A 72,089-nucleotide genomic window follows, 5' to 3' on the forward strand; every position below is an offset into this window, starting at 1 on the left:
ATTATGTTTTTGTTACTGAGATGTATTTCTATTTGCATTCATCTGTTATTTAAAGTTAAATAAGCCTTTTTCAACTGAATTTTATAGTTTGTTGTTATGTAGTACTGTAACAACTCTGTTCCAGGTTTAGGGGGAAGACCCTAGCATGTTTAACCTCATCACATTCTGTATATATGTTCCTGTCCAAAGTCAGGAGCCTGTAATTCAGTGGTTGTTGTTTGTTGGTGTGTTACATATTCATTGTTCGTTCATTTTTGTACATGAATAAGAACGTTAGTTTTCTTGTTTGAATTCGTTGACATTTGTCATTTTGTTGCCTTTTTTAGCTGACTATGCGATATGGCTTTGCTCATTATTGATGGCCGTATGGTGACCTATATTTGTTAATTTCTGGTCATCTGATCTGTAGTGGAGAGTTGTGATTATTCCGCTCATTTTGGGTGCCATGATTGGCAAATAAAATATATGTTGTTGCTGTTGTTGTTGTGTCGTTGGCAGTAATACGGCATCTTTTTTTATAAACAAATATATATATATATATATATATGTAAATCGAATGTTCTGTTCCCTTATGAACCACATATATTTGAACTAAATTCTTGAAGGGAAAGACATTGTTTTTGTATAAATGTCAACAGAATATAGAATGTTGTGTCAACAGAATACAGAATCAACATTCTGTATTCTGTTGACACAGTATACAGAATGTTGATTCCGGCAAAATATATGATCTGACAGGATGCTCACGGAATAAAACTTGTGATGGAAGAAGACATAGCCTACATTTGACTTTTAAAACATACATGAACAATAGCAATCCGTAGATGATTCGAAAAGGATCCGCCATCTCTGACTTGTCGTAACAATCGTCTCTTTCTGTAACTTTAAGAATTTCTGTAAGTGGCTGGTAAACCGATATGGCTTTGCTCATTATTGATGGCCGTATGGTGACCTATATTTGTTAATTTCTGGTCATCTGATCTGTAGTGGAGAGTTGTGATTATTCCGCTCATTTTGGGTGCCATGATTGGCAAATAAAATATATATGTTGTTGCTGTTGTTGTTGTGTCGTTGGCAGTAATACGGCATCTTTTTTTATAAACAAATATATATATATATATATATATGTAAATCGAATGTTCTGTTCCCTTATGAACCACATATATTTGAACTAAATTCTTGAAGGGAAAGACATTGTTTTTGTATAAATGTCAACAGAATATAGAATGTTGTGTCAACAGAATACAGAATCAACATTCTGTATTCTGTTGACACAGTATACAGAATGTTGATTCCGGCAAAATATATGATCTGACAGGATGCTCACGGAATAAAACTTGTGATGGAAGAAGACATAGCCTACATTTGACTTTTAAAACATACATGAACAATAGCAATCCGTAGATGATTCGAAAAGGATCCACCATCTCTGACTTGTCGTAACAATCGTCTCTTTCTGTAACTATAAGAATTTCTGTAAGTGGCTGGTAAACCGATATTTTCTCTGCTGTATTTCTGTATCCTATCCTTCCCGGCTGATCTACTGTTGTCTCAAATTTTGCCGTTGATGTTATTATCGTCATCACAAAAGCGCGTCAATATGGAACATACAATTGCCTATTGTAAAACGTTTATGTGATTGGATTTACACATGACGTCATTCATTGTTTACAAACGTTATTTTTGCACTCGCACTGACATTTCAACAGTTCAACAGTTCAAACTTCTTCTGGATTGAATACCACAATGGGATTGAAGGTAGATCAAGGTATAGTAGTACATTGAATATTTTAAAACTGAGAAAAGTGTAGCATATAGCTTATTCAAAACATATTACGTTAGTTAAAAAGCAGAATACGCGTTACACAGTGGCGGACCCCTGGGGTTCCGGGGGTGGGAACACCAAATTATTTTGGACGTTCAATGCATTATTTATTCTATATAATACTACTTAAAATATTTTATTTCCCCCATTCTTTCGCTATAATTATGAAATCTTTAGGGGGACTGAGTTGTAACCCCCTTTTTTCCTTTTATCCAGAGTGTTTGGAACCACAGGCACTTGTTTCTACCCTAGTCCTATGACCTCGGGGCATTATTTACTATTTCTATTTGCTGTTCTGATATTTTTTTTTTACTATCAATGTGCCAAAAAATGGAAATATCAGTATAAAAACGTTAAAAATTGAATAAAAATGCGAAGTCATATGTTATAGGACTAGTTTCTATCCATACGAAGGTCGACTATGGATAGTCGACCTTCGTATGGATAGAAACAAGTGCCTGTGTTTGGAACCCTCTTAAAACAATGGGTGGATCCGCCTCTGGTTACAGAACTTTCTGTAAATTTATGTCAAAATAGGTATAAAATCGCGGGTTGTTTTGGATACATATTATTACTTCTTTGCCAAACCTTATTAAATAGATTATAGTATTAATATTTGTCATATTGATATTTGTGATTAGCCTGACTTTCTAAACATATGATTGGATAAAGGGAGATGCGGTACACCCCTCGGCGTAAGAAGTTGGACCCCTTTTTAACGATAAATGCATAAATTTGAAAAGGGAAATCTATTTGAAAACCCTATCTCCAGATTTGGAACCCCCTTTTAAAAATGTGTTTCCTATTTTGACAGGATTTTTTTTATAGGGCCCAATGTTTCATTTGATTTGGGAAACATTTTAATATATAAGTCCTACATGTAGGTGCCTACAAAATTATTTCATCTCGCCACATTGACTGCTGTGTTTGTTGCTGTTCAGTTGTTGCTGCATATATGTATATTTTTATATATAAGTGATCTCGTTTGAAATGATTTAACAACAGCATTTCTGTTACTTCTGGGTTTTTTTAAATATTTTTTTAGCATACTATGCGATCTGGGCAATGCGATATATGGCTTTGCTCATTGTGCATTTGATGTGGTAAAAATCAGGGGCGGATCCCGGATTTTTGAAAGGGGGGCGAAGATATTAAATTTTGCCGAGCGGAGCGAGTCGGAATATTTTTGGGACTTTTTTGGGCTAAAAAAAAACATAAAATAAGTGTTATATGCACTATTTAAACGGTTTCTGGCTTGGGGCATGCATATTTTATAGTTGCTGTAAAGTGTAAGGGTTGAACTTTTTTTATGCTGTATTCTCCCTTTTAATTGTCTATCATAAAATGATAGTATTGATCCAAAGCTATGTACTGATATATTTGATGTAGGACTTGTCATTAAAGAATAGACATGGAAATTAGATGAAATTTACAATACGACCGACACGAGTTAAAAAAGACAAACAAGCAGTTTTTATCAAAATTTTTGATTGATATGTTTCAGCCAACATAACTTAGGGAACCGAAGTGAGGGGTTCCAAATCCAACAAAGACTACGAACGTGTCTGAAATGACAACGAAGTTATGAATGACGGTCAACAAATGGAGACATAAAAGTCACACCTAGTAGGCAGGTTGCATGCAGTCTGGTCTTGAAAAAAGTATTCAATATATATAAGTTCGGCAAAACAGACATTCCAGTCAGACATGCAAACCTCGGCCACAAAAAAATACGCCCGTTTTTATTCATCATGTTCATTTCATGCTAAATATTTTTGTTGGAAATTTTAGTTTTTAATAGCAAAAAAGTGGACAAGACTATTGTTTTCAATCCAGATACGGCCAGAATTTTTGTTTAAGGCAAGAATCAGAGAGTCATTTTTTTTTCTCTCAAATATCTCAGACTGCCTCCTCAAATCAAATGGTTCGTACCTGAGACTTGAAATCTTTCTAGAGCGTATACTGACTGGGGATCATTATTCAATTTGTTAAACATGTTTTCGTAGGTAAATAATATTGTGGAACTTTTTTTTCATGAGAGTGTAATAGTCTATAGAGTATTTACCATTACTTTCTGTTTAGTGGAATAATGAAATAGAAGTCAATACGTTCTTGTTCAATCCTGTGTCGCTTTGAAGGTTTCCTGATTGTCATGACAACCTCAGCCTAAGCAATGTGTATTACTGTTATTTGAATTTCAAAATGAACGAGTGCCGTTTTTTCAACGCACTGGTCAACTCCACCATAGCAAATCACATGACTTTGACAATCAGTAAATACCGGCCAGCGAAAAATGTCTTTATAAGTAAAGAATTGTCGTATAAAAATTAAATACTCGGGAAATGGCAAAGTTCACGAAGTCTAGTCTGATTAATCATTCTACAAAAAAAAAAAAAAAAAAAAAAAAGTCCGAGCAAAAGGGGGGGGGGGGGGGGGGGGCGGGGCATACGCCCTCTACGCCCCCCTCTGAATCCGCCACTGAAAATCATTCAACAGTCTTCCTATTTTTATATTGTAAATAAAGATGTCTGTGAAATATTTGAATTTCTATTTTATTTTGGTACTGGCTATGGTTACATTGAAATGTAAAAGTCATAAAAAAGTTATTGTTACAATGAAGTTTAGGCTATATCGCCGGAATGCAGACCTAGGGTTGACTAAGGAACTACATAGAATACTTACGAGTGTAACAATGATATTTTTGTCTACGGTTACATTGTGTTATTGTTACGTGAATGCACTCAAATGAAAAATTATTTTTTACAATATTTTATACATTATTTTAATTTTAATTTGATTGTCAGTGTACACACAACCAGTATGTTGTTTCAGTCCGATGCATTTTTGGCCCGGTGTAACCACTCTCAGTGGCGGATCCAGAAATTTACATTAGTGGGGGGCCACTGACTGACCTAATAGGGGGCCGGCTCCAGTCACGCTTCAATGATTCCCCTATATAAGCAACCAATTTTTTTCCAAAAAGGGGGGGCGGGTCTCCAGCCCCCCCCCCCCCCTAAACCCACCTTGTGACTCTAGGCAGCCCTCACAAACGAGTAATTGGGGTGGATGGGTTGGGTGGCTCAGTGTTGTATTAATATATAAGAAGATGTGGTATAACTGCCAATGAGAAAAGTCTCCTGTTCATATAAGTCGTAATTTGTAGAAGTAAACCATTATAGGTCATAGTACGGTCTTCAACACCGTGCCGGCATGAGCTCTCACCGAACATCAAGGTGTAAAGGGCCCCAAAAGTGACTAGTGTAAAACCATTCAAACTTGAAAACCAACTACAGAATACCAAACTCCTGACCTAAGACAATAACCTCTTTTGTATTGTTACAATCTCAAAAACGTGTCCGATAATTTAAGAATGTGTCCGTTTAAAAACGCCAGAATATTTCAAAACTCATATACCCCCAATGATACTCTGTAAAGTAAAAACGCAATTCAATATTAATGGTGTGGGATACGATAGAACCCGTATTGTTCGGTTGGATTATAAATGATTAGAAAAAAAAGTCGAAGCAGGTGCCAAAAAAAAATCTGGAGGAAAGGTTTAGTAATCCGTACAGACAAATGTCCAAGGTATGCTACACTGTGCACGCTTTCTTCTGCTTGCAGACACAGACTATAGGTCTGGTTTAAAAAAAAATTGCACAATAAAAAGTTATTTTTATTTGAAGCGCTTTAATTTATGATTTTCTTTATCAATATGATTATTATTATTATTATAAAGTTCAGACAGAGGTACTTCACAATTTAGAAAACTAATACATCATGTACATTTTATATTGTATTTTATTCCCGGTGCTTGACCACGTTTACTGTATGTCATTGATAAACATTAGTTTGTTCAGCATAGGTAATTCATAACAAGCATAACTGCAGGCTAAGTTTACAACACATAATTAACTATTGATTACTTAATGTCCAGTGGCAAATATGTCATGCGTATTTAGAAAAAAAAACCATTAACATTGCATTTAATAAGTTTTGTAAAGTTTAAATCATCGTTTATAAATAGTAAGTAAATTCTATTGTTTTAATATTATCCGGTGATGCCTATAAATGTCTTTTTACAAAATGTATGTCTATGAGGGTACTGCTCGACCGGCGTCCCGCAGAAGTGGTTTCGCCAGTGCAATTTGACATGTTTATCAAATCATTGACGTCACATTGACGCGTTTTTGAGGAATCGGACACGTTTCTGTGTGCTACCATAGATAGATGTATAACATATCTGGCTAGGTGCTACATATATGACTATGTACGATGAATTTTCAATTAAATTAAATTTCCACTTCAATCTATTAAACATTAATGTACTTTTGTATAAAGTAGTTAGTATATATTTTAATGTCTTTCGTCGTTGTTTCACGGATCTTATTATAAAGAACACATAAATAGACCGATGGTTAAAGCTACACGTGTATGAAATACTTGCCACTGGCAAACACCAATACTTTGATGATGATGACTTAAATTATCATATTTTCCTCTTTTTTTTTTAATTTAGAAACAAATTTCAACTTTGATTGATTATAATATTATATATACCTGTAGTATCAGAAGTCCAGTGCATTAGTGATTACTGGACTTATGGTAGTATATAAAGTAATAAGTAAATTTTGATGTCATACCATTCCCATCCGTAATTGTGCATTCTTTTTATTTTTACATAACACAGAAATGAGGAAAGTTTTAACATAAGATAATTCATTGTAGCCTAAACCTGTTGGTGACCTTCTGCTGTTGTTTTTTTTATTTGGTCGGGTTGTTGTCTCTTTGACACATTCCCCATATCCATTCTCAATTTTATTATTTATAAATTCATTACATTTTTATTCCTCAGAATGATTAACAGCAATGGAGACAGGAGCAGACATGGGAATGTTCGATGTGAAAATTGAAGACCTATAAACAAAATGATGTATCTAGACAATATGGCACTCATTAGAAAAAAAACCCCAACATTTGATCATGAACCATTGAATCCTGAGTTTCGTACAAGTACCAAAACATTAAAGGTGGATGCTTATAATGAGCTCATATTAGAACTAAAGTGTCCTCTTGGATTACCACTGTACATGTAAAAAGACACATCATATCCGGGACTGAATTGAGGAAAAGAGCCAGGAAACTGACATTCAACAAAGCATTCCAAAGAAAAGATGGCATAGGGGGCCGGGAGAGCAATGAAACATGATACATGCAAAATTAATTGTTTCTTTGATTGTTTTATTTATGAGCTTTAAAGGGTCATAAAATAACCAAGGGGCGTAAAAATGACAGATTTTTGCCACAAACTTCACTTGTTGGTATGACATTGAATGTTTTATTATATATTAAAAAATGGTTATGATAAATAAAAGAAATTCCAGTTATGATTAAAAATAAGGTAATCGAGAGATTGTTTTGTGTTGATTCTAATGCATTGCCAAAACATAGTAACATATAACTGCATTAATTACAACATATTTTAAGCAATAGCAAAATACCAAAAAATGAACAGTATTGAAGATTCTAATCTTGTTTGATATATATATAAATTATGCGCTATTATACAATTGATACTGTAAAATATCAGCCTCGAACCACAGTGTGAATCTTCCTGATGTCGAGTGCGTATTTTTTTTATAAACACTGAAAGACAGTCACAATCAAAATCAAGAAGTAAGCAAAGAATCACAAAACGAAAGGGCATTTACAACAACACATTGAAAATTACATATATAAAAACAACACGAACTCCATAAAAAACCGGGAGTGAATTCAGGTGCTCCTAATGCGTATTATTTTTATAAACGCTGAAAGACAGTCACAACCAAAATCAAGAAGTAAGCAAAGAACCACAAAACAAAAGGGCATTTACAACAACACTTTGAAAAATACATAAAAGACAACACGAACTCCATTAAAAACCGGGAGTGAATTCAGGTGCTCCTAATGGGTAAAATCCGATAAACTGCTTATCTTGCTTCATTTCTGTTGTTTTCTCCTTCGCTTCAATAGTATTTCGATAGACGAGAGTAAGCTTGATAATTTTCCTTGGTCATGTTCACGTCGCTAAAAAAAAAACTGCGCAGCAGGGTGATATAGTCTAAGAGAAAAGCGTAACCAGCTAAAAAAGGATAATAATAATATTGTCACAGAATTATCAAACCTATATTTGGATACCAATTGTACTGAGATGCACATTGTAAAAACTTCTCTAATGATAAACACTTAATCAGAGATATCTACAAAAGATACAAAATATGCCACAAATTATTATATAGCATACTATACTTACCGAGTTTAAAAGTTTTCAGTTCCAAATATTTTTTGAAACAATACACATTCAAGTTAAAAGATTAACAACACCAAATCTACTGAAACAGTACTGAAAATAACAATACCGAAATAGTACTGTCAACATCAGTACTGAAACAGTACTGACAAAATCAGTACTGAAACAGTACTGACAAAATCAGTACTGAAACAGTACTGTCAAAATCAGTACTGAAACAGTACTGTCAAAATCAGTACTGAAACAGTACTGTCAAAATCAGTACTAAAACAGTACTGTCAAAATCAGTACTAAAACAGTACTGTCAAAATCAGTACTGAAACAGTACTGTCAAAATCAGTACTAAAACAGTACTGTCAAAATCAGTACTGAAACAGTACTGACAAAATCAGTACTGATTTCATTGAAAGTATAACATTATAAGTTTTCAGTCTTTCCTAACAGTACTGATATGCACGAGGGTAGAAATGTACCAAAAAAGTATAGGTAAATTATTGGTAGTGTAGAATCTTGTAGAGCAGCAAGGACGCATGTGGGGAGAAGAAATTGGATCTTACCAACACAGAATTAGAAGATAAAAGCAGATAATGAGTTAGAAAACAGCTTATGCTGAAAAAAAGAATCGAAAATTGTTGTGACATCATAAAACTATGGTTTATTTGTGATCAAGGCAAATTTTAAATAGCACAGTTGCTAAATATAAACCATGGTATAACTGAATTATACCAGTTTGCTATGGTATAATTTTCGGTTATTGAAAATTATACTTAAGTCTGCCGTCATAGGTTTAATAACAACGGTATAGGTTAGAAAATATTTATCTTTTACATCAGCTGGACCATGGGCATCGCAATCATATTCTACACATGTTCTCAGTCTAAATATATTGATATAAATTATGACAAACACATACCTTTTCATTAATTATAACATCCTGACATGATACTGTTATATTGAACAAAAGGAAGGTTTGTAAGTCACAACACGGATATATTAATACTTCATAAGGGAAATCATAATGGCATATAACACAATAGTAGATAAGTTCAATAGAAAATGTAACTTATTTCTACTGTTGGTTTTCATTGTTTAAACAACATTATTTTATACCAGCTGGATGTGTCCTATTCAAGACTAATTCAAAGAAGATACATAGACAAAATTAAAAAAATGATGAGTCGAATACATGACGAGCAAGAATGGATAAAGTTACGTATGAATAGCACACAATATGCTACACCACACACTCTTCCAAAACTCTGGAATTAAGTTCATCAATTAATGCACCAGATGTAATACCCGAAATATCATGTTAATTTGTGTAACAAATTACTTGTCCAACAAATGCATAAAAGAATTTATTCCGTTTACGGCAATCGAAACTTTCTCCTATAGGTTTCTCAATACAGCTGTTTCTTCAACCGTGCCTCTTTTTGGGGAGATATATAATATTCATGGTTCCCAGATATGATCTCTATGTTAATCTAATAGAGACATTACTTGGGACTTTTACTAGTAAAAAAACATACTATTGCAGTTAAAAATGAATTCTGAAGGTAGGGGTAGTACATAATTTTAGTATGAGTTTAAACTCAAACAAGTTCAGGGCATATATATGTACATGTTGAAATACGTACGCTTTAAGTACACATTCGCTGTAAAATATGAATATATTGTTTGGGTTGTTCCGATCGTACTCCCAAATCATATGTATAATTTTATGAATGAGAAGAATATAAGGATTTCACGGGAAAACACACGCTTTTGAAACCGAAAATCACAAAACAAGGAAACGTGAACAAACGATGCTAAAATATGTTTTACCATTTTTTTTATACATACAGTGGAAATCACTTCTAATCTCTCATCAAACCTGTCAGAATCTTTCAGGAGAACTGTTCAATGACAGTATGTAGAACTGTCATCTGACACCTTTTAGACAGTTATAGCTAGAACAATTCTAACCTAAAACGGATTTGGTTAGTTCTATCAAGAACCGATTTAAACAGTTCTACCTAGAACTGATCCTGACAGTTCTACAGTAGAACAGTTTTAGACAGTTCCTTTGGTAAAATATGAATATATTGTTTGGGCTGTTCCGATCGTACTACCACATCATATGCTTTGTTTATGAATGAGCAACCTGACGTCATAGAAAGATGACATAATAATATAAGGATTTTTTTTGACATTTGAATTAAATAGTAGTGCATAACAACTTTCCATTCTAGGATATACTTTTTCACGAATTTATATTAAAAGTGTCACAGTTTTTGACGCAACGGTAGTTCCTACGGAAAATTACATTGTCTATATTTAGAGAAATGCAACTTATACATGATGTGTCTGCCCATAGTCAGGAGTCTTTGATGCAGTCGTTGTTGTATGATACTTATTTTGTGTTGGCTTTAAACTACCCGTCAAAGGTTACGAGTACTCTGAGATCTGTAGTTAGTGTCTTTTTCTTGTTGGGATGTACAAGTTCCAGTCAACGTTCATTTCATTTTTTTTTAGATATCGGTCTATGTGTCTTTCTGATGAGTTAAGCCTTTTGTAACTGATTTTGATAGTGTGCCCTTATGATGTACTTTTGCACCACTGTCCCAGGATAGGGCGAAGGTTGCCGCCTTCAAAGCTCGTATATCTTGACAAAATAAGGCTTTTATGTATATTATGTCTGTTTTAATCATATCGGTTAAAGGTTTAAAACGTTGTGAATCACTGGTAATTTTGTTATTTGATTGGGCAAGCTCTAAATTCTTTATTTGTCGTAATTATGTTTATGATATTACAGTATGGATGTTGAAGATATGCTGATATGAAAACTGTTGCTATGGTCTTGATATTCTACTAACTGCTTAATTACTGATATTTTTGACTATAAATCTTAAGTTAGACCCTGTTAATGACATCATAATACGTCTGATTTATTCAGAAAGTCAAACCGCTGAAGATCACACAAGAATGTTTGGAATGAGCAGAATATAAATTATATAAGCTATACTCAAGTATAAAACATATAAATATAATAATTTTTTGTATTCATTTAATTGTTTCACCATATTGTTTTAGATAAGAGCTGTCATCGGAGCTTACGAAATCAGCCCTTTAAACTATGTCTGAGATACTGTCATTATTGAGTTCTGCAACGTTGAATATTTGTGCAAAACTATCATTGTTATAATTTTAAATGTATATTTCACGATCATTGACCTGTGCAGAGAAGTTAAGCGTCCAATTGAATTTTCTTGACCGCTTCACTGAACAGTATATATTTAAGGCAATGCAGAATATTATAATTCCTCCAACTATACTGCCCACGATTGCACAACAATCACCATACTTATGTGTAGGATTATATTCTACGTAGTCTGAAAATGATAAAAAAATATATATAAACTGAAAAAATTTGTTTCAATTTCATAATACGATGATATTCCAATTTTCCTCTATATTATGCTGCTTTAATATCAATAAGATGTGAAAAAAGGTTTTCAAAGATCTATCCAAAACTATTCTTAACTAATTTAAATGCATTTTTACTATATGACACATAACATACTAACAGTTTAAAAAAAATATGTTAAAAAACATTTGAACGCAGCTAAATTTCTTTTTTTCTGTTTTTTTTATTTAATAACATCATGAACATCGAATATCTTTTTTGAAATAATACGTTCGGTAGTCATATGATATATGGTATATATTATGTTATTAAAAAGAAAGGAAACAACATGTTAAATAACGGAACCGCTTTTCTGAATTTACCTTCATCAGAAATGTTGATAACATAATATATTAGTTAGATACTTTATATCGGATTGTACGTTTAATATCTGTTAGTGAAATAGTTTTTGATAATTAACACTCGGTCTGGTCAATTATGATTTGTTTTGTGACTTGCAGTGAAACAATTGAGTGCATTTTCAACAAGTACATTGTAGTACTGTTTCAAATGTATGCACTTCTTTCATCAAACTTAGATTGTTCATTGTTTAATAAGGAAGATAAACAAACTATCCCTTTGTTTATTGGTGTATGTCGGTAACAACTGATTCGCGAATTCATTTTAATAAGACCTTTTAACTGCTTTCAAAATGTTCTTATATATTTGCAAGATCAACATATTCATGCGAATACAGAACTAAAACTGTGTTTTTTCCCTTTGGTCTATTTTTTGACATGTCGACCATGTAGAGGAGATGGTTTTTGTAAAAGTCAACGGACAATGAACGACGGATGATGAGAGAAGCTCCATTGCTTCAATGACAGGTGAGATTTGAATAGTGTAGAAAGATACCAAAATTTGCAACATACCTATAAGCATGATATGAACAATAAATTCATTACATCCTTCTTTGTTACAAGCTGTAATTGTGTAATTAGTAAAATCATCATATGTATCCAATATAAGTTGGAAGGTTACTTGTATACCGGATACAGTTACATTTACATTGTGAAAATGTTCACGTATAAGAGTTCGCTGCTGTCTCGCCGGTATATACAAAGACTCATTTCGTTTTGAAATATATGCTTGTATCCTGCCAAACTTATTGTACAAAATCACTGACAAATTAATCTTCTGGCCGAATCGTCCATCCTGTACTTCATGGTTTGAATTCACAAATATTGGCGGGACTAAAATAAAAAGATTGTTTTATACATTTGATGATAGATAATATTGTCTTAATGTTTCTTTTCAATGTCCAAAATACATTCCTTGATTGATACTTATATCAAATTCTTGTCATATTCACCATGCCAATGTAATGCGTTTAATGCTTTTTTCACAATATTCTGTGTTTCATGTTTTTAAAGACTTGTAACACTAAATCATCTTGTTTCAGAGTCGTAAGGTTGTTTAAGAAATAATTGATGCAAGCTATACTTTATTGTAGTTTTAACATGGGTAGGCATTATAATATCCGTGATTATTTTTGCCCGAGCGATAGTGAGGGCTAAATTAACACGAATATAATGCCTACCCATGTTAAAACTACAATAAAGTATAGCTTGCATCAATTATTTTGATTCTGAATAGGACAATTAAGGTAATTTCTATGTGCGATAAGTATAAGTGTAAAAGCGTTTGTGGAGGCTCTTCCATGAACCCCCCTTTTTTGTTTGTAAAGAAGCAAACGACTGGCACTGTGATTTTTCAGAGGGAGAAGTTTACACAGCCAGCATGAATGGTTGTCGTATCTAGGTCAAATATGTCAATTTCGGAATGCAACCCATTACAGTCATAATAAATGAATTAGTAACATCATGTGCACCATTTAAGAGCTTGAAAGTGTTTTAAAATTAAGGAAATGTTTAATGTTTTCCTAAAGTTAACATGATTAACTCACTCTAGCACATTGCTGCATCAGTTGAATACAAAATCGATGTTAAAAGCAATTGCAGCAACATGAGAATATTCTTGGTCAGCATGGAATGAACAATATGCGATACCATATTTATTCTTCTGCTTACACGGAGTGTATTAAATCATGAGATCCAAATGATGAAGTTGAAATAATCCCTTCGAATTTTTTGGACGCCATCACGAGTTGGTTAACCGTCATGGAATATCGATTTCATGATAGCGGATCTGTTAATAATGTAATAACTATAATTGCGTCCCCTTTTCACGATATATATGTGACCTACCGAATTAGACTTATTACCGAGTTTGTACTAACATGAGCAACACGATGGGTGACACATGCGAAGCAGGCTTTGTCTATCCTTCTGGTGCATCCTTAGTTTTTGGTGGGGTTAGTGTTGCTTAGTCTTAAGTTTTATATGTGGTGTTTAAAGTACTATTTTTGACTGTTGTTATTTTTCTTTTTAAACCATAACATTGTCAGTTTGTTTTTGACTTGTGAATTTGAAAGTCCCTCTGGTATCTTTCGCCTCTCTTCAAAATATGTGTCTGTATCTGGACCACATATGATCGCACACTATCACTCCGGTTATTTTAAGAACTTGAGTTTTCTATGTTACGGTTTGTATAATGTTGTTTGTCTTTTGGTCGTTGATCGTGGCATTGCCACTTTATTTTCGACTTTGATATATTTCGATGCTCTTCTGTTCCATGCTAATAATAAAAAAAAATACACCAATCAAGTATATTTTAACCTGAAGTTGATATTTCACCTTTATCGTTGATGAGAATAGATACATTCTGTGCTAACCATGTATTTGCTCCAAATATACTGTTCGTTGCTTGACACGTATAAATACCATCGTTTTCATACGATCTGTTTTTACTATTGGATTTTGAAATAGTCAATTTACCGCCATCCAATCCTTTAAAACTTCGAATATGTTCATTAAATTCAGACCGGTGCTCCCAGTGGGTAACAGTGTAATTATAAGGCTCTCCTCCTCTTGAGTTACAACCGATCGTTATCTTTTGCTCAAAATTTGTATACGTTATTTCAATAACAAGAGGATCTATAGAATAAAAAAATAATTTATAGTCAATTAAAGCATCACCCTGAAATCAATACCTTAAAAATAATGATTCACAAGACAAGTAGGGTTTACTGTCAACATTAATTGGTTTCTTTTGTAAATATCACAAGACTTTTTACATCGTCGGCGCATCCGATCTCACTTAATTTGGAGTTCAATTGATTTCCTCAGTTGTGGTATTGTGTTGCATTGTATATCGGAGTGGATCTATGAAAACTGAATAAAGGAAGATTAATGCCACCTTTAATGTACGTAGATCATATGGTTCTTATCGGTTCCATTTAAAAACAAGGAGATGTGGCATGATCGAAATCCACTAAAGATTAAAATAAGCAGTTGTAGGTAATATAATGTCATAAGATCAGTTCTAATTCATCATAAATTTGCAACACTGACATTCACACTGAAGAGGACTAAATGGTATCGCATAACTGTCAAATTTACCTATTTACAAAACACTAACTGGAAACCTAAAGACCGAGCAACATGAACCCAACCGAATGCGGAGTGAAATCCAATCGCAAGATAAAAAGATAGTTGGTCCACTAATGAACCCTGGCATGTTACTCAGTGTATCTAAAGTGGTGATCCTAAAATACCATTTGTACTATAGAATGATAATTAAACAGACAAAATATTTATGCTTTTTGAAGAAAATGAATCAAAATAGATCAAATGTATATGTTTAGAAATAAATAATACAAGTAAGACAATGTAAGAGATGAGGACCGGTTTTTTATGGCGCATAGAGCCACCCAGTTGTGAAATATATACCGAAATATGTGAATATTTATGACGTTTCACGAACAGATCGTGCAGGTGATTTAAAACTAGCAGGTTAGAGTGTAGTTGCAGAAAAGCATTCATTTCAATACAATTATTAATATTGTAGAACTTAGAATAGGTTTTGTCTTTCAGGTTGTTCATATTGAACTAAATTCCATTACGATGCTTTTTTTATGCGAGTCATGTTTACTGTCGAATAATGATACTGTACATTCATTTTCACTGTAGCGCGATTCATAAGTATTGTATATGCGGTGCATCTTCACTGTATGAATTTTATTATTTTTTTATCGATTAAAGTTTTAATTAAGCCGACTTGCTCACAATAGTAAAAGTAAGAGAAGAATTTGATAATGCGTACTTTGTGAAGGAAAGTTTAATTAAACACTCCAATAAATTCAATAGAAATTATATGTATTTCAAATGTATTCCATTAAATTGTTCATAATTCGTCGGCATCTATCTATGTGGCTATTTTTATCCAATGTAATGACACTTCATCACTAAATACGTACATCTATTGCTCAGATAGAAATGGAAATTGACATAAAGGGATAACAAAAACACTACTTTTCTAATATTGTTTATAGATTGCTTCTTGACCAATTCCAATGGGGCTTGATATGCTAAATCTGACCGTAAAGATATATTTTGAATTTTGGATCGAATTTAAAATTTTCCCACAGGGTACAAAATCAAACTTCTTTATTTACAAAAAAGGTGAATTTTTATTGAGATTCTTTGATAGGCTGAGTCCAAACATATGTTCAATAATTATTTGTTTTACCCATTTTTCAGGTTTGTGGGGTCCAAACTGTCTAGAAATAAAGTCTTCTGGATTTCAACAAAAAAATGAATATTTAAGTTTTTTATGCCGAATCTTACCGTGTATTTAAATTTGGATTTTTGGGCCAAGTTAAAGAAATGATCCACATTAAGGTCCAAAGGGTCCAAAATTTGACACAACTTGACTTACATTTCACACTTTAATGATTTGGATAATGTATATGGCACATGCAGTTTTTTTTTATACAGTAAAGAACATGCCAGCAACAATCGAGTCAAGAAAATTAAATTTTACCAAAAACTAGTGTTCCTTCATAATATGGATATTGAAGCAGTTGAGGGCTCAACCATAGACGAGACAGTGAAGACGAATCCCAGAAAAAAAGTAAAGTTAAGAAGGAGAAGTCTTCATTCCAATTCACTTATTGTTCTTTCAAGACCAAATAGGTAGCTAGTTTGTACAGGCAAAAGAAGATCCACACTAATGAGATACACACATGTGACCAGTGTAAATCAAAATTTCAAAACAACGCGCTTCTCAATGCGCATAAAAACTGCAAGCATGGAGAGGGCGTGATCTGTATTCAATGTTCCTATCACTTCAAAAGCAGAACTGGCCTGGCTTACCATATAAAGAAAGTAACAGGAGCTTTTAATCACATCTGCCCGTTTTGTAGTAAAATATTTCTACAAAAACAGCACTTTGATGGCCATGTCAACAAGCACCTGAACAACAAGCCATATAAATGTGGGATATGCGAGAAGTCTTTTTAGTTCAAACATAATTTGAAACAACATGCACCAAGTTGCCAAAATTAAAACAACAAAAATTATCAGTGTGATTTATGTAAACAGGAGTTTGCAACATCAAGAGACCTAGCGAATCACCAAGCAAGAAAACATGACAATACAGTTCACACATGTCAATACTGTGGGAAAATGTATAAATGGCCTGCCAGTGTTTATAGACATATAAAAAGTCATAAATGGATATGAAAAGTAAAGCAATCAACAAAGTTTTTTCATTGTTGCAAGTCCATTTACCACATTAATCTACGATAAAAATTCATCGCATCTTCGAAAATTCTAAATCAGAAATGATCGCACATATAGTGATAATTCATCGCATCTATAGTAAAAATGGATCGATATTCTATATTATGTTGCTTTTATAACACATGTTTTGAAGTTTAATACTGTTATTTTACATTAAACAGACATATCACAATGAAAATATGTTAAAAACTTAGTTTCAAATCAATTATTTTGGTATTTTCGAAACGTAAACAAATACAATTTTCCCATGATCCTTTATTCTACAATAGACATGCTTGCATACGACAGTGAAAATGAACTAACTGGATTCGCACTTTATATACACTGTTACTCATACATGTAATTACACGTGGTTTCATAGCGGAAAAAAAAGATACGATTGTGATCTCGACGAATAGAACATATGTAAGGTTATCTGTGACCAAAAAATGCCCTTAAGGCTATCCATCTGGTTATGGCTGCCGTAAAATTGTCGAAGGGAAAACTTAAACTTTACCTCTTTAATCCTGGTTTGCTATAACAATCGGTGGTATGTCGTATTAACTGGGATATATGCATTCCATTTGCAAGCGCTGTCGAAATGCTGCTACATATACAGCTGCATACTTTTATAAAGATTAAAGCATCTTTTGTGACGTGAAGTTTTGTTTTCAACCTACCATCATTGTCAATTTTTAAATGTAGGTTAGACTAAATGTATCCTGTTTTTCATGTTGAGGAATTTGGATTAGATAAAGTCATAACATGTTTAATTATTTAGTGAGAATACATCAGCTTTATTAGACATGTAAGAGGAACGTGAATTAAAATGAAGATGATAACTTCTTGTCATTTTTCTTGAGAAGCGTCTGTATGAAGTCGGTATTATATGAATAAAGCCCCACAATTTGGAAAGAGAGCCTCATTGAAATGTCGATTGTGTGTTGTGTCACTTGTCCTTCGAAATAATCAGATAATTATGTTGTCAATAAAAATCTGGCATATAAAGGATAACAAAGAAATTGATGTTCATTGAAATGTCGATTGTGTGTTGTGTCACTTGTCCTTCGAAATAATCAGATAATTATGTTGTCAATAAAAATCTGGCATATAAAGGATAACAAAGAAATTGATGTTCATAGTTTGGAAAGAGATTTTCTAGAGCAATTGCCTGCCCTAGAATATAATGTATTTTCAAGGACATGTATGTCATTTAGGTAGAATTGTTACAATCCGTTCAAGGGTAGATCTGTCTAAAGTAAAACCTTCAACATCAGATATATGATTTAACTGTCCGAATCTTTCCAAACTAAAGGTAGAATTGTCCGCTTCTGTATCTAGAGAGGAACTGTCATACTCGTTTCGAATCTAAAACTGTCTGAATCTTTTCGTAACCAGAACAGTCAGAATGAGTTTTAGGGACATAATATAAGAATTTATTCTAGCAAAAAAAAACTATCTGAACTTGCCCTACTATATAAAATTTTATAAATGCTAAAATATAGAATAGCCATGTCAGAATCTGTTCTGAAACTGTGAAAAAGTATACTCTTTTCTATACAAGAAACTAATTTGAAGGTGCACAAAGAATAGTTCTCCTGACTTTTCTTGTCAGACGTAATACCTGTTGAACTGATCACAGTTATATTTCAGTATCTGTTGTCACTATTTTTGAATATTTGCAAACTTCTTAAGCTTTAACAAAAACTAACTGTTTCGCTATAGTGTAGTCATTGTTATTCGTTGGTTATTTAACAACGAATTTAAATGGTCAACGAAGTACTCGTTTTCTGTAGGCTTAAATGAAAACTTAAGTTAAACAACTTAAATACAATTATTTCTCAATCCATAATAATTGGTACATGTACCAGCAAATATTAGTTAGTCCACAGTAAATAAAAACAGACGACGAATAATTTGATCAAATACAGTGCTGTAAATCAAGCGAGTTCATGTTTGTGCTTAATTGAGCCTAGTAATATCTTGTATGTCCTCGCAACGCAAAATATACTATCTAAAACAAAATATATACTCACTTTTTATTTGCACATAGTAGGTATCTATAAAGATATTTCCATTTTTCCAATATTCACATTTGTAGGTTCCTGCATCATAATCCGAAAAATGTCTTATAATAAGGTTACATTCACCACTTTTGTAATTACCAATGATGTCAATGTTTGAGTTGATAAGTTTTGGATTGAGTAAAAGTCCTTGCGTATAAGGTATGTAACTTTCATCTGTTGCATATGTTTCTCTTGCAGTATCTCTTGGTTTTTTTAGTACTCGCCAAGAACTTTTGTTTTCATAAAAGCATGTGCAGTTTAGAATAACAGTTTTATTTCTGCCAACGAAAACTCTTCTGTCAGGGGAAAACGTCTGTTGTCCTATGATAAAAATGTAAAATAATGGTATCATTAGAAACCCAAACATGCTGCAATTGTTCATATAAAAAATAAAAACAATATTTTAATTCTGATGTTTTATTTAAGAATTTTATGAAACTTTTCGATCATAAATAACATAAACTGTACCAATGTGGGTGCACCAGATGTGCATTTGTACAAATAATGTTTTTTCGGCTATGCTCGAGGCCAAAATATATCTGAATATCTAAAAACGAATACCACAAAATGAAGAGCGGATCAAACAACATAGGTTATAAAGTATAACCAAGTTCGAACAAGGATTCAGTGGCCTGCACGAAGGAAATATTTTTCTTATTATAAGTCTAAATAATTTACAAAACACCAAATTGTACTTAAACACTTTTTGTGTTTCTTGCCAGTATCAGATTACTTGTTATTGGGCTGATGATATTCTATGAACTAATAGTCCTTCTGTACCAAACTAGTGGTAATCATACATGTAACATAAAAGTACCATTTGTGATGTAACAGATACGTCTTTCAAAATAAATTTCTCTTCAGTGATATTCAGGGAGAAAATAAATAAGAATGTCGAAACTCTGATTCATGTAAATATATAATTTGTCATGACAAAAATATAACAAAAATGTTGTGTCTCAAAACATGCTAGACGAATATGTTGGTAATTTAGGCACTTATCTATAATTAATGTATGTACAGGCACAGATTTTTTCTGTGTACGCTTTGTTTTATTCTGTGAAACCAAAGATATAGACAAAGGAGCCTTGTGTTTGGTGGTTGTCGTTTGTTTGTGATTCATATGTGTTTCTCGTTTCTATTTTTTTTATAGATAAGGCTGTTGATGTACCTGTTTGAAATGTTTCACACTTGTCATTGTGGGACCCTTTAGAGATTGCTGTTTGATGAGTTCATGCTCCGTGTTGAAGACCGTACTTTGACCTATAATTGGTTTTTTTTATACACTTTGACTGGCATGGAGAGGTGTCTCATTGACAGTCATACATGTACCACATCTTATTAATAAAGAACATATTTCTGGTATTTAAATCACATCACAAGGATATACCATTGATTTGATTGATTGATTGTTAGTGTTTAACGCCACTTTTGGAATATTCTGTGGCGTTCAGTTTGTATGAGTGGAGGAAACCGGAGTGCCCGGAAATCAGTCGAGTGCAGTCGATAGAACGGTTTCGGACTCACATCCTACAGGTTGACTGACGAGTGATTACAGTAGTAAAACTACTTTGGTCACTTGGCTACCGAGGTCCCTGTATATACCATTAATAGATCTGGCATTGTATTATTTCATTTGTACATGCATCATGACAAATTACGCAATGGAACATTTTTGTAGTGCTTCAGAAACACTTTTTTATTTAGGACATAGTTGTATGTACTTTTCGGTTAAACATGTCTTACCCAGTGAATAAAACACGCATATCATCAATAACTTGAAAACACTGGAATAAAGGCTTTTAAGCAACTCCAGAATGCTGCTGTAATTATTCATACCTGTAAAAAAGTAAATAGTTATAATTAAACGGATATGGTTTGTGATTGCGGATAGTATTAATTAGACAGACTTTGAACCGTGTTTGCCTACAATGTATGTGTGTTTTGGCTTTTCCAAAGAAGTAGTGAAAGGTAAAAGAGTTCAAAGGGTATTGATATATCGAAAACGGATAAAAATCATTAGAAACAGCAGCAAGCCAAAGCCGTATTTCAATTTTAGTTAATGACACGTGAATCAAAGTACGACGGTTCTAAAATGGTTCTGGAAAATACATTGTACGCTCTAGGATTTTTTACCTACATGTACTTTGGTATACCTGCGTATATATATACAAGCTGATGTATTAAGTTCCTTGGTATGTGCGTTAATTTTGTATAATTAAAAAACTGTCTATATGTCAACGAAAGAGAAAGCGAAATAATCATTTTTCCATAAATAACCAATTTAAACACTGCAAGGTCAAACCTTCCGGTCAAACGCCTTGATTAAAGAGGAGGGAAGAAATAAAAAAAAAAATATAACAAAAGCGCAAATGTCCTATGTAAAAAGTAAAAAACGCAAATGTCCTTTTTTCAAAAGCGCAAACGTCCTATAATTTGAAGGGCAAGTGCACAATCAATAACACTATATTTCTAATTATATTCATTAATTGCATGTTTGATTTTTTAAAGCAAGTTTGTATACGATTGGCTATATCGTGGAGGTCAGTTTTTATTGATGGAGTCCTACGAACCTGCTAGTGATACAGTGAACTACCAAGACCAATCAGCCACCGAAGCCCCTATATCTAATTAGGTACTAGTAGATAATATAATATCTTTTGAAGAAAAAAAACACATTATTATTAAACATTCAATTGAAAAATTGTCCAATCTCGAGTGTCCAATATAATAAATCTTCGATATGGAAAAATGTTACGATATTTTAACAGTGGTCTTATTTTGAATTCAATTGGAGTTGAACAATATTCTAAACAGACCGATTTGATGAAGAAAAAAATATTCACCCCGAGTTTCAATGCGTAATTCCAAATGCTGAAACATTATACTTGTTCACATTTTATAATGTTGAAAAATACTTATAATTGTTTATCAGATTATCAATAAAACTCGACAAACAGGGAAATTATCTTTAAATAACAAAACAAAAACAATTAAATAGTTTTTATTTGTTAAAAGTTAGACAAGTGGTTTCAAAAGTACATATTTCCTATCGAATCAAAATGTTATCAGCTTAATTGTTCAACTGTTTTGCCGTGAATGTATTTGTTTTGATGTGTTTAAGGGGTGCAAGACTAGTGGTAATTTTTTAAAATTTAATTTATTCTGCGTTTGACGAAATTTACCGAACGGGTTAGTGAATGATAATTTGTCGTTCCTTATTTTCCACTTCTATTAAAATCAGAAATAAGTGTATTTTCCACTTCTATTAAAATCAGAAATAAGTGTATTTTCCACTTCTATTAAAATCAGAAATAAATGTATTTTCCACTTCTATTAAAATCAGAAATAAGTGTATTTTCCACTTCTATTAAAATCAGAAATAAGTGTTTTGATCAATGTAATTAAATACAAGTGTTCCATAATAATTACAGAATACATTCATATAAAAAGTTATTTGATGTTGGCAATACAATTAACACAGAAAGAGAGAAAAAAAATATTGGAAAAATATATGATTTTAAGGCTGAAAAAACAAATTCAAAGATGAAAATTCTAAGTCAATGTCGTCGAATGTAGACTTCATTGTAAATCTTATATTATATAGATATAACAGATGTGGTATGAGTGTCAATGAGACAACTCTATATCCAAGTCACAATTTGTAAAAGTAAACTAGTATACGTCAAAGCACGGTCTTCAAAACGGAGCTTTGGCTCTCAACGAACAGCAAGGTTTAAAGGGCCCCACAAATTACTAGCGTTCAGCCATTCAAACGGGAAAACCAACCAATATATATAAAAAACGAGAAAAGAGAGAAACTTATGAACCACATCCACAAACGACAACCACTGAACATCAGGTTTCTGATTTTGACTTAGGACAGGTGCAAACAAATGCTGAGGTTAAAACGTTTTAATAGATACTTACATACACCCTTAGCTTAAACGAGTGTGTAACAAAGACCATTTTTATTTTAATTTATACTTTACTTGTACTTTGGTGAGGCCTTGGAACATTGGAATATGTGTAAGCTTTTCTGACTCCTTGGTGTTTTCACCTACAATACAAGGTAAAATATTTTGCCCAATAACACCCATTTATTTTTTCATATAAGACTTAAAATAACCCATAAAAAGCTATTTAACCAATTTAAGCAGTTTCTTGATTTTCTTTCTTTTGATTTGAGAACCAAATTACACATGTGCTAATGCAAATATAAGGTAAAAGTCGGAGTCATCCTTTTCACTGTCATATTTTAAATATCAAATATCTCCAAAGGTTGCTCCATGACCTATCTTATAGTACCAACTTTAAATGCTTGATTAATTTAATTGTATTCAATTTCATAAATTAAGTACATCCTTATGACACTTTATAAATAATTATGATCTACGATTTTATCGCAATTTTCCAAAATATCTGTTTATAGCATATTTTCAACTGAACTATTTTCCTGCAAACTGTATGTTGACCTTTCTTTTGGATGACCTTTTTGTCTTTTGCATTCAGAGGTTGTTATCTAGATGAAGTTTTCCCCGACATCTAGTTGTTTCCTGTCAGTCTATTTTGCATTAACATCTTGGATATTTTTATTTATTTCATATACATTTAGACTCAGATTTTATTGGATTCTCTCAAATTCTATTAATACTGTTACATGTATTCCATCCCTTTTTTTATGTCGATTTTCTGTATTGCAGGTGTATATCTCGTCTCACTAGTTTTACTTAATATGTACTACCAAGTATTAAGTATGACGATAATTTTTCACTTATGTACTCGTACTGTCATGACTGTGAACAACAAATTATTTTACTACATGTATATAAAATATTAAAAAAAATCGTACGCTAACTCGTAAACACCAAATTTACCATTCAATATTAGTTAATTTCATGCCATTTCGTCCCAGGTTAGACTTAAAATTAAAAAAGGAAATGATGAATTTTTCAAAAAGAGACAACAATCTAACCAAAGAGCAGCACACCGGAGTCGGTTGTCGATTGGTTGTGTGGTTCGTAAGTGATTTCTCGTTTCTCTTTTTTTAATATAGATTAAACCGTTGGTTTGTAAGCCCCATTTATGGGCATTTTGTTTTTCGGTTCGTCCGTCCGTTTGTGTGTCCGTTTGTCCCGAGTCAGATAAAAGATTTTGGTCAATGTAGTTTTTGATGAAGTTAAAGTCCAATCAACCTGAAACTTAGTACACGTGTTCACTATAATTTGATCTTTGACAATTTTAAGACAATTTAGAGTTCATTAAACATAGAAAATGATAGTGCGGGTTAGAGTGGGGCATCCGTGTACTTTAAACACATTCTTTTTTCATTTGTATTGTTGTACACTTGTCATGTTGGGGCCCTTTATAGCTTGTATTTGCATCAGTAGAAAAATGTAATGACGTCCGAAAAATATTTATAAGTGTTTTCGTGTTCGATATCACAATAATTGGACGACCGAAATTATACATGCCGAGTATTGTCACATTTTCTACATCTTGTCAACAACAAAAACGAGACTTTTATAAATTCTCAGCATTAAATCTGTATGTCGCTTCAGAAGGGACCCCACCTTCTCCCTACCCACCTACTTAAACCACCTTTGAATTACAGGTGACTGTAGGATTATGAGAGAACTATCTAAGTTGTGATAACTTGTATCTGATAAAAATTTTTATCGCTATTATCATTATTTTTCCTTTGATGTTTTTTGTGATAATTTTCATATCACTCGTGTAGAGTGAGAATGAAAATTATCGCTAGTTTCTAAGGTCCTTAGCAACAGCGTATTAATCTAATGCATGTGCTAGAGTGTCGGCCAATCAAAAAAGATTAGCCAGAACTATACAAAAAACTGTTATCGGATGACTTCGATTAAAAGTCAAAAATAAAAGATGATTTCTCGTTTTAATATTTTACCGTGAATTTCGCCGTTAAATAATTTATTGAAAGTTAATAAAAGTAATCAAATCATGTTATTAACAAATTAAAAAAATCCTTTTTTTACATAAGTCTACTTCAAATCATCGTAGGTCTGCCTGCATGTACATTTCTTCATGCATGCATATTTCTTCGTCTGCTTTGAAAATACATAATATATTCAACCGTTCACTTCATTTTGATACGTAGAAACACCAAATTACAGCTTATCAACAGTGAAAATGGTTTTCGCCATATTTGAACACGCCGGAAGGTCCGACGAGACATCTTTTTTCAAATGAATGAACTACCTGAGCGACTACATATATATATCAAAGGAGCCTACGCCAAAAAAAATAGTACAAAAAAATGTACCACAAAAGAAAATGCATTATCATCGTATAAAATACTTTTTTTTTACTGAAATTTAAATTAAATGATATTCGAAAATACAAATAACAGCGATAAATAGATTATTTATGTTTTTTTTAAACTCGATGCATTTTCTCATTCTCATCTCATCTCAGGGCTCCGCCCTTCGATGAGATGAGTTGGCATGGTATTGGTTGCAAAAATTTGATATTTTTCATTCAAATGCAATATTTTTCATTTAATTGGTATATTTTTTCATTTATATGCAATATTTTTTCATTTATATGCAATATTTTTTCATTTGTATGGTATATTTTTTCATTTATATGCAATATTTTTTCATTTATATGCAATATTTTTTCATTTATATGCAATATTTTTCATTTGTATGGTATATTTTTTCATTTAAATGGTATAATTTTTCATTTATATGCAATATTTTTTATTTTAATGGTATAATTTTTCATTCAAATGGTATAATTTGTCATTCAAATGCAATATTTTTTATTCAATTTGTATAACTTGTCATTGTAATGCAATATTTTTCATTCAATTGGTATAATTGTCGTTTTTTTATTTATATGCAATAATTTTTATTTATATGCAATAATTGCATTATGGGAAATTGTTTGACGTCACAAGGTCAAATTTGCAACAACGTTTGTGATTGGTCGATATAGTCGGGCAGCCCCTGCTTGACTCACATGTTGAAGTTGGCACGTTCTCTATGAACTCCCCTGGTTTGATTAGCTGTTGATATCTATATATGAGAAGGTAACGTTTTGTATAACTGTTTGCATTCCCCCTTTCTTTCTCAACACGAATGCATGACCAAGAATTAAAAAAACGCGTCGCCCCACTAACTAAATCTTGCGTTCATGCGAGTACGGCATTGCAGGCTGATACTGTTAGTGTTACTGTTAGGATTATGTACCCTTGTGTTGATTCAATACTAAACATATGGAAAGTTTATAGAAAATCCATAGTCCAAATAATTATAACGTCTGGCAAGGCTATTTTGATTTTTTTTCTTGGACGCCTTCCTGCGACCAAAATAGCCTTGCCAGACGTCATAATTATTTAGACTAGAACATGGATCCACAGCCTTTTCTTTTTAATCTTGTTCCCTCAAATAAGGCAATTTAATGACTGATAGATATCGGAGTATTGCTCGAAATTTCCTCAAAACAAGTTTATTACTGTAGTTATAATAATGGTTAAAACAAATAAAAATTTAGCTCAAATTAAGTACTTGACTGGCTCAGCACCAGATGTTTGGGAATTTATAGGTTGCTTATATTTTTTTGTAAACAATTAATAAACACAAGGATTTATATAGTAGTCCTACGTACTATATAAATCCTTGATAAACACAAGCACATTTTAGAAAAGCAAGTGAGTAATCTATGTTTGAAATTTTGTGGATTTTCTATAGAAATCTTGGTTTATTTGCCACAAAGTGCTCGCTTTGTTTATAAAAAATCCGCAAACCAGAACTGGAAGTTGACAGCAGGTTCATCAGATGGAAACACTTGTTGGAAACAGTTGGGGTACATCTAATAACCAATGTAAAAAAGTGCCGAAATATGCACCACAATGGCCGTTTATGGAAAAATTGGAATGTGTTCTAGTTCCCATCTCTGAATCCCCGAAGTAGATTTTTTTTCAACGCCCCACTGTGGTTAATAATTACTATATGTCTTTGCATATTTCAAAACATATTTTTCTTCAGGAATTGTTAGCTCTCTAGAACTTTTATTTGTCAGCATATTTTGTTCATATTTATACACGAGCTATATATTATTCATAGCCTCTCATAGGACAATTTTGAATTTCAGCCAGATTCACTTTTATTTCAAGGAGAAATTGCCCTTTATATGATTGAAAATTTGTCGTTTCCAACTTGTTAGCACTGATTAGGATTATACCCCGCTTTAAAAAAGGGGGGGGGGTATACTGTTTTAACTCTGTCTGTCCATCCATCAGTCCGTCCCATGAATATTTTTGCATTTTTACTCAGGAACTACAATACAATGATTTCTGAAATTCTGTTTCAGGGTTTATGTAATACAGCTATACCGTTTGATGTGTTTTCAGATTCATCACTCAACAACTTCCTGTTTACCGAATACTTGTATGATTTTACACATGTCTTTGATAGCCAAGTTGAAAATTTTCATCACATTTTTTCAGGAACTACAATACAATGATTTCTGAAATTTGGTTTCAGGGTTTATATAAGTCAGCTATACTGTGTGATGTGTTTTCAGATTCATCACTCAACAACTTCCTGTTTACCGAACACTTGCATATTTTTACACTATTAATATTATCCACTTGCGGCGGGGGTATCATCAGTGAGCAGTAGCTTGTAGTTTCACTTGTTTTATATTTTGAATGGATTAAATTTATATTTACATTAGGAAAATGGGGAAGGGGAGGGGGGAATTAGTCCTTTAATATACAAGTAAATATTCCAAATTGTATGTTGAATTTGTCACCATCTTGTTGGTGTTTTGTTCTCCATCCATTGATTTTCTCTCTTTATGGCACCTCGGTATGGATACTTTTGCTTAAAATGCATAAGCCCAAGAACAGGATTTATGGCTCTTTGTTTGACAGAAAAGTGTCATTTTTAACGCCTGTCTAATACTGGACATTTTATTGTATACCATTGTCTGTAACTTTCAATTGGTGAATTGTTTATAACACATTCTGTTTCAACTTGTCAATATTCTGATTTTGTCAAATAGGGAGAGTATGCAAGAATCTGCTTAATAACACCTCCTTAAAATTTAGATAACTGAGGTTTCTCCCCATATCTTAGAAGAATTTGACTCCTGTTGATGCAAATCGTTGTCTTTAAGTATTTTCAGCTATTTTGTGAGAAGTACACGATTGCAAATGTACATATACTATTTTTTTAGTCTGAGGATTTCAGTCCCTTTTTTAATATATAAGGCACAATGGGTACTTGCTTCCATTTGTGTAATCTGAAGCTGGATATACTATTTTTTTTTTAAATAGGACCATGCAGTAACATATATGCAAGAAGCCAGAGAAAACAGTACAACAATATTTTATTTAGCATGTTCAAAAACAAAATAAATGAGAATTTACGTTTTATTCAAACTGTTAAATTGTGACTAATTTTTGATGAAAATCTATTTGTCCCAGTTATCTGTATACCAAAGTCATGACTGAATTCAGTCATCTTGCACTACAACTTTCATCTTAATTTATTAATTGAATATTCAATTGATAATACATTAAAAATTGGAGATTGCCATCGGGGTCACCCCTACCCCATCATGTTTGAACATATTTTAAATGGTTGAGATCCCCACCCCTAAACCATTTATTCTTGTATGTGACAATAAAACAAATAAAACGAAATATTACATGTAGGGGATGTCTATGGGGAGCACCCCCATCCCCTTATGTTTGTTAAATTGTAAATGGTCAAGATCCCCACCCCTTAACCATATTCTTGCATGGGATAACAATGCAATTCAAATGAAATATAGGTAAAGTCTGTGAGGGTCACCCCCGCCCCCTCATGTTTGATAAATTGTAAACGATCAAGATCTTTGTACCTAGACCATATATATGTTCTTGTATGGGACAATAAAACAAATCAAATGAATATGTGACCATAGGAATTGCAAATTAAGGGAGCTTTGTTTGGGAGACTTCGTAAGTTCGTAACAGCATCTTGTTACAATTACTTCTTGTTATAAATGCCATTATGGGTTTCTTGGGCACTCAGATACATTGTAACACAGGCCCGTGGTTGCTAATTTTTATAAAAATGGACTATTCTTACTTCCCTGTATATCTGGCTGGGAACCCAAGTGCCTGTGAAATATAAATAGAGAGGAGAGGATAGGGATATACATGTATTAGAAAAAATATTCAAAATCAATGCCAATGGAAACCAGTATTATATGCACAAGTGAGTTAAAATAGTCCAGTTGTGTTCCCAAATTTCAAATATTTGGTGGCAATTGTCATGATATTTTAGGTGAACGATTCAGGCTCTGATCAATAATTGGTTTCCATATTTCTGTTTTTAGGTTTATATGATGTCAGGTCATATAAAGGTTTCACATAGTGAACTTTGTTATGATGCTGAGGTCTTATTGCCACTTAAAGAAGATGTTTTGGAGAGGGAGACACTCAAATCACAGTTTCCTTCAGCAGTGGGTTTGAGGTACCATGTAGGAGGGGTGTTGAAAGCTGTTGCAGCTGATACAAGAGGGTTTTCTTCTCCAGATGGAGGTTGGGGAACAAGAAGATATATTGTTGTAACAACAGCAGAATGTGCTGGTATGTACATTCATGGTTGGTAGAAAAATCAATTATTTTTTTGTACAACAGAACTACAGGATGTACAGGTGCTGAGCTCTTTGTATTGATGAAACTCAACAAAAAACCTAATAGCTTGGCAAAGATCAGTTGCCCACTTTTGTTGCAGATTGATGAAAAAAAAGTTCAATGAATTATGTCTCGAACAGGCTCTTTTTAAACCTATATATTTTGAGCAAATTCTCATGAATTTTTTTTGCAATACTATCGAAGGATTTAAAAGTATTAGTTGATTGTTCTTTAGGAACTTTGAAAATAAGATATCTGAGTACTATACGACGACTGTGAGTGATTTTGAGCTTTCTACTGTTTTGGAAAATAAGGGTTGAAACAGATGATAAAAAGGGTGAAAGGATTTTTGATACCTAATTTAAACTTCAGTACTTTTAGTTGAGTACATGACGGCCAAAAAATGTGTTGAAAAATTATGGTATGATACCGTCTTCATCTGTGTCTTTAAGTTGGGATACATGTACCTGAAGTAATATCTTTCCAAATAATTGTTTAGTTTAAAATTTTGTCATGATAATCGCCAACTGCTTTAATTTTATCTTTTTAATTTTACTATGATAATATTTACTTAATATAGGACAAGCAAGAGATATCATTGGCAACAGGCCAAGTACAAGTGGATTGGCTCAGCAGATTACTTCTGTGTTTAAGTCGTCAAAAGCCACTTCACACCCAAGGACACATTTCTCACCAATACAGGGAGCTGCCTCCAGAAAAGACATTAGACAACAAATGAAAAAGAAGAAGAAGTTATTTGAAAAGTCATATAAAGTTGTTTTTATTGGAAATATAAAATTGCCAGGCATTCTGTGTGCAGATATTATCCTAGAAGAAGGATTAATTAACATAAGTTCGGAGGATACAGAGGACACTATTAAAAACAAACTACTTGACATATTTGACAGCACTGACAAAGATCCCACCAAGATCATTTTTTTATCGTGCTCACACAAAAAATTATCCAAACCAAATGTACCATCAACATTCAAATTTGATGGAATAGGGCTGAAGGCTCTGATTGGTCAAGGGAAGCTTTATGTTCTCGTCGAGGGCCCTGAGGTTTGTACATTGTATTTTATCATTCATTGTACAATATTTCCAAAAAAATGGAATTAGAAAAATTCTGGTAGATTCAACACAAGAAATGAATATTGATATAAAAAAAATAGTGTCCTGTGAAAATATGGAACAAGTGAAAAACTACAGACTTTGATTAAGAATATTACATGCAACTTTAATTCAGAATTACTGGAAAATAACATGAACAGTTTAAAGGAAAATAACAAACTCTTTCTTTTATACAAAAATATTAAAGTCAAACAAGACCAAAAATTTTATCTTCATCCAAATTTTTGAAACAAACTAGACATTTATTTACAAAAAGTTAGAATTAGTTACCATAATTTGATCATTGAAGGGCAGATAATCTAAACATACCTCAAAACAATAGAACGTTACGTCGTGTCCAACTTGTAAAACCTTAGATGAAAATCACTTTCTCCTCCTCTGTCAAATCAATAATGCTTTACATATAAAACCTTTTAATGCCATGGCAATAGATAATGCTATGTTTCCAAATCTATCTGATACTGAAAAACTAGTAGTCCTACTAAATCCGTCAAATATAAACCAAGTGTCAGAAAAAACAGGTTCCTTTATTATGTTTTTAACAACAGTCTTTTAAGAACTGAGGACAGGGAACTCTTAGTTAGTTTTACTTGTGTATATTTAGATATGTGTGTGTTCCACTCAGTTATTTTATTGTTGTTGTTATTTTTGTTTATGTTAAAAGTATAATGTTACTTATATGACAAATACAGTTTAATATTGTATAACTATACATGAAGGACAACTACACATAAGCATTGATCACAAAGTTAACTGTTACCTGAGAAAGTAAACAGTAAAACACCTACTTATAGTTGTATGACAAAATATGGGCCGCAAAATATTTATTAAAGAATTATAATAACATCAAAGAGGGGGGGGGGGGGCAAGAGGGGGTCCAATAAAAGTTAACAAAAAATACATTCTCACAATAACAGATAACAAAAAAAGTAAAAGTCCTATAACAGCAACAGAAATAGTCAATAACAGATAACAGCATTTTTTTTCTTCAGAATAACAGATAACAAAGATTCAAATTGGCCCATAACAGCATAACAGTTATACCCCTTGCCCCCCCTCATCAAAATGTATTATGAGTCTTGAGGGAGTTGCAATATCCATTTAAAGGAAAGAAATATAATTTAATGTAATGTTCTTATTTTAGGTGCAGATTTTTACAATGTTCGTTAACACACATAAAAAGTTTTCTAATTAGTAACATAGTATATTACTGCAAAAATATTGATAGCTAGTTGTTTTACAAGTATGAATTCATTTTTAGTTTGAAAATGATAAGGACATGATGGATCAAAACAAATTAGATGACACAGACATGACAGACGAGGAACTTCCAGTATTCGGCAAGACACACTCTTTACAGGTAATTATGCAGCATCATAACATTTTAGAGCTCAAAACCATAGAACACAGGATATAACACATGTAGTTTTAATCGACAATAAATCAAACGTTTCTTAGTGGTGGTCGCACTATAGTAATCAGTCTACAGCTGCCACTCAAAACAAAATCATGTCTAGCATGTACCTAAAATTTGTGATTTAGGCTTTTATTATTTTGCATGTGGATAGATCACATGAAGGTGATAAAATCTGCTCTTGCTACATGTAGGATGATGGTCTTTTACCTTCAAGTTAGATTAATGATTTTTGGCTGGATTTTGCGAGTTGAAAAATCAGCTGAATTATAATATGTGAATGTTGGTCGCAGGGAAATACTGTATTTTTAATATTTATCTCAGGAACTAAAAATCGCAGGCTCTTCATATTTGGTATGCAGCTTCTGTATGGGCTCTCACATCAATGAGATGTGATTTCAGAGTGAGGTTTGTAGCTCTTCTTCTTGTTTTAACAAAAACTGGCCCTTTCTGTCTTTGACCCATTTCAATTTTACATGATTCATGCTTTCCTATATGATGTGTTCACTGTTCATATGGAATCATTTTTTTTAAGAATGTCTTTCTGTAATTCTGTTTTGTATGAAAAAATAATTTGTACATTTTATAAATACAGGATAAAAACAATATTTGTACAGTGGCAGAAAATTGTATTCGTACTCGACACACAACAGGTATGAAATGCTTGGTAATCCTATCATACTCACTCTATGTACCTATAGATTAATATTCTTATCCAAGTGCACTTCATGTATATACTGATACATATAATATATTTTTATGTCGCCTGTTTTTTTTATATAGGGGTCACTTTGACAAAATCCATCTTTCCAAAACCTTTGCCGCATGCACCGCAATGTTGTCACACATTTTCATTGCAGTTTTCTTAACTACATGCAGCAGACTTTTAATATTTTGGAGAATGCTTTATCTGGAAGTACTATGACGCGTAAAGCATTTTCATGGCTTTGCTTAATTCCTATTTAATACCAAAAACTTTGATATTTAAGGCATGCTGGTCAAATATGTATGCAAAATTTCATTGCAGTTTTCTTTACAACTACATGCAGTACAGACATTTGATATTTTGCATCTCTATGCTTTATCCTTTAGAATTGTTTTTTATTGCACTGTCACTCAACTACATCCTGTTTATCAAAAACTTTGAAATTACACATGGTGGACTGCGGACATAAATAATGTGTGCAATGCTATCAATAAAATGCAGGCGACATACAGGTTCCCTTGAAGACAGTACAGTCTAGTTTGTAATTAACAATTGTGCATGTAACACTAAATAGCAATCTTGTGACACATTCAGATAAATGGACCATCATGATGATGTTAACGTTAAGCTTTTCATGAAATAAATTTTATATCTTTTGCCCCTACAACAATTTTTTTTTATATAGATCGATTGACTCGCTGACGTTCATTCTTTTATAAAACATATTTTCATGACCACACTTTGTTAGCTAAATTCATGCATTTTTAAAAATGATTTTTTAGTTTGTTTATGGTTGTGACATTTACCATATTAACACTTTTCAGAAGAAAAATGACACCTTTGCATTAAAATTATGAGGGGGGATGTCTAGGAAAGGGAAAGAAAAAATATTGAGTATCCAAATTGTCTGAAAATGAGCAAACAACATAGGGCCATGTGAGCTATTGTTGTCACTGAGCGTCCGTCCTTGTCATAAATTTAAATAAAAATCTTCTCCCACTCTGATAATAACTGAACAGATTGGGACCAAACTTGGCAAAAACATTATCAGGGTTTCTATTTAAAATTGTAAGGAAAATTTTGATTCGTCAAAAACATGACTGCCATGGCTAAAAATAGACCATGGCATCCAACACCTGGGTTTTGCATGTATTTACTTAAAAACTGTTACAGATATCAAAATTCTAGTATAAGATTAAATTGATAAGTACATAATAAGATCTACCCATACAGACATTTTAAAGTCAATCTGATATTAACCAGTCCAGGTGGTATGGCCTTTTATTTAATTTTTCTCTTTTGTGCACTTGAAAACTGCAAAATGAAAATTGCAAATTGTTCAGCTCATTAAGATCTACAAAAAAGTTAGCAGGGGCAAAATTGTCAGTTTTATTGTACATGTACATGATGTACATGATGTATCTCACTTTAAATACTTCAAGTTTTGTATTCTTCGCATATTTTTGTTTATGACTCTGGAAAACGGTACATTAGCTAGATCCAAAAAATTGCAAATTGTTCAGTTGATTTAGGGCTACAATGAAATCATCAGGGGCAAAACTGTCAGAATTTCACATGTTTTTGCTTGTATCTTGAAAACCATTACACAGTTTTATAAGCACTAAATTAATGTTGAGCTCATCTACTAGAGCTTTAAAAAGTCCTCACAACAAAAAATGAAAAAATAACAAACAATAGGTCTTAGCAGTGGGGTACAGAACAAAATAAAGGGGTCAATATGCATTTATTTGCTTATTTTTGCATGTAAACTATTGTATCAAAGTCAAAAGCATATGAAAGCTATTTTAATGGTAAACATGATATTCCGAGTTGAATTGCAATTAAATGTACACTTCTTTTTTCATGTGTTAATATGCAGATACCCCAAGCAGACACAAATGCAAGTATGAACAGTGACCAGGAAAATACAGGCTCATCCGCAGTTAGTATTTATGATTTAAGTTTTAGACTTTTTGTTGTTGTTTTTTTGTGATGAAATGAATAAACACTCATGGAAATATACAATATGGTTATTGTTGGGCTCCACAACATATGCTTTATTTAAAAAAAAAATGGCATTTGCTTCAATGACAGTGTTTATGTTTAATGTAAATCCAATTGCAAACAGCATTCCATGATGTGCTATAAGTTTTAAGTGTACAGTATGAAACTACTTCCCGAACAGCTCTTTGTACATGTTGTATGCAATAAATTGAATTAGTGTTCAGAGAGAGTCATATCTCTTGCACGTAAAAGACACCCTTGTAGATTTCGAAAAAAAGAGCAGGGTAATGCCGCTACAAGCAGCACTAGCACCTGCAAGTGGAAAGGGATTAATATAAGATGAAAAACTTGTTTCCCAATCCAGTATAATTAAATATGTTTAAACTAATAAATTATTATATGCAGTATTCTATGAATTTAGTGCTAAATATTACTTCAATATTTTGAAGTGTATGTTTCTGGTGTGTATTTTTGACACACTCCTGTAGGATAATAATCCTGAAGGAATTTATTGAACTAGGATAATATAGTTTTATGAATATTGTAGAAACCACAAACAGACATCACCAAAACTGTGCAAAGTCAAGATATAGTGGAAGGTGATCCGGAAGATACAGGCACACCGACAGTTAGTATTTACATGTAACTTAGCTATTCCATTAGAATGGATGTGAAAAGGTTTTATTATGAAATGTGTGTCATGCATCTTTTTAACAAACTCATTACATTATAAGTCTTTATCATGACCTCAAATGTTATTGCTTTTTTAAGATCCTAGATTGATTGTCATATGCAAACAGAACTTCAAAATTTTCAGTTTGTTTCATCCTTGTGAGCACTGTGGATTTAATATATTTCAATGGACTTTGATTAAACTAGTTACAGAGTATTCTACATGTTCTAGGAGGCACTATTACAAAATTTGCATTTTACATACAACAAGTACTGAAAATTTGTTATTGCATTAAAAGAAAGGCCCCAAATTTATTTCAATCTCTTGTTCTAAATAGCTCTTTACGCCACAGGTGATCAATTTTGATTTAAATCTACCAGTATCAGTTCTGAACTGAGTTTCTGTAATCTTTAGTAATGGACAATTCAGATATTTCAATGCCTGCCGAAACTATTATTAAAGAAATGTCAAAAAGAAAACAAAAGTGGCTAGGGAGATTTCATTTCAGAAAAATGGCAGTATTAACTGAATCTGTAAATAGTGAGCAGTAGGTCTTAGAAAGTGAAACCTGATTTAGATGACAAGCAGTATACATTTGTTAAAAAATCAAAATGAATTAAAATAACATGCATGTATGATACGTTGAAATGCTATATGTGCTGACCAAGAATACTCTGCAATTGTTTTACAATTTGAAATTGGTTAATTTTAAGACGGATTACCCTGTTTTATAGATAACATTTCATCCATCGTGCTTAGAACGTAGAGAGCGTAGATCTCGATTAAGCTTGCGGTCATCTACTGGTAATGATGCTCTGGCATGTCCTTCAACTTACAGGTATTTTATTTGTAGATAATCTGGACACAATTTCTTGATATAATGAATCACTGTTACCTATATTTTTTACTTGACCAGTCAGGGCTACTTCTTAAACAAGTGATTTCAGGATCACCTTTAAAAGTGATTTCGCTATTGAAAAATGAAAAATGTTTACAAAATTAGAAACAGACTTTTTAAAATCACTGAAATAAGTGATTTGAGATGTAAACATTAAATCACTTATGAAAGTGATTATAACATTTTCTTGATAATTTATCCACAAGCTAGATCTACATTGGGTTTAAAAAACAACTATTCTATTGAAAAAACAACTTAATACATACAAAAATGCTCTTTTGCTAAATTAGTATGTCAGTTTTAACAATTTATTTGGATTATGCTTAAACTGGAATAATCTGTAGATAAGGTCAAAACCTTGAAGTAAATCATTCTAATTATAAAGAAAACAAATCAGGTTACATAAATGTGTTGACTTTTATGTTATTGATAGAGTAGTTAATGAAAATTTGATTACAGAAAAATTCCCAAGGGTTCTTTTAAAAGCTTCAGCACACTAACTTACTGCCCCAGCGCACTGATGAAATTGATATATCAAGATTAAGATATTTGATCTATGTAGACAAATTACAGAAAAAATTGCCATTTTATGGAAAATTAGTGAAATCAGCATTTGAAGATCAAAGAAAACACCAAAATCACTTAAATAAGTGATTACTGAAATTTGAAAATCACTGAAATAAGCGATAATGAAATCACTTGTTTGAGTCATACCCCTGACTGTTGACTGACTTACATTTAAGTTTACTTCAAAGTTCACATCTTTCTTAGTAATACCAATTCACATACAGAATTTTTTTCTTATAAATGCTCACAAATCTACAAATTTTTTGTCATTCACAGCAAGCATTGGAATTTAACTCTTAAAACAACTCTTATACATTCTGCTGATCCCTGATTTGACATGTCAAATAATTTTCAACAAATGGCTGATTGTTTTTAGATAACTTCATTCGTAAATAGCTCGCCATCCAGTCTTAGTCATTTGTAAAGCATTGTTAACTTAATGTAACAACACAAACACTATTCTTAAAGAATGGTGAAAAGTCTTTTGTGTGTAATTGAATACGATTGCTTTATGAATCAATTACAAATGATTGAGTATAGTTTATAATTGGTTGGCCACAAGTTTAGGAATAAATTTAAATACTTTCTTGATGTATATGAATATACATTTCCGATTGTTTTGGGATATATTCGAGTACTTTGCAAATGTATTTGATATTGATTTAAGATTTAGGTTTGATTGATTGGTTAAGGTTTAATGCCCTATCAGCAGCTTGTGAAAGTTTTATGAATCTGGTAAAGTTTTGAGATTCGTAAGCAATCGTAAGAAAAATTTGTGTATGTGAAGTGTTATAACTATACATGGTAGATTCATCTAACCTTGTATTTGCATGCATCCTAGATAGTAGATTATCATCTAGGCAAAGTCAGGTGTTTCGCAGTTGAACACTCAGACAATATTAAGAACAAGACAAACTAAGTGATAGTTGATTATTTATATTTTTGTCAAAGATTTGATACAAAAATCCAGCATACTTTATATGTATTTTTTCAATTGAATATCCGTATTGGTGACAAGTACCTAACCTGGAGGTTTCAACGTAAGTTGTGTCATAAATGTCTAACTTCATATAAACATTACAGACATAAAAAATAGCATTGAGTAAAAAGGAAAACAGAATGAATAATAGGTTAATCAAACCAAGATTTATTTATTACTTAGGTCATATGTCCAGCTGTTTGAAACTGAAATAGTAACAGTTGATGACTCCGATGATGAAGGTGACAAAACCATACCAATGGATGGGTACGTATTTGAAGATTTCATGTTTATTTATGTATACTTAAATTGCACTAAAATTGGGATTGATTTTGGGAGTTTTGGTCCCAACAGTTTAGGAATTGGGGGCTAAAAAGGGCCCAAATAAGCATATTTTTTTATTTTCGCACTATAATTTAAGTTTAAGTAAATAGAAATCTATGAAATTTTGATACAAGGTTTATGACCACAAAAGAAAGGTTGGGATGAGTTTGGGAGTTTTGGTCCCAACAGTTTAGGAATTAGGGGCCAAAAAGGGGCCCAAATAAGCATTTATCTTGGTTTTCGCACAATAACTTTAGTATAAGTAAATAGAAATCTATGAAATTTAAACACAAGGTTTATGACCACAAAAGGAAGGTTGGGATTGACTTTGGGAGTTTTGGTCCCAACAGTTTAGGAATAAAGGGCCCAAAGGGTCCAAAATTAAACTTTGTTTGATTTCATCAAAAATTAAATAATTGGTGTTCTTTGATATGCCTAATCTAACTGTGTATGTAGATTCTTAATTTTTGGTCCTGTTTTCAAATTGGTCTACATTAAGGTCCAACGGGTCCAAAATTAAACTAAGTTTGATTTTAACAAAAAATGAATCCTTGGGGTTATTTGATATATGCTGAATCTAAAAATGTACTTAGATTTTCTATTATGGGCCCAGTTTTCAAGTTGGTTCAAATTGTGGTCCAAAATTTAACTTTGTTTGATATCAACAAAAATTGAATCCCTGGGGTTCTTTGATATGCTGAACCTAAACATGTATTAAATTTTTGATTTTAGGCCAAATTTTCAAGTTGGTCCAAATTGGGGTCCAAAATTAATCTTTGTTTGATTTCAACAAAAACTGTATATATGGGGTTCTTTGATATATGCTTAATCTAACCATGTATTTAGATTTTTGATGTTTGGGCCCGGTTATCAAACTGGTCCACATTGAGGTCTAAAGGGTCCAAAATTGAACTTTATTTGATTTCGTGAAAAATTGAATTCTTGGGGTCCTTTGATATGCTGAATCTAACCATGTATTTTGATTTTGGATATTGGACCATAATAGGTAATGTCCAATTTAAAGTTTTTAAGTTTAAGTTCTTAGACCACATTCATTATGTGTCAGAAACCTCTGTTGTGTCAACTATTTAATCAGAATCCAAATTCAGAGCTGTATCAAGCTTGAATGTTGTGTCCATACTTGCCCCAATGTTCAGGGTTCGAACTGTGCAGTCGTATAAAGCTGCGCCCTGCGGAGCATCTGGTTATCCCTTTCATTGGTGATACTTTTTTGTTCATTTTAGTGATATCAGTTTGCCAGAGTTATTAATAAAGTTACAGTCACAGGTTGACCTGGAGAAGATAACGAAATTCAATATCAACAGAAACCTTGTTTTAGATGGTGCTCGGAGAGCCATCAAAAGGAAATCCTTCTGTGCTAAAAGCAAGATAAGTGTGAAGTTTACGGACGATGTAGGAATCGCAGAAGGTGCCGTAGATGAAGGTGGACCAAAAAGAGAGTTCTTGAGAATGCTGATGAAAAAGATCCAATACCTGCACATTTTTGAAGGTCCTGAAAACAGAAGAATTTTGGCCTATAGTACATCAGGTGAATTTATATTGTCTCATCTTGGTGAAAGATTAAAAAAGGAATTTCATGTATTCTCTATACAGTTACATTTTTATGTCTCCCACTTTATAGGGATGGAGAGGTATTTTGTCATGTTTAATTATCAGTCATCTGGGTGAAGGTTTGCAATTGTTTCTCCATAGGCCGTAATGGTAACGTTTTCTTCTGTTGCTCAGTCCATATCGTTAACTTGGATATATATGATGGCTCGTTTTGAAGCTGAGAATTTCTTATTTGTGGTTAAATTTTCAGGGTACGAAGTGAGATTACTTTTTCTGTAAATTAGCAAACCCAGAGTATTCTTTTGTGATGCGGCTCCTTGTGGTAAAAAATCCCTGTTTTAACACAATAAGTTCTTTGAACTTTTAATAGCTCCATAGTTTTTACACATTTATTCTATGTCCCTCTACTTTCCTTATCACCACAAATGGTTAAGCTCAATCATTTGTAAAAAATAGAAACATGTCCAATATCAATACACAGAGATTTCTTGTACACATTACTTGGGGTTCCTCATCTAGAGCTGGTGCATTAGGGATCTTGACCCATCTCTCACAATAACCCTCACACCATTTACAATAGGGGACACTTTGGGGATCTAGACACTTGTTACGGTTTTAAAGGGAAGGACCATTTTTATGCCTCATTTATGGGCATTATGTTTTCTGGTCTGTTCGTTCATTTGTTCTTCCGTCTGTCTGTCCGGCTTCAGGTTAAAGTTTTTGGTTGAGTTAGTTTTTGATGAAGTTGAGGAAACTTAGTATACTTGTACCTTATGATATTATCTTTCAAATGTTAATGCCAAATAAGAGTTTTTACCCCATTTTCACGGTCCACTAGACAGAAAATTATAATGCAGATGGTGCATCCATGTATTAGGGACACATTCTTGTTTCCCTCATTTTGGTTCTGATTTCTGGAAGGTCTGTGAAACACAAAACAAACATGATATATATTATATCACTGAATCAGGGATTGATAATATATAGTTATGAATAGTAAAATTTATTCTTTGACATCTATCATGTCTATTAAGGCCTCTAAATGTTAAATTTAATATATCTTAAATCTTTTATCACATTTTAGCAAAATATTTAGTTTTGTTTTATTGTAGCCCTAGAAGACAATCTGTACAGAGATGTTGGATTATTCTTTTCCCTATCCATTGTACACGGAGGACCATCACCAAAATTCCTTTCTCCAGTTATGTACAATGCGTTGGTAGGACAAGCTGGAGAAAGGAATATTGAAGATATAGCAGATGGTGACTTGAGAGGAGAAGTTCAAAAGGTAGTATTTAGAAAGTATTGGATTGATAATAAGAATTGTTATAGAAAATAGGGGTAGAATGCAGTTTTTGGCTTATAACTCAAAAACCAAAGCATTTAGAGCAAATCTGACGAGATTAAATTGTTAATTAGGTTAAGATCTATCTCCCTGAAATTTTCAGATGGATCGGACAACCGGTTGTTGGGTTGCTGCCCCTGAATTGGTCATTTAAGGAAATTTTGCCGTTTTTTGTTATAATCTTGAATATTATTATAGATAGAGATAAACTGTAAACAGCAATAATGTACAGCTAAGTAAGACCTCGAAGGCTAGAAATAAGGCAACATTTGACCAACATGGTCAATTGACCCCATAAGGACTTACTGTCCTTTATAGTCAATTTTTAACAATTTTCATAAAATTTGTAAATTTTTAATAACATTTTCCACTGAAACTACTTGGGCCAAGTTCATTATAGATAGAGATAATTGTAAGCAGCAAGAATGTTCAGTAAAGTAAGATGTACAAACACATCACCATCACCAAAATGCAATTTTGCCATGAATTCATCTGCTTCCTTTGTTTAATATTCACATAGACCAAGGTGAGCGACACAGGCTCATTAGAGCCTCTAGTTTTGTTAATTAGCTTGAAGATATTGATTTGATTATTGGTTACAGATCAAGATCAAATGTTGTTCTGGTTTGATGAGATGTTGAGCACAGTTATGGTCGTTGGATAGTTTAAACTTTTTTATTCTTCAAGCTTGAAGAATTTGACTTGATGCTTGTTATATACTTTACACTGTTACAAGTTATAGATCATGATCGCATATTGTTCCAATAAAATGAATTTTTAACTGACTGTATAATGTCATGCAATACTCACAGAATGCCTGTTTTAACCCAATTTAAACAAATTAGCAGATAATTCTATTTTCTAAATATATATATATGTAGTTCTTGCTGGCTATATACCTATGTGCTAAATGTCACCTGACACTTAGATTGTTGATAGAGTTTTAATAACCTGTTTTTCTTTTTTAGTTAAAAGATGCATCAAGTTTGCAAGACTTGAACAAACAAATGAATGCAATGTCAACCCTGTTGATAACAGCGGGATGTTTCAGGCCTATATTGAACATGCAACAAAAAGATAAATTAATCATGGATATTGTCAGATTTTTGGTCCTGGAAAGAACCAGTACTCCTCTTCACCAGTGAGTAATATTTTATTTTTGATTGGAAAACTGGGGCCCTTTATAGGTTATTGTTCCGTGTTGAAGGGTGTACATTGACCTCTAACGGTTTACTTTTTTAAATTGTTATTTGGATGAAGAGTTATCAGTTGGTTATGTCATTGGCACTCATACATCATCTTCCTAAGTATTGTATGGTATTAGAGAGACAGGACTGACACTTCCATTCAACAGAAAATGAAATACTCTGGACTGAGTGGGTAAATTATAGATTAATATCTCCTTAAAGGAAAATGTCATCAATACATGCAATGACATGAAAAGTGGAGGGTATTAAGTATAAACTCTTTTTAAAAGTCATCAATGAGAAGTTTTTCACATGCAATCATTTCTGTTGAACTTGAATGTATTACAAAGCATCCTTAACCTGATAACCTGTTTCATCTAAAAGACCCTGCTGAAAATGGAAATGGTGACCTGAAGATGTTTGTAAACTATATAGCTATTATGAAACTTTTAACTTAGGTTTTTTCAACAACATTAAAGTCTTGTTGCAGGATATAATGTGTAATTCTTTTGTGAACAGTTAATATAGATGTCTCTCTTTCAAAGAATGAAGACATATTATTTAAGTGTGAATTCCTCATACAAAATTTTATCCATGTCATGACTTTTTATGCCCCATGTTTTCTGGTCTGTGCATTTGTTCATTCGTTCGTTTGTGCATCCGTCCGTTTGTCCCACTTCAGGTTAAAGTTTTGGTTAAAGTTTTTGGTCGAGGTAGTTTTTGATGAAGTTGAAGTCCTTATGATATGATCTTTCTAATTTTAATGCAAAATTAGCAATTATCCCCCATTTTAACGGTACACTGAACATAGAAAATGATAGTGCGGATGGGGCATCCGTGTACTGGGGACACATTCTTGTTTCTCTTTTGAAGTAGATATCTATAATTTGGTACATGGGTGCATCATGTCGAGGACATGTGTTGCTAACTAGAGTCAGTAACGAATCACAGTAACCTTTGACCTCGAAGTCAAATACATTCAAAAATTTGTCTAGGCTATAGGCTTTTGGTATTTTGTATGTGAGTATATATCACCTAATTTAAAAAAATTAGTGACCTTGACCTTTGACTTTAAGGTCAAATAATTAAATGAAGTCTATTTATGTCCCCAACATCTTCAAGTGCAACACAAAAGGGATATATGCATTTTCTTCCACCAAACAAATAGTGAGATGAGGTGAATTGTCTGTCGTGTCTTTCACTTATCATTCTCAAGATTGCCATTTAAAGATTATCACAAATATTATTCTTCTAATAGGTTCTATTTTTGTTTAATTCAGCTGAATACAATGCATATCTTAAATATGTTTACATGGTTGATATGTTGGTGTTTAATAAACTGGTATACAATTACAGGTTGCGTGATGGGTTACAGACACTTGATGTATTAACGTACATTCAAGAGCATTATAAAGCATTTAAGGATTTGTTTGTCTGTCAAGGAAATGAAAAATTGACCGCTGAAATGATGGAGGTGGTGTTTATGGATATCAAAATGTCAGTTCCAGGCAGCAACAGAAGACGGGACGAGGAGAACATTGTTGGATATTGGAGAGATTTTTTAATTGACTTGCAAGGTACTTGTAAAATATATGCCTCACATCTTCTTTTTATTATATAAACATAAAATTTGATTCAACACCACCACTTCTGGAAGCACATATTCTGATCTGGAATTTTAATTTTTCTATATGAAGGCTTAATTTAAAACATAAGAATGCTCTTGATCTTTAATACATGTATATTTTAATTCTTAACCAAAATTAGAGTTTCCTGCATTGCAATATTGTAAGGGACAGTCATTAGAAAGAAACTTATGAAACCAAGCATTATCAGAAACAGAAGAAAGTAAATATTGTTTGTTTGGATATATAGGGTAAAACTACCCAAAAGGACTGAATAGCATTCTTATATTTTCTATACATGTATGCCCTTTTACAAGACTTATGGTATAACGTTTACCGTCCGTCTTCAACATTTCCGACATTATCTCAAATACGCTTTAACCACTATGCATAAAACTGTATTGAATTGTTATATCTTTTGATTTGAGCTCCCTTTTGTTTTTTTACAAATTTCAAATTTACGTTTTCCAAGTATTGGGAGTTTTACTAAAGGGGTGATTTTCCAGTTTTTGGACAAGAACTTGAAAAAAAAATCACCAACTTACTAGAAACTGTTTAATTCTATTCACATGTGCTCCCTTTTGATTTTTATACGACTGCAAAAAATTTGCGTTCGTATATTGCTATCACGTCTTCGTCGTCGTTGTCGTCGTCCGTAGACAGATTGGTTTCCGGACAATAACTTCAGTTTAAGTGAATGGATCTCTGTGAAACTTAACCAAAAGGTTCAATACCACAAAAGGAAGGTTGGGATTGTTTTTGGGGGTAATGATCCCAACCGTTCAGGAATTATGGGCCAAAAACAAGCATTTTTCTAGTTTCCGGACAATAACTTGTGAATAAATTTTTGATTGCTCTGAAATTGTACCACAAGGTTCAATACCACAAGTAGAAGGTTGGGATTGATTTTGGGGGTATTTGCCAAAACCGTTTAGGAATGAAGGGCCAAAAAGGGGCCCAAATCAAGTATTTTTCTAGTTTTCAGACTAACTTGTGTTAAAGTTTATGGATATCTCTGAAATTGTACCACATTTTACAAAAATAAAATTTCTTAACATTTTTTTTTTGTGGGGGGGGGGGGGGGGGGGGTAAAAAAAAATATTTGGGGGGGGGGGATTTTTTTTTCTTCAAGATTAACGAAATTACCCTTTTTTTGGAAAAAAAATTTGGGGGGGGGGTGGGCAATTTTTTTTTTTTAATTTTAGGATTTCTCACAATTTATTTTGCTTTTTTTTTGTCTATAGTCTAAACACAGGTATTGCACAACAGCAGTGTATTGCGCAACAGCAAATTGTATTGCGCAACAGCATGAAATCTTCAATTGAAAATAAATTCAAATCATTTAACCAATTTTAAGTTCTTTGACTACATTTATTCTGTGACAGAAAACTATTATGTGTCAAATATTTAATTAAAATCCAAATTCAGCCTCTATCTCACAATGCATGTTAATATACCGAAGGCAACCAAGTTGCGAAGGAAATGATGTTTTTGACTTGTCCACAGTCAATCCCAACTTTTTTTCAAAAATTTGCAGATAAAAGTATACCATTCTTTCTGCTCTGCTGATTTGACTGAAATTATGTGCCTTCAACTTTGAAACTTCACCAATTTCACAGTCCATTGAACATGGAAAATGATAATGCGAGTAGGGCATCCCTGTACTTAGGACACATTCTTGTCATTGTTTTTATCTTTAAAAAAATTAGGGACCAGTGATATAATAAACCATGTAAAGACAGACTTTGTTTTTTTAAAGCAATTGCCAGGCAAGTTGCTTTATTCTTATGGGACATAGCCATTTTGACCTACATTACATAGTATAATCCCGTATAATCAAGCCTATCAAGATCAAGATCAAGCCAAATTTTAAACAGATTTTTCATTAAATATTCTGACAAAATCCTACTTGTCTTCTTCTTACATACATAAAGACAAACATAGACAAACAACCGTTGTTTTGTGAAGTTACAAAATATTTTCATGAAGATGCATTTTAACATTTAAGTTGCCATTTGTTTTCTCTAATTATTTTGAAAGTCCGCATGGAAAAAGTGCGTTTTTTACCCCTGATATTTCGTTCTCATTATGTTTCATATAAATTTTAAATCATTTTTGTTGTTGAGTTAATATTGATTATTTCAATGAATTATTCCTTATACAATTTTATTTTGATTGTTTCGTGTTTTTATTTGCATGTAGTAAATTTTCTCTTTTTCATTCATAAAACTATGGTTCATTCATAAAATTGTTTTAAATTATTACGCACGTTATAGTAAAGAAACCGATGGTTATTCACTGTTAAAGAAGCACAATGTTCCCGTTTTGATTACATTGACACTGAATTTACTAACCTAATTGTTCAATTTCATCTTAGGGGTCGTTAAAATAGCCCCAAAACACGATTTTGTTCAAATCAACTCCCACGAAAATATAAATAGATTAACACGGTCTCACTAATTAGAGACAAGAAGCGTCAACAAGCGACTAGGAAGGGCAAATAAGCAACAATGAAATGAAATTGGCGACAAGAAAATGGAAATAAGTTACAAGATTGCAAACATATTTTCAACTCGATTGACCCTTGATTTGATTTCTTGTTGCTTATTTTCCCCTTTGGTATCGCTAATTTAATTTCCTTGTCGCCATTTTTTTAATTTCAAAAATCGCCTTTTTAGTCGCTTGTTGACGCTTTTTGTTTCTAATTAGTGAGACCGCTTTCATCATAGATCTGTGAATCACCGATTTGCCGAGATTTTGAAATGAATCCTCTGTTTGCACGTCGGAAATATATCAAACCCTGATTTTGGTGGACGAATTTCAAGTTGCAGGATGTCCCTTGCGTCTCATTTGATTGGAATTCGTGGTGAAATTACGACTTTTGAGGAAAAACGATTTCGTCAATTATGAGGGTCTTGATGGGGGGGGGGGGGGGGTCTGTTATTCTGTAAACATTTAATTTTTACCCTTTTTTTCTCTAATCTTCAAAAAATTAGTCTATTCTTCAAAAGTGATTTTTTTACGCATTATTCTCTAATTTTTTCCCCAGTTTTCTTTGATAGAAGTATCGGAAACCAGTTCACATTGACTGAATCCTATAGTCTGTTATCACGAAACCAAAAAAAGTTTACAGAGTTTGTTTTCACTTTTATATTTTTACAAATTTCTTTAAATTTTAAGAAGGGAAAATTCTGTAAACATTTAACTTTTAGCGTTTTCTTTTATTAATTATTCAATATTCATTATATTTTTAGACCACACATTTCTCTAATCTTCATTTTTTTGCCCGTTATTCTCTAATCTTCATTTTTTAAGGGCATTATTCTATAATCATTTAACCCCATCCAAACCCTCAATTATGCCTTTGCAAAACTTAGCCGACAACGGAATGTGAAATGTAGTTGACACAGACAGTTGGAGCTTAATGTGTTTTTTTTCTATGCATAAAAGAACATTGCAATTTCTTCACGAGAAAGGAGAAGTTGCGATCGGGGCACGTTCAAAACTCTGTCACAGTAACTTTGACGCACGGTCCGAAGTCGTACGTGGACGTAAACAATTAGCTAAACATAGGCGGATCCAGGGAGGGACCCTGGGGGTCCGGCCCCCCTTTCGTGGGAAACATTTGGTTGATTATATAGGGAATCACTGAAGCATGACTGGAGCTCCCCCCTTTATGAAAAATTCTGGATCCGCCACTGCTAAAACAAGGAAACTGTCAATAAGATGTTTAAAAAAATGTTAACTACTACTAGTATACAGCAATTGCTTTTACAGCCTTTAAGGCTTTGATTTCATATTGGGACCTCATTGAGATGTGAAGCATAAAAAATATTGTTCATGTAGTAATATGAAAGTTTATTGAGTGAGGTTGTTTAGCTTTTATAGCCAACTAAAGTTCAACTTTGTTACATAACATTTAATGAATCAGTTATCCTCTTTGATTTTTGTATAATTATGACTATATGGACATTCCCTGTGATCAATCTACTACCAGCTTGGCTGTTGGTTTTGGTCGATCAATTACTTACCTGGTTTGTATAAACATGAGTAAACCTCAACTGAAGTCAACATTTTGTATAAAGTTTTAATATTTGTCTTATTTCAGAAGATGAGGATGGTGAAATTACCTTAGGTGATGTTTTATCATTTGCAACTGGAGCAGACTGTGTACCTCCATTAGGATTTGATCCATCACCATCTATTACTTTTCTTCATGACTCAGGATTGTTTCCAAAAGCAAACACATGCTCAATGGAGTTGAAGCTTCCAGTTTCAGAAGATTTTAATACATTCAAAAAAAACATGACTTTTGGAATTGCAAACTCACCAGGCTTTGGACTGGCATAAACCATTCATGGGAGTCTTTAATTTTAATACTCTTCCATACTTCATCTTCATTTTTTGTCTTGCCTGGTACAAAGGTTGTTACAAATACAAATTTGAATATTTCTGTATAAATATATTGATTATATAAATTCTTATACAAATGGTATCATGTTGTCGTTGTCCATAGACATTTGGTTTTCACACAATAACTTAAGTATAAGTAAATAAAAGTCTATGAAATTTAAACACATGTTTTTTTTACCACAAAAGGAAGGTTGGGATTGATATTTGGAGTTTGGTCCTAACAGTTTAGGAGGAAGAGGCCAAAAGGGTAAAATGTTAACTCTTTTTTTTTTTTTTTATTGATTTCATCAAAAATTGAATTATTTGGGTTCTTTGATATGTCTATTCTAATCGTGTATTTGGATTCTTAATTTTTGGTCCTGTTTTCAAATTGGTCTACATTAAGATCCAAAGGGTCCAAAATTAAACTTAGTTGATTTTAACAAAAAAATAATTCTTGGGGTTGTTTGATATGCTGAATCTGAAAATGTATGAATTTTTATTATGGGCCCAGTTTTCAAGTTGGTCCAAATAGGGGTTCAAATTAAACTTTTGTTTGATTTCAACCAAAATTGAATATAAGGGGTTCGTTCTTTGACATGCTCAATCTAACCATGTATTTAGATTTTTGATATTTGGTCCCCATTATCAAATTGGTCCACATTATGGTCTAAAGGGTCCAAAATTGGAACTTTATTTGATTTCATCAAAAATTGAGTTCTTGTGGTTCTTTGATACGCTGAATCTAACCATGTATTTAAATTTTGGAAAATGGACCATAAAAAGTGAATGTCCAATTTAAAACTTTTCAGCTTTTAGACCCCATTCATTCTGTGTCAGAAACCTATGCAGTGTCAACTTTTTAATCACAATCCAAATTCAGAGCTGTATGAAACTCGAATGTTGTGTCCATATTTGCTCCCCATTTTCAGGGTTCCACTTCTGCGGTCGTGTCAAGCTGTGCCCTGCCAAACATTTTATTATGTTATAGTTTTGAACAAGTTCCAAAAAGAAACTTGGGTGCTTTATATGTTAAATTGTTGTTTGACTCAAACTGCACAGACATCTGAGTTTGATTATTTTGTAAAACATGTATAACAGTTAGGGAAACTGATGAGTTGTTGAAAATAAAATATTTAGATCTAATGTTATCATAATACTATGAACTTTTGTTTTGCAATTTATGGAGAACATAACTGTCGGGTTTATTTTCATTAAAATGTTTTATTAAAGTATGTGTTATGTGTATATATAGGTCCAAGTGCAAAAACCCACATTCTTACATGTATGTTTTTAGAAATTTATAATAAATTTTGAAGATTTTCATAAACACTTTTTAGCTCACCTAAGTAAAAGTCCAATTGCCATCAAGTTATGACCATCATTTGTCATAAAGTTTTCACATTTTCATTCTCTGAAACCTCTTGACAGATTTTAAGTAAAAATCGCATGAATGGTCAGTGCAAGGTCCTTAACAAATGACCCTACTTTGTTCTAGTCCAATGAAAAACATGTCCGCTAGAGCAAATCTTAGATTCTGTTTGGCCAATTTTCAAAGATTGTCTCTGAAACTACTAGACAAAATGGTTTGAAACTTTACATAAATCCTTATTTTGTTCTGGTCTGACGAAAAATGGCCACAGCCAGGGTTCAAAGTTTACATAGAAACCCTACGGGAAATCATATTTTTCCAATTTCTCAAGTACAAAGTAGCTGATATATGAACAAATTAAACCATACATATATTTGAATATTATAAAGCTCTTAAGATAGACCAAAAAAGGATTGCCAAAAGGGCTACACATGCAGGGTCATTGTGAGCCTCCGATTTTCAAAAATCTTGAAACTTAAGAGTCATGATCTATGACATGTCCTGAACAAATGGTCTTCGTTTTTCTCTGGTACGGAAGTACTGTAAAGGTGAAAATGTACAACTGGCAAGTGTCATCTGTCCTTTTTTTTTTTTTTTTTTTTTTGGTGTTTTTACGCCTTTTTTAAGCACCCCTTTTGGACTATTTCGTGGCGGTCAGTTTTTATTGGTGGAGGAAGCCGGAGTGCCTGGAGAAAACCACCGACCTTCGATAGGAAAACTGACAATCTGATCTTGACCTTATTTTCATGGTTCAGTTGTTATTTTTTTGTTGTCTTTTTTCTTTTACTATATGGAATGATTGTAAGGTGTCATCCGACTTTTACCTCATTTTCATGGCTCAGAGATAAAAAAAATTATTATTTTTTAGTTTTAGTCTTTTTGTAATATTTAATTGTATATGCAATAGGTCAACTATATTTGATGCATAGAAATATTTTATGATCTATGTGTCGGTCTCACAGGTTTTATTTGACCTTTACCTCATTTTCACTGTTCATTGCAAGGTGTTTTGGTGTAAAACTATAAGCAATAGGTCAAATATGTCTGTTGTATGGAAGTATAGTAGGCTGTAATTGTCTGCCAAGTATCGTTCATGTGACCTTGACCTCATTTTCATCGTTCATTGTTTAGTTTCCATAGTTCAGTCTGTTTCTTTGAAGCTATTTATAAGCAATAGGTCAACTTACTATATTTAGTGTATAGAATGATTGTAACATGTACACGACATAACAAGAGGCTCTCAAGAGCCTGAATCGCTCACCTTAAATTATTTGCTTAAATCTTTCATCAATGATTATTTTGGCTTTTCAATTTATATAAATATTCTTGAATCTGGTCATATCTTCTTCAAAAGCAAAAAAATGCATTTTACCCCTATGTTCTATTTTAGCCATACAGGCTTTCTTGACGTACAAGGAAATAAAATATAAAATTTATACTTGATACTCTGAAACTCATTCAGCCTAAGTTTGGTGAAATTGATTCAGCAGTTTCAAAGGAGAAGATTTTTTAAAGTAAGCTAACAAGTAAAACAAATTAAGTAAAATGTCTTTAAAGGGCAATAAGTCCTTTAAAGGTCAATTGACAATTTTGGTCATATTGACTTATTTGTAGATCTTACTTTGCTTAACAGTTTTGCTGTTTACAGTTTCTCTTTATCTATAATAATATTCAAGATAATGAGCAAAAACTGCAAAATTTCCTTAAAATTACCTATTAAGTGGCATCAACCCAACAATAGGTTGTTTGATTCCTCTGAACATTTCAGGGCTGATAGATCTTGACCTAATGAACAAATTCACCCAATGTCAGATTTGCTCTTTATGCTTTAGTTTTTGAGATATAAGCCAAAAACTGCATTTTACCCTATGTTCTATTTTTAGCCATGACGGCCATCTTTTTTGAGGAAACAGAAAATAAAACACAAACTTTATTCTAGACACCCTAATGATCATTTACCTTAAGTTTGGTTGAAATTGGTTCAGTAGTTTCAGAGGAGAAGATTTTTTAAAGTTAGCAAATATGATGAACAAATTGTGTAAAATTTTCTTTAAAGGACAATAACTCCTTAAGGGGTCAATTGACAATTTTGGTCAAATTGACTTATTTGTAGATCTTACTTTGCTGAACATTTTTACTGTTTACAGTTTCTCTTTATCTATAATAATATTCAAGATAATGACCAAAAACTGCAAAATTTCCTTAAAATTACCAATTAAGTGGCAGCAACCCAACAATGGGTTTTTTGATTCCTCTGAAAATTTCAGGGCTGATAAATCTTGACCTGATGAACAATTTTACCCCATGTCAGATTTGCTCTAAATGCTTTAGTTTTTGAGATATAAGCCAAAAACTGCATTTTACCCCTATGTTCTATTTTTAGCCATAGCGGCCATGTTTTTTGAAGAAATGGAAAATAAAACACAAATTTTATTCTAGATACCCTAAGGATCGGTTGGAATTGGTTCAGTAGTTTCAGAGAAGAAGATCTTTGAAATAGTTTACGACGACGACGGACAACGGACAACGGACGACGACGGACAACGACGACGGACGCCAAGTAATGGCAAAAGCTCACATTTCCTTTCAGGAAAGGTGAGCTAAAAATGAGAATGGAAATGGGGAATGTGTCAAAGAGACAACAACCCGACCATAGAAAAAACAACAGCAGGTCACCAACAGGTCTTCAATGTAGAGAGAAATTCCCACAGCCGGAGACATCCTTCAGCTGTATTTCTTGATTGGTTTATATGACCTCATTTTCTTGGATCATGTGTGATAGTTATAGTTAAGCTTTATATTTAGGACTTTCAACATAATATCAGTGAAAAGTAAAGCAGGTGAGACGTTTCAGTGTGTACTCTCTTGTTGTACATTTTATGTTTTGTATTTATCTTTTTATTTCACATTTTGTAAAGGTTTGTTGTCTCATACAATGTATTCAAATGTACATGTATGTTATACATTTAAAGTAATTTTGACTTCACAAATATAATTTAACATGAATAACATCATCTTAACATGGGCAAGTACAGGGTCAGTGTACAATAATCTACATGTACCAGTGAAAATAAAAAAAAACAGAGTTTTATTTTTATCTAATTCTACACATCATCATGTCGTACAATCTCTCTTGCAGCAAGATAAACATCAACTCCATGTTCATTACTTGGAATAAGAGGGTCAACCTGACTCAACAAGTTATCCACATCTACAATTACATGATCTGGTTGCATATTCAGCATGTCCAATGAGCCAATATCTTCACCATGTGTTTGAACATCATTAACTTGAGGGTCTATTCCATACTGCTCAATTCCATCAATTAAAATATTTTCACTATTCAGTTCAGCTGAATGAATGTTTTTTTGAATCATGCTGTTCACCCATATCTTTTGTGGTGACCAACAACGTTCTGTTCTTAACCCATGACTATTATATGCCACTACGAATTGAGAGAGTGCTTCGTTGATACGAGGTATAAACACATAATGTAAACACAGCAGATCCTTTTGATTATCAACATCTAGCAGATCATTTCCTTCTAGATAGTAAAACAATGAATAGAATGTTTGAATTACAGCATAATAAACATCTCTCCAAAGCCTTTCAATTCTGCTATTGTGCACAGATTTTCCTGCTATAAAACTACCACGATCAGAGCCTCGCCTTTCTTCCATATATCTAGCAACTAAAACATTTTCACTTCCTTGATCACCTCTGACTCGAGATGGTAATGAGTACGATTCAACTGCTTTCAAAAACGAGTTCAAAACAGTGACCGCCAAGTTGTTGTTCGAGCATTTTAAGAACACTATTAATCGCGAAAAACCATCAATACCTCCATGTGTTACTAATTTCCAGCGGATCAGCGCATGGTGTCCATCAATATGCCATAGGTCATTAGGCCCTGCAACTGAGTATTTCCTGCGAACTGCAGTTAAGCCCCATCGTATCAAGGTGCTTCCTGGATCAATATCACGCAGAGTTCTCCTTACACGTGACTGTTGCACACTTATACCTTTTGCTTTTAAGTGGCCAATCATCATACTCACACCAGTATGTGGTTGACTGTTAACGATTTCTCGCATCACTGACATCAATTCTGAATCATTTATCATAGTATGTCTAACCAGATTCTTCTCCTCATATTTAAGTCGTCTCCATAGTGTTGTTCTGTGCACTAAGAACATTCTGGCTATTTCACCTATCTTAAAACCAATTTTAAACAAATATTCCACTTGGTCGGTGCATATAAAAGCAGGAGGCCTTCCCAGCCTATCAGTCGCTGAAATACATCCTGCTCCATCAACAATGCTCAAGAAACTAGATGGCATAGAAAAATCTATCGTGCTCCAATGTTCTCTCAGGGGCTGAAGACAAGATAATAGGGTTTGAATTTTCTCAATTAAGCTCTGATCAGCTCTATTTATAACTAAATTAAATTCTAAACAATTTAAGCCATCCACTGCACTTTTCAATCTGTTGCGAAAGTATTCTATGTCACAATTTGGAGGGTTATCTGGGATATTTTCACAATATGAACCCAAGTCAAACTGAACTGCTATTATTAGCTGTTTTTTAGCTGTTATTTACCAGTTTTTCATATTTTTAGCAGTCCTTTAGCTGTTCTAAGCATTCAATCTAATAGCAGTTTGAAAAACTGCCACATTTCACCATTTCTTAGCATTCGGCTTAGCATTCGTCTTAGCATTCAGCTTAGCATTCGTCTTAGCATTCATCTTAGCATTCCTCTTAGCAGTCGGGACAACAGTTATGACAGCAGTTCGATAGCAGTTGACCTATTAATCTTTGTTATAAAAATGCTTGGATCTGGCTATGTTTTCAGCTTGAAGTTAAACATTTATTTGAAGATAATTTGATCATTTTCAAATGTGCATTTTGGCTCCATGTTGTGTGGAAATCCTTGCTAGTGAAAAAGTGTATTTTTGTCAATATAAGCTTAATTTTGGATGAATTGAACACTTTTACACACCTGCAGTACAGTAAGTTGAAAGTTATAGTTAATGCTTGTGTATATTCTCAATTCTGACATAACTTTAAAGGGGGAAACAGAAATCATACAGAAAGCCCAAAAAAGGGGGATTGTAGTTTATTTAAATAGAATATCTGATGTTGACAGGATTGTAATAGAATGTTAGCATATATATATACTTACAGCTCAAGATGTTATTTGAAAAAAAATAGATATGAATATTATTTTAATCTATTATTTTGTAAAAAAAAACAATCTTATCATATTCAAGAGTTGAAAAAAGGGGGAGGTAAACCAGTAGACTGTGAATAGCTGATTGGTTAAAATTGTCCAAACAATCCATTTAATGAAATTAATTTATAATATATAATTTTACTTTAGTTTGTTTCAGAAAAAGAAACATAATATGTATTACATGTATCAAGAATTTATTTGTTTAAAATTCCAAAAGAGAAAGGATATAACTGTTGTCTTTTTATCCACATTTAATAGAATAAAAACAGTACATTTGGCATGTTTGGTAATAAAATAATGATAAATGAAATAACTTCTAATTTGAAAATCACTTAGTCAAGGTAGAAATTAGCCTCTTAGCAGTAATATCTCTTCAATAAGTTGCTTTTTTAAATGTCTTGATAATCAAAGTGCTTTTTTAATTGTTCCTATATCATTACGGCCACTATAGTCTAACATAATTAATAAGGGATCTAAGACCAGCTAAAGTAAGTGCTTCTCACATTTTTGTTTACATTCCCTTAAAATTAAGTCTGTTATTATATTGAATAGTCAGATAGTTACTGCTCTAATTACAAATATAAGTTTAAGTACAACTTTTTGAAATTTCACAAAGACTAACAGTAAAATATTAGAATTTTAATAATTTTGCTTTTGTATCTTGTACACTGTATATTGATTACCCGTATTCATGTGTCACCTTTTTGTATTGCAACTTTTGGCAGATCTGATAGCATTCAACAGCAGTTATTAGCAGTTTATAAAACCATATAAGGATGTATAACTTAGCAGTTGCCATGAATATTCATTATTGACAGCTGTTATTATAGCAGTTCTCATGAATATTCATTATTTGATAGCTGTTATTATAGCAGTTCTCATGAATATTCAGATCTCATTTAAATTTTTCGTTAAAAATAACTGCCAAAGAACTGTGAAGGCTAAATAAACTGCTAAGAAACAGCTACGGAATGCTATTGGAATGCCTTTATGCAAATTAATCATTGCCTTATATTTGGTAACTGTGAATGCTAATAAACTGCCAAATAACTGCTATCAAGTGGGAACTGTGAATGCTAATAAACTGCTAAATAACTGCAGTTCACTTTGACTTGGGATAACGTTTCGTCCAAGTCTTGGAAAAAAATTTCAAAAATAGACTCTTCTTGCTCTTCATCATGTTCATGATCTGGGTATGTTGCCATCTTCTGCAAAAAAAAGAAGAATGTCATTAAGCCATCAAACCTATCACATGAGCCAATATTTCACAGCTAATATCCATGGTGTTGCATTTGTAGCTACAGCATGTATAGTATTCTGCAATTTATCAGATTTCTATGTATAAATCAGTGATATTTTACACTCTGAACAGTCAAGGGTATAACTTAAATATTTTCATTTCAGAGAAATAAACATGCATGTGTGAATCTGGATCTAAGCTAGGATTTTGAGGGCTTTAGTCACTTTTGAGCGCTATATGAAAACCCACCAATGTGTAATAGCAAGGGACCAAGGATGTAATTTTTGTAACTTACTAAGCTTCATCTTTGACTTTGTCAGATTTTAAAAACTTTAGGCAGGATTGGCAGTCAGTATTGTATTTAATTTTTGACTGTATTAACCTTTAGGTAGCAGTCTTGTATTACAACTCCAGTTTCGGGTGCATGTCAAAACATGGAGGGGAACAAAATAGTGCATTTTTTTCTGAATTTTTTTCTGAACTCAATTTTTTCTGTTTGATTATACATGTAGGTTTATGCTGAATTGAAACATATATATAGACTTGCATCTTTTGGGGATATCAATCCATGAAAGTGGAAGGATATCATGTTTACTGGAAGTGGTGCGGCCTAGTAAAAATAGCAAACAGAAAGTAGGAAAAAAATGTTTTGACTTCAGGATTGCGTCACTTTTTATTCTTCGTGGCAAGAACCCCCTTTTTTTCGATTAAATCACAATTTCACATTAGTACATACATGATATGAACATGAATTTTTTTTTATATATAGCAAAATTAGGCTAGCATTTTTTATTTTTTTATTTTTTTGTTTTCAAAGATCAGCTGTTTTGCATGTTAGCCTATGGAGCAGTCAATTTCAAGACTGCAACCTTTATTATGAAAGATTCTGACATGGGATGTGGAAACTTAGTTAATTTCTCACACAGTGTGATTACACATGCTTTCGCGAGTTGTCTCCTCTCTTTTTATTCCTAATAGTTTAGTAACACATGTTTGTTATTTGTTGACCAAATATTTAATATTTTACTTTTTATATTAATTAGGCACTTGAGAATTTTTGAAACTTTGCGCAGAAACTGAATACATGGACTGAATAACTCATTTTCTAATTAAAGTAAATCATTTTTGATGAACCATACTAAATCAATAGGAAAAGGCTTTAGTTAGCTTTAAAAGGCATATAATTTAGATACATGTTCTTACAGATTATCATTGATCATCTCAACAAGATTGATTTTCTCGCCTGAGATGATATGGCTAAAATGAGAAAAGCAATCCAGTTGAGATGACCAATTGCAATGATAATTTGTTGATCGCTATTTGTAACTATGACGACATTGTCAGTTTCATTAGGATCCATGTGCCTCATTTAATTTAGTTTCTTGCCATCATTGTTCATATCACTTGTCTTGACTCCTGCTGAGAAAGGAAATCACCAGTCAGCAAGATCAAAGGAAAATTTCCTAAAATAGCGATAATGCTTTTTACATGGGACACTTTGGAATTACTTGCATGACTTGGAAGCTTGCATAGTACTTCATTTCATGCTCTGGTGATTATAAATCATAAAATGTATTCATTGATGCGCACAGTTTGTTTGTTTTTGATTTGTTATGTGTTTATCTTATATATATTATGCATTTTTCTAAGTTCATGGTAATAACTTAAAGAAAAATGCTTATTTTGGCCCCCTTTGAGTCTGAATTCCAAAACCGTTGGGACCATCATCCAAAATTAATCCCAACCTTGTGGTATTGAACCTTCTAAAAAAAAATCATATCTAGATCCACACTTAAACTAAAGTTATCATGGTTATTGTCTAGAAACGTAATGTGTCTAAGGACAACGACGCAGACAACATGGACAACAATTACTTCATCATACCATTATTATGATCCTAAATATATTTTTGTGGTCGCATAATAAAACAAGATTGTGTCTGATGACATGGATCCTCCACTGGCAAAATGGATTGATTGTCATGCTTAAATAGGTGGTGAACAAGTGCAAATTGGAAAAGACATAACTCAGAAACAGTCAAAGTGACACCACCTGAATTTGAACTTAATCTTAGTTTTATGTTACTTAGCATTATTCTAGTCAGTGCTAACAAGTTGGAAACAACAAATTTCCATTCATATAATTACAGGGCAATTTCTCCTTGAAATAAAAGTGAATCTGGCCGAAATTCGAAATTGTCCTATGACACCGTGTATCATCAGTACACTGGAAATAGGTACTAACCAAGCGGGCATGATCAATTTTGACCTTACAAGGTAACGGAAATCTTTGTTTTGCTTTTTCATTATTCAATGTACATTTCTCAACATTTGAAATTCCTGCTCCCAAATAATTTTTGCATCGATTTTTTCCTATTCATAAAAAAACTTTGATATTCAAATAAGAACAAATAACATGCGCAAATAGTTGTGAAAGTCAACACCCACTTTCAATTTCGATACAGTTGTTGAGACATTTACATGTTTTATCTGAAAGAAACCTATTACAGGGTAACAGTAATGGTTACCAATCATAAAGCTACCTGTGATTACTCATTCTTTGAAACTGTTTGGGTAATAAACGAGTATGAAAATAAAGTTTTTGTGTACGGTGTACAACAACTTAACTATGCACCGTACATAAGGATGTATGTGGTCAGCCAAACACCATACACAAGGCTTCTTTAGGGATAAAATATCGAAAAGATTTCAGTGCCAATTATTGAAACAGCTATACTTATTATACACTCACATTGACATTCTATCGGATGAGACGAGGGCCAACTTCTTTTACAAGTATTTGCACATGCTTTTAGTAATCCCTCTTGTTTTGGGAAAATAATGAGACATCTCTAATTAGTCAAGCTACGATCAAATCATTTCTTAAAACAGCAATTATGTTTAGATTGAAGTAGTCACATTGATATTATGTGAACAAAAGAAAGATTTGTCGTTACCGTGTAAGATCAAAATCGCTCACGCCTGCTTGGATAGTACCTATATTCGCTGTAAGATGATACAAGGTGTATGAGAGGCTATGAATATATATAGCTTGCATTATGTGTATAAATATGAACAAAATATGCTGACAAATAAAAGTTCTAGAGAGCTAACAATTCCTGAAGAAAAATATGTTTTGAAATATGCAAAGACATATAGTAATTATTAACTACAGTGGGACGTTGAAAAAAAATCTAATTCGGGGATTCAGAGATGGGAACTAGAACACATTCCAATTTTTCCATAAACGGCCATTGTGGTGCATATTTCGGCACTTTTTTACATTGGTTATTAGATGTACCCCAACTGTTTTCAACAAGTGTTTCCATCTGATGAACCTGCTGTCAACTTCCAGTTCTGGTTTACGGATTTTTTATAAACAAAGCGAGTACTTTGTGGCAAATAAACCAAGATTTTATAGAAAATCCACAGCCTTCAATACAGAGATTTTTGTTATAAAATTTCAAACATAGATTACTCACTTGCTTTTCGAAAATTTGCTTGTGTTTATTAATTGTTTACAAAAAAATATAAGCAACCTGTAAATTCCCAAACATCTGGAGTGGTGCTGAGCCAGTCAAGTGCACCCTAAAAGGTGTACTTAATTTGAGCTCATTTTTTATTTGTTTTAACCATTATTATAACTACAGTAATAAACTTGTTTTGAGGAAATTTCGAGCAATACTCCGATATCTATCAGTTATTAAATTGCCTTATTTGAGGGAACAAGATTAAAAAGAAAAGGCTGTGGATCCATGTTCTAGTCTAAATAATTATGACGTCTGGCAAGGCTATTTTGGTCGCAGGAAGGCGTCCAAGAAAAAAAATCAAAATAGCCTTGCCAGACGTCATAATTATTTGGACTATGGATTTTCTATAAACTTTCCATATGTTTAGTATTGAATCAACACAAGGGTACATAATCCTAACAGTAACACTAACAGTATCAGCCTGCAATGCCGGACTCGCATGAACGCAAGATTTAGTTAGTGGGGCGACGCGTTTTTTTAATTCTTGGTCATGCATTCGTGTTGAGAAAGAAAGGGGGAATGCAAACAGTTATACAAAACGTTACCTTCTCATATATAGATATCAACAGCTAATCAAACCAGGGGAGTTCATAGAGAACGTGCCAACTTCAACATGTGAGTCAAGCAGGGGCTGCCCGACTATATCGACCAATCACAAACGTTGTTGCAAATTTGACCTTTTGAATGAAAAATATTGCATTACAATGACAAGTTATACAAATTGAATAAAAAATATTGCATTTGAATGACAAATTATACCATTTGAATGAAAAATTATACCATTAAAATAAAAAATATTGCATATAAATGAAAAATTATACCATTTAAATGAAAAAATATACCATACAAATGAAAAATATTGCATATAAATGAAAAAATATTGCATATAAATGAAAAAATATTGCATATAAATGAAAAAATATACCATACAAATGAAAAAATATTGCATATAAATGAAAAAATATTGCATATAAATGAAAAAATATACCAATTAAATGAAAAATATTGCATTTGAATGAAAAATATCAAATTTTTGCAACCAATACCATGCCATACTATGGATGAGAATGAGAAAATGCATCTCGTTTAAAAAAACATAAATAATCTATAAATATATCTTATATAGCACATACAAATAATAAAATAAATGACAGGTTACCGATCTACCTGCAACAATGAATAAATCCAAAAGAGAAATTACACGGTCTTCATGCATGCTACTGCATGAAAAGAAAAACAATTCTTTCTAATTGCAGACAGCAGCCGAGGACAATTAAAAGGTTTACGGCTTCAATGTTGGAGTGGGCACAAAATAAAATGTTGGGCATCAAAATAAGCATGTCGTTAGGTTGCTGTCCAATTGCAGTCAATAATATATTTGTTTTTATTAATATTTATAGAGGAACGACCATTTAACTTAAAGGGGTTGGGGGAGGTCAATGGTTCTTTCCTAAAATAATAGTCTGATCCCCGATTGATGAAAACAAATATTGATCACAGGTTAGTCGGTTAGCAGATTAAAATTTAGTGATGTAATACTTTTTTTTTCGTATTTCCTGTCTATTTGTATTACATTATTTACTTTTTTAACGTTGGCATCACTTTTTCTTTTTTTCCCCAGCAATATACAGTTTACTGTCCATATCCATTAATAAAGTTCAAAATGTTCGCGAAAACAAATCAGACTGAGAAACAAAATTCTTCACCTTCCCCCCCTTTTTTTACGTTAAATGGTTGCTTCCTAACCAACTAAATATGAAACAGCTAAAATATCACCTGTCCATTGATAACCACAGATGAAAGGAATAACGACCATATTTCGCGTTATTTTTTAACCTTTTTGCTTGCATTAAAGAATGAAAGAGTTGTCTTTCATGGTACATAAAACTCATATTACTTTTAAAATACATATTATATGATATAAGTCCCTCAGAGTTTTCTCCCATGTCTTAAATTAACATTTTAAGTTTATAGATATTAAGATCTTCAATGTACTCTATTGTGGTAAATTTAACTAAATACACATTGTATGTACTTTAAATGTTCGTGTTCAATTATCCCCTGTAATATCTTCTCACAACTGTTTTAATTACAAATGTATATTCATTAGTCCGATCGCAAACAATGTAACGCTGTGGAACGTTTTGGATAATCATATATTATTAAACTCGGTTACACTAGTATATAACAATATGTATATTTTGTTTATATTCCACATCAGACCAAAATGGTTCTGTTTAAAATACTTCGATTGCTTTGTGACTCAAGTAACGTACAGTTACAAATTATTGTGCATACATAATCAGGAAAATAACAGGACACCAATGTATACAATAGGTAGGCCATGCAAGGTAAGTCATGGTTTTGCAAAGCTTTCTGGCGTGTAGAGAATTATGGACTTGCCTATCACCTAGCATCGGGTTTATAGATTACATTGTTTCAGTCAACAACAGTTCGGATAGAGAATTTCAAAGAGTTATTGTGTTGGTCTGTTGCTCAATGCTGATATTGGACTGTTTTGTGGTTAGTTGTATTGTCTTTCCAATATGTTTGATGTAAAACAGTAACCTTTTTCCCTCAGTTATAAGTTATACGATCGGAAGGGGACGTAGCTTCAATTTGACTCTTAACCACTCTGTTGAAATTATTAGCTTTAAAAAGTTTGTCTTTATTGAGAATACTCTAATCATTGAGTTATTTTGTGATTTACGTGTCATTTTAAAAAAAATGTTATCTCTGTTGATGAATCGTAGAGCCAGTCGTTGTATCCTTTCTATACAGTTTGTCTTTTTAAGCTATTAAATGGGACCCATAAACAAAAAATAAAAGAGAAAAACTATCCAGACTTAAAATCATTGCAAGGACCAATGAAGATTGAAAGTGACAGCATTCAATTACTCCTTCTAAGAAATAAGAACTCGGTGTAACTATTCAATATACATATGAAGAGGTGGTACATTTATAATTTCAATGGGACAATTATCCGTCAGAGTTCTGATGAAGTGGAAAGAAGCTATAACATATCCCTGTAAAAATAAAGTTGAAGAACGCAATTGTATGTCACTAAAAATGAAGTGGTAGTTAGAAAATATAGGCTTCCGTTCAAATTTTTTTCATTTGTTATGTCTGGTAATAAAAATATAATATATAATTGCGTTTGCAATATGTGTTGGAATTTCCTTCTTGTTGTGTATTACTGCTCGTAATATCATCTTACACCAAGAAAGGGGGTTAAGAGTGAGAGTACAACACTTTAATATACTTTTGGTCGTTTTTTGTTGTTTGAGCCTACAGGCTGAGATTTATTGTCTCTTATTCTTTGTTGATAAAGTTTTTTTTTATTACATGTAAGTAGATATAATCTTTGATATACTGTTTTCGGTTTTCTTTGAATGATAAACTGCCTTATATGCCAAGCTAGCGAGCTCGCGTGTGGTAATGTAGAAAGGTATACATTTTGCGGAGTTCACATGAAGGAACATATGAGATCATAAGGTGTCATTTTTCTACTGTTATTGTGTAACTATTTCTTTGATATCTGCATGTATACCCAGTCTTCCTCGTCTGATTTCTCTTAGCATATATAACGTTGAGATATTAACGCATGAATTGACTATAACAAGAAATGAACACGAGACAAAAGAAACACAACCTTCAATCAGAATCAGTTAGCACAATAACGGCATGTATACAGATATATCCAGAGATCAATTTCTAACTATAAATAAATATATAGACAATAATAGTGCATTGACTTGACATATCAACGATATAAGGATAAGGCTTAGAAACGGGGAAATGAGAGGCCGTGCCGAGCTATTTCCCCGTTACGAGCCGAATCCTTTTTTTTTTACGTTTAACGTCCTAACGTCAATTCTTATTCGAATTACAATGAGCGTCAAATTCGCTTTACTGTCCAAACGACGTTAACTTTTAATTCGTATAAGCAAAAGCGTATTTCTAATGCGAATTAGCCAATTCGAATTAAAAAAGAAGAGTGTGTGAACGCTATTAGCAAATTCGATTCGCATTCGATTCGAATTCAATTCGAATTAAATGTACGTGTGAACGAGGCATAATACTCTTTGAATACATGTTTGAATCAATCCACATGGAAAAGATGGAATGGGATTTATCCAATACTGGATGATAACTTGTAAAAAAGTGTATTCTCCTACTTCAAACTATCATGCTGAGTTCACAAGTAATACGAATTCGATTCCAATATCCATCATGTATTAAAGGACAGCTTCACAAAAATTCTCCTGTACATGTGGACTTTTATATATTAAAAAAAAGGAGATTGGTATGATTGCTGATGAGGCAACAACCTAGCAGAGTTCAAATGACATGGCAATCTAATTTAAATATAGATCTCCGATTACGTTATACTACGTTACTACATCCCCCTACGTTACTATATGTAGTAACGTAGTATAACGAAATCAGAGATCTATATTTTAATTAGATTGATGACATGGATGTTCGCAAATATAATCACTGCTCGGCCTTCAATATTAAGAGAACTCCATACCATATAAATAACTGAGAAGGGCCAGACATGTAAATGAGATACAATTCAAACGTGAAAACTGTTAAATTTCTTATATGATTTTTAATTTGTTTAATTCTCCGACATATCTGACAACAGTGTGATTCTTGATTTTTGTTTTATTTACTTAATGAATGCCTGTGTACCTTTTTCGCTTTATGGTTGGTGTCAGAATAATGTTTATACTGTGATTATAATGATTGCTGGCAGCTTCAGTACTGTAATTAAAAACAAATCTTTGAATCTTTTTTTTTTTATAAAATTGGAGCTGTTTGTGATACAATGAAAATTCAAGTATTATAGATTTTTTTTTAATTCTTCACATTTTACACATAATATCTGTTTCCAGAAATCTTCATTGGTTTGTCTACAAAAGAAAGTAAATGTTAAAATCATATTAATTTTTGGTCACCAGCATAGCATAATATGAAAAACAAAATGTTTGGGAAAAACGTCATACATAAATATACATTTTAAAATGTATTGGTGCAAGCTGAATCCCGCTATGGCATGCGAGATTATCTCGCTGTGTTGATGACACAACCCATTGGTGGCATTGGGTTGTTTCCTGCTCTTTTGTCGGGTTGATGTCTCTTTGACACCTTCCCGGTTTGTATTCTCTATCAAAATCATGCATGAATTTTTATCATTATTTAAGGCCATACAGTTGCCTATAATTGCTCACATCCACCTCGTTTGAACTTGGGGTGGATAACTGTCTCATTGGTATTCATACCGCATCTTCTTATTTGTATAATGTTGACCTTTTGGTACTTTTATTCTCAATTGTTGTTTTAGTCTACAGTATGACCTCTTAATCATGTTGATGTCGTAAAGTCTACTTTTGGTAATGTATATCACTGGGATCACCGGTTGCTGCCTCATTGACACCTCCTTTCATTGATGCTGGATCTATTGTCTTGCATAAAATCGAATTTTCAGTGTTTTCCTCATGCCATGGTTTTATTTCAAGGTTTAGAAAGCCAATTGGTATATATTCACCGACAACATTGCATGTATTCTTTTATGATTTTTTTTCAGTGTGGAAAAAATGCCTTTTAAAAGTGCAAAAAAGTATTGTCCAGTTGACCAGTCCAGACTTTGTTTACTAACACACTGTGTCTAAACCACACCGGCAAAATTTGTTCGGACTCGATGGTATCTAACATCCGGCACAATGACGGAACATTAATAGACAGAAGAAAGCTAGGTTTCTCCTTATTTTCTTATGTTGTTTTTTTTATGATATCGAAGAATATATATACATATACAACTATTTTCTATTGTGATATGCAATATTTTCTACAACCGTTCTATTTTAACGAAGAAATAAGTAAAAATGCATGACAAAATGACGAATTGAGTGAACCTTGCCTCGAAATTGTTTAATTTCTCGTTATATTGTTCACATTGTACGGAAAGAAAGGTACGGGAAGATAGATACTGACACGGAGATTGCTAAACTTGTTTTTTATGAACATCTCAATACTGGTATTTCTGAGTATGGAACGAAAGAAATGGGTCATGTCAAAATGGAACTGGCCGGTTTCGTCAATGTTTACCACCCGGTTTGGTCATATATTTCACAATGCATGACCCGGTTTGGTCAAATAAAAAAAATCATAATCGCATTGCAAATATAATTGATAATTTAACTTCAGTTTTGAAAAGGAGTTTTGTGACCGGGTCGTTGGAAAACAAGTTCTTTCACAGGACAACGGCTTATTATGTATATGATTAGTCTCAGATTCAAATAAATTATAAGCAAACACTGGAATTCCTACTCTTATACGGAACACAAATAATTTTGATTTTTCTTTGTAAAATCTGCATAATCGACATCGAAATTGAATGTGTATAGGAAGAAAAGGATTACAACTACCAGGATTCAAAGGTGGGGTCGGGGGAGGGGGGGGGGGGCAATCTATACGTCTTCTAGATTCGCCACGTGTATACCGAATTAAAATATTGAAAGAAATAAGAAAACAGGGACACCCGCGAAATTGGATTATGTGAGTTTGATTATGTTTATTATATACATTCTCGTTAATATTTTTAAACAAGCGACACTAAGTGATTCGAATGCATAGCGTTTTGAACTATTTGCATAAAGCTGCATATGTCAAAAGGTTTGACTGTAACATATACAAGTATGGAACACAGATGTTACGATTTTTTTCTCTATTTGCCATTTGCCATATGTCCATTGCCCTTGCCCTTGACCTCATTTCTATATTATTTTTTCCTTCGGCCACAGACCTTCATCATCAATTGAATTGCGACCATTTGAGCATTTGTGACATGTCAGTGCGTACACTTAAATATGATTAATATGTCTTATTTTTTTTTATTGAAAAAAAAAACGCCAGTGAAGTTGTTTGCTATGTCCGATCCGGTTCGTGAAATTTGAAATTTTCAGTTGTTACACTTTTTTTTTTTAAATTCAAGATCGGTGTAATTTTGTTTGGAATTCTTGATTGTTCTGAGCTCACTTGACCCAACAGGAAAAGTTTTTTTTTCATCACTTGGCACCGGTCGACCGTCGTTCATTATCTTTCAATTAAATTTTTTACATAAATGTTCACATCTAAAATTACTAGGCTGCATTTAACAAATTTTATTTAAAATCATATGTCTTTTTTAATTATAATTAGGGTATTTAGTTTTTAAAAGGTTTACTGTGATCCCGCTTGTCAACCAAGAAATAAACCAAGGGGGGGAGGGGGTGCATCATGCAATTGCATGATGTCAATTAATTAAAAATAGCCGTAGACATAGATAATTCGAAAGGGTCAGATTATTATCATCAAAATGTTGAGCTCTACCATTTGTCAATTTACTATAAAGTTCTCACATTAGTTCTTAAATGAGTTATTGCATTGTCCTTAAATGACGAATTTGAAGTTCTTTTTATCAATTTCTATCTATTATTTTCAAACATATAAATAAAAGTCATATAGCAAAAATAGAAGAGATACAAATAAATCGACTTGGCCGATATCCTAATAAAACTTATTGACCTTTAATTTAGAGGTTTTTTTTCATTTCATTGCGTTTTTACACGCCCGTCACAATTTTGACAGGACGTATTATTGTATACATCCGTCCGTCCGTTTCTCCATCTATCAGTCATTCTGTCCGTCTGTCCGTCCGTCTATCCTTCTGTCCAGCGTAAACATGTCGCACCGTAACTTGAGAACAGCTTATCTAGTTTTCATGAAATTTAACAAAGTTATTTCTTGAAATGGTCAAACGATCTGTAAACCTTTTAGTGCAAGTACATGATGTCAATTAATAAAAAAATAGCCGTAGACATACATGTAGACAATTCGAAAGGGTCAGATTATTATCATCAAAATGTTGAGCTCTACCATTTGTCCATTTACTATAAAATTCTCACATTAGTTCTTAAATGAGTTATTGCATTGTCCTTAAATGACGAATTTGAAGTTCTTTTTATCAATTTCTATCTATTATTTTCAAACATATATATAAAAGTTACATATGCAACTATTACAGTCATAATCACGTTCGATAACTCTGCATGTGACTGGTTCAATTAGGATTTTTATACTGGTTACCTGATGAATTATTTAAAGAAAATTGAAAAATATATTTAGTTCACCTCGGTTTATATCCGTTCGATGTCTTCTTTTATGAATATAAAATAATATTGCAAAGAATTTCATTGATAATCGGACAACACTAACTTGCATAGGTATTGTCAAAACATGCATCTACATGGGTATTGTCAAAACTTACATCGTGATTAGGTGCCATGTTTGTTTTCTTTGATCACGTTGATGTTATGACTTAATTAATATCTCCTTAATCTTGCTATGGCTATTCTTATAGTTACAATAACGTGTCATATTTAATTGCAATATAAACATATTAAATAGAAAATAGAAAATAAATTGAATTATGTGCATTAACAAAATAAGTGTCGAACATCCTCTACGTTTGAAAATTATTTGTTCGCCATTTTTCAAAATTTTATAAAAATAACAACAGCATGTTTAAGCTTGATAAAAAGGAACCAATGTTCGATTACATGCTGCTTTAAGGTAAGACAATGAATAAAAACGCGAGCATCCAACAGTTATTTAATTTTCATAGTAAAAATCGTACAAATAATATTTTTACCATATCGCCCCACGCTGTCAATCTGGTCGCCATTTTGAAAAATAATATCAGATTTTCTGAAAATAGCTTATTTTCAAATCAATTTGGAAGGGACATAATAGAAAATTAAACTATTCTATATACGATATTTCAAATATTTATGAATATAATAATAAGCAAAAAGACCCACAATTATTCCATCTGTTCTGTTTAAATCGTAATTTAAGGTTAAAGACGACAGAAAATCCAATATTTATCGTAGTTGTATGATTTAACAGTGTGAACTATCGAGGCAACAAGACAAATTTTCAAAAGCATTTGGAAGGGAGAAGATCAAAATTTAAACTATTCCAAAAGGAATATTTATATTTCTAAATATATGAGGAATTACTACAAAGACCCACACTTTTAGTATCATGAACTTAAAGTAATGTATTTCATCGATTCCAGAAAGCCCCTATGCATTTCTATACAATTTACTTGGACTTGATACGGGTGATGTGTGACGTCACAAAAGTCACGTGATGACTGCTATAGTTGGATATGTATAGCAAAAATAGAAGAGATACAAATAAATCGACTTGGCCGATATCCTAATAAAACTTATTGACCTTTAATTTAGAGTTTTTTTTTCATTTCATTGCGTTTTTACACGCCCGTCACAATTTTGACAGGACGTATTATTGTATACATCCGTCCGTCCGTTTCTCCATCTATCAGTCATTCTGTCCGTCTGTCTATCCTTCTGTCCAGCGTAAACATGTCGCACCGTAACTTGAGAACAGCTTATCTAGTTTTCATGAAATTTAACAAAGTTATTTCTTGAAATGATCAAACGATCTGTTAACCTTTTAGTGAAAATCAAATTTAGTCTTTTTGAGTTACAGAACTTTGTAAGTAAAACAGGAGTGTTTTTTTTTTAACATGTCGCGCCATATCTCAAAACCATTTATCATTATTGCATAAAACTTTACACACTTCTTAGTAATATAAATCTGCTGCATACTTTTTGGTGATGTTTTGAATTTTGTTTATTAAGCGTTTAGGTTTTTTTTGTAAAATAAAAAAGGGGGGTCACATATTGCGATGTATCTCAAAACCTATATAAAAAAATATCATAATGTTAATTTTAAAAAAAGTAATTAGATATCAGTGTTTGCTATTGAGTATTTATATTCCATTTAAAATTAGAATGGAGATCAGTGAAATAACGGATACGCCTTTCATTAGGAAAATGTGTAGTACTATATAATTACCTATGTAATAAATGTAAACACGTCAAGTTTACTTTATAATAAATATATATTTAAATTCTTTCGAAAGACAATGTTCAGATCCGTGTTAAGGTGGTATGGGAGTCTAAAATAAAAATGATAGAATTTGTTCATACTTTGTCAAAATGTAGTATCTATTGATACATATTCAAAAATATTATAAAAATGATAGGTCACCGTGCATTTTCTCAAGCTACAGGTTGTGACAAAATGACAAATTTTGTATGGATTATACAGGAAAAAAACAACATTTTGTGAATAGAAACTAAACAAAATGATAGAATTGTAAAATAAATTAGGAAAAGATTGCTTTCATACAATGCTTTGAGAATATCAAAAGTAAAGATAGGGTCACCGTACATTTTTTCCGGCTAAAAGACAAAATAGGAAAATTTCATGAAGAGTCTTTCAGAAAATGCACTGTTTTAGAGTTACCTCCCCTTGAATTGCAAATTTGAAAATATTAAAAAAACAACCAATAATAATCTACACTTAAAAAAATATTAATATTAATATTTTTAAGTTATATTGTTATAAATTGGTTCTTTTAAATGAAAATTCACATTAAGAATCTGCATTCCTGCATCAAATTTTGCTTACTTGATAGAAAATATGGACCTTAGATTCTCTGTTTTTTACAATCCAAGATGGCGAAAGACACCCATACCACCTTAACGTTGCTTTTCATAAATTGTTGGTTTTAAAATTTAATAAAAAACCGGGTGATATATAGAGACGAAACCGGTGTATTTAAATTTGACATGACCCATTTCTTTCGTTCCATACACAGAAATACAAGTATTGAGATGCTCTTAATGGCTAGTTTTGCAATCTCCGTGTCAGTATCTATTTTCCCGTACCTTTCATTCCGTACAATGTGAACAATTTAACGAGATATTAAACAATTTCGAGGCAAGGTTCACTCAATTCGTCATTTTGACATGCATTTTTACTAATTTCTTCGTTAATATTGAACGGTTGTAGACAATATTGCAAATCACAATAGAAAATAGTTGTATATGTATATATATTCTTCGATATCATAAAAAAAAATAAGAAAATCAGGAGAAACCTAGCTTTCTTCTGTCTATTTATGTTCCGTCATTGTGCCGGATGTTAGATACCATCGAGTCCGAACAAATTGTGCCGGTGTGGTTTAGACACAGTGTAACAGTATATTTAAATTACTTTTTTATAACAACGTGTCCCACTTCTTGTATGTTTGTATATTTAAAAAAAAAATCGAGCATAAATCATTTTGACCGTTTGGTGTATGTTCAAATTGGCATCTTCTAGATATACTTTGTTTGGTTTTCTTCTGCTAATGGTTTTGGATTGCGTTCCCTCCTTTAAATGTGTACAACATTGCGCATCCTTCCTCCCCCCTTTTTTTTACACATATCAAAATGCGATCTCCATTATACACTGCAAACAGATACAACAAACTTATCCTGGATGAAGTTCATATTTCATAGCAATTTTCAATAAAGTATTTATAAAGTTAAAGATACTACAAATCAACCACAAAATGTATTTATAGCGTACACACGACTGTTCGAGTGGTCCCAGTCAATACAAAAATTGTCATTTATTGTATATAATTATTAACTTGCTTGCGTAGCACGGACATGCTTGAAAGAATATAACTACTCGATGTTTCAGGTTGTATTAAAATTTGTGTAACAGTTTGTGTTGTTATATCATCCTACCAAAGTTTGATGTGCTGTCATTTTCCTTCGCGGTGATGGGAGCCATGCTGTCTGGTGTTTTCCACGACATGTATGTCGTCACAAAAAAAATAGCTTTAAACAACAATCGGTACACTCGGACTTTTCAATAGTATTATCGTAATATAATTTCTTCCGAAGTCAATAACCAACTTTTGGTTATTTGTCTTGGACATTATCTTTAAATACAAGCTAACAAATCCGATACTATTCCGAATGTCATGAATTACCATTTTTATATCACTTGTCATTCAGACGCTCTACTTTAAAAAATAAAGCGGCTGGATGATCGAGACTACCTTTAC

The 72,089-nt window shown here is 32.5% G+C and overlaps 1 protein-coding gene and 1 long non-coding RNA gene across 2 annotated transcripts in view; one reads left to right on the forward strand and one right to left on the reverse strand.

The window, feature by feature from the left end:
* LOC134701316 (uncharacterized) overlaps positions 1-907 on the reverse strand; it is a 4,009-nt gene extending 3,102 nt beyond the window's left edge. The window contains exon 1 of the long non-coding RNA XR_010104089.1: positions 804-907. This is a non-coding gene — a long non-coding RNA (uncharacterized LOC134701316). The remainder of the gene's footprint in view (positions 1-803) is intronic.
* A 25,131-nt stretch (positions 908-26,038) lies between these two features.
* LOC134701306 (uncharacterized) lies at positions 26,039-49,931 on the forward strand. The gene is made up of 13 exons (XM_063562440.1): positions 26,039-26,315; positions 29,618-29,870; positions 30,499-30,980; positions 32,311-32,409; positions 35,049-35,111; positions 35,721-35,801; positions 36,581-36,684; positions 38,474-38,557; positions 39,859-40,163; positions 41,299-41,474; positions 42,500-42,672; positions 44,075-44,295; positions 48,452-49,931. Exons 2-13 carry the CDS (start codon positions 29,624-29,626, stop codon positions 48,691-48,693), a joined length of 2,277 nt encoding a protein of 758 aa, XP_063418510.1. The 5' UTR covers positions 26,039-26,315; positions 29,618-29,623; the 3' UTR covers positions 48,694-49,931.
* The last annotated feature ends 22,158 nt before the right edge of the window (positions 49,932-72,089 follow it).

This window comes from Mytilus trossulus, unplaced genomic scaffold (assembly GCF_036588685.1).
Source record: "Mytilus trossulus isolate FHL-02 unplaced genomic scaffold, PNRI_Mtr1.1.1.hap1 h1tg000234l__unscaffolded, whole genome shotgun sequence".
NCBI classification, from domain to species: Eukaryota; Metazoa; Mollusca; class Bivalvia; order Mytilida; family Mytilidae; genus Mytilus; species Mytilus trossulus.

What these genes read in the sequence shown, in the direction of transcription:
- LOC134701306 (XM_063562440.1), top strand. Translation starts at nt 29,624, where the DNA reads ATGATGTCAGGTCATATAAAGGTTTCACATAGTGAACTTTGTTATGAT. An exon ending in AAAACCATACCAATGGATGG is followed by an intron (nt 38,558 to 39,858) that starts GTACGTATTTGA and finishes TGTTCATTTTAG; the next exon opens with TGATATCAGTTTGCCAGAGT. An exon ending in TTTTTTAATTGACTTGCAAG is followed by an intron (nt 44,296 to 48,451) that starts GTACTTGTAAAA and finishes GTCTTATTTCAG; the next exon opens with AAGATGAGGATGGTGAAATT.